This window comes from Triturus cristatus, chromosome 6, assembly GCF_964204655.1.
Source record: "Triturus cristatus chromosome 6, aTriCri1.1, whole genome shotgun sequence".
NCBI lineage: Eukaryota > Metazoa > Chordata > Amphibia > Caudata > Salamandridae > Triturus > Triturus cristatus.
The window spans coordinates 338,538,225-338,610,313 of record NC_140589.1 but is presented as its reverse complement, the minus strand read 5'-3'; the positions used below and the strand labels follow the sequence as shown (position 1 = coordinate 338,610,313).

Below are 72,089 nucleotides of genomic sequence, written 5' to 3'. Positions count from 1 at the left end.
AGATAGGAGTAGGATAGTGGAATGTAGGGCCCAATATAAATCGGCCATAAAGAAGAGGAAACATACTATCCAATCTGAGGCCTGGGAGAATTTAAAGGAGGCAGCGGAGTCGCGAGACATGTCCAAATTCTGGAAGGTGATAAATGACCCAATTTTCCAGCCACTGAATAACGAGAAGATGGCTTGTAATATCCTCCCAGAAGAATGGGTTTCTCATTTCAGTAAGTTGTATAACCATGGTAGTGCAACTGCCCAACAAGTCACAGATATGGGTACTCTTCCAAACTCATGGGTGGAGTTCACAGTGGACAAGGTTAAAAATGGAATACTTGCCCTGACAAGAAACAAGGCCCCGGGGCCAGATGGGATTCCTCCAGATCTATTTTTATCACAGGTTGAGCTGTGGACCCCTATACTAGCGAGAATTTTTAATACAGCAGTGGAAGAGGGACTGCCCAGGTCCTGGCCAACCGCCAATATTGTCCCCATATTTAAAAAGGGAAACAAGAGCAATCCTCAATGTTACCGCCCGATTTCTTTAATCGACGTGTCGGCAAAGGTGTTAGGGAAGGTGATTCTAAATCGTTTAATGGACTTGGCGGAGGAAAAGGAAATCATCACAGACACCCAGTACGGTTTTAGAATGGGCCGCTCAACATCAGACCAATGCCTCAACTTATATAACCTGGTCGCAAAATATACTGTGGCTGGTGATGGCACAGTTTTTTTAGCCTTCATGGACCTGACAGCAGCCTTCGACCGGGTTAACCGAGGAAAATTATGGGAGATCTTAGAGTTGCTAGGGGTAGACTTAAGTTTGATATTCATTTTAAAAACATTGCACATGAATACTACAGCCCAGGTTAGGTATAGCAATGAGGGGAATCTCACCGACCACTTTTCTTGCACAGGGGGTGTGAGACAAGGCTGCATTTTGGCGCCTTTTTTATTCACACTATACATAAATGGTTTGGATAAAGCTCTAAGAACATTGGGAGTTGATTGCCCGAGAGTGGCAAATAGAAGTATACCTGTCTTATTATACGCAGATGACGCAGTACTCCTCTCGCGTACAGGGAGGGGACTGCAGTCTCTTATCAATGGCTTCGGTGAGTTTATGGCAAACCTAGATTTATCACAATCAAACGAAGGAAAAATAAAAACGGGTGGGCTATATTTAACGAGGTCCAGTATACAGGCCCTGAAGTAGTTATGCGAGAAGGGTATACCGTTCCTCTAGGTGTACAGTAGTGTGAAGAGTACACTAGTCCTTGGGATTGAGACAAAGTGGGGAATAATGTCTAGTTAGCCTGGGAGCTAATAGCATGTGATGGATGGGGGAACCCACATTGGTGGAACTAAAACCCTCACACACCCAGCAAGCTAGGTGTCATGCTTCATCATCTGGGTTTTGCTCCTCGTCGGGTCGGCGCTGCAATTCCCGACGGGCACCCAAAGATGGGGCTCTTTAGCGGAGATCTTTTGTTCCTTGCCGAAGGTGAGTGCAAGTGAGGGCCAGGTAGGTGTAGACGTTGGTGAGTGTATTTTAAAACAGGGTTGGTTAGTCTGAATAATAAATTTTATTCGGTCAGTAAACCACCCTATTAAAAACGAAAATGAGAGGCGGTGGTCTGGACACAATGGGTCAAGGACTACTCTGCTCTACTCAGATGGTCAACATGTTTCTTGCCTCAAGGTCAGGGGGATCCAGCGGCAATTCATCAGGACCGGTGAAAGGTGAACTATCTACAAATTGTGAGGGTGTGCAAAAAGATTATTATGGTAGCGTCTGAATAAAACTACCCTAGGGAAGTGTCAGGAAGACTAAACACTTCCGTATTGGAATGGCCTAGAGGAAAAGGAGAGAGGAAGCAAAACAGGCCAACACAGCACATTAAAAATACTTTGTCATATATATACAATTCGTAGTCAGGAGCCAAGGACTCCTCATATGCATGTCCAATATATGCAGCAATTGCGCTAAACAAGAGTGATCATGCATAAGTGGATGCAGTGTGAAGGTACGTGTCAGGTGATAAAAATCCAATCCACTCAGAATCTCACGTTATAAGGTCTGACAATGCTCACCTAACGTTATAGAAAGTGCCGCTCCAGTCGGTACATGGCGAGCCTCTTGGGATGGCGTGTTAGCCTACTGTGGATAGTAGTATAAACAAAAGGCTCAAACAGGTAGGTGTATATGAATAACACACCTGCTCTTGCTAGGTGTAATCTGGTACAGGTAAGCAAGGACCCCCGGTACCACGGTAACCGGAAACCGCCGCCCGAGGAGCGCTCCGACCCCCAGCCCCGAGTGCCAACCAAGAGAGAGCACAAGGCAGCCTGAGGATCGGTCCGCCACACCAGCCGAGGTCAGCCGTCCACCGGAACAGAGGGAGTCCCTGACCGTTCAGTCTAAAAGATGTTGATCGGGAGGTAATTACTTACAGTTATGTCGCCCAAGGGTGGTCTGCAAACCTACCCCGCTCCGCCGAAACCGGGAAGTGTGGTTCGCTTTCCACTGCTCAGTTAAGAACCAATCCGGTTAGGTGTAAGCGAGTTCTGATTGGGCGTCTGCAATCTGACGAATTAGTTTCGGAGAAAACCCCGCCTACGTAGAGTGACTACGGGCGCCATCTTGGAATGGGGTGTCAGGGCAGCCGCGGATCATGTTAGTGCATCTCAGAGGCCAGGAGAGGTTCCCCGGGAATGGTAATGAACTTCATTGAGTCCTAGTCTTGTGTCCCAATGTCTATACGGGAAGAAAAAGAGCTAGTTGTGTGCATCATGCACTGAATCAGGAAATATGATTGGGTAGTGAGGGATGAATCAGGCCATTACGGGATCACTTATTGTGTCAGTTGGCAGTCAGTGAGATCCTGAGAGGGCTGAAGGGTATGTAGAATCGCTGTCATTACTGTAAGTCTAAGTCCATCCCTTGTAACCCCCATTAGGTCAGGTTTGTTGATAATACTCGGGGGGTATCAGGATATCAATGTGTTAAGGTACCCCATGGTATATCGTCATTCAGACCTCTCGTGTCAGATGCCAATCTGTGTACCCATCTTTGTTCTAATCTGAACAAGGCTTGTGATGTAATGCCTGGATGTGACTCAAGGACGACCCATCTTAAGGAGTCTGGCGTATGATGGAGACTTTTAAAATGGCAGTATAGTTTTGTGGTCTCCTTTAAGCATCTGATGTTGCTTTTGTGCTCCGTGATACGTGTTTTGATGGGCCGTGTCGTCATCCCTATGTAATTCAATGTACAAGGGCACTGCAACAGATAGATACAATTGGTGGAGTTGCAATTTGTATGACGTAACAATGTCCAGGTTAGGGTGTCGGACAGGACCAATTCCTTGGTAGTCATCGTCTGTTTGCAGGATGTGCAATTGCCACAGGGGAAATGTCCAGTGACAGGTGGAAGCCCCCATAGAGTGCCCTGAGGGTTCTGAGCTACTTTTTTAGGTCTGGTGTGAATTAAGATATCTTTCAGATTTTGAGTTCTTTTGAAGGCAAATCTGGGTTGAGGTAAAGAGAGGTTTCCTGCAGCTAGTATGCCCCAATGTTTCTTAATTACTTTTTTCATGTTATTAGAGGAGGGGGTGAACGAGGTAACACAGGTCAAGATGTCGGTTTTTTCCCGGGTTTTGGTCTCGAGCAATACCTCTCTGGGGTTATTCCTAGCACGTTTCATGGCTTTTGTGATCGTGATGGTCGGATACCCTCTCTCTTTTAAATTGTTCGCTAGAATATCAGCCTCTTTTTTGTAGTCCGACACTGAGCTACAATTTCTTCTCACACGGAGAAACTGACCGAAAGGTAAGTTGTCCCTCAGTGCCTTGGGGTGGTGACTACTATACAGCAGAAGGCTGTTCCTGTCTGTTGGTTTTTTGTAGAGGCTAGTTGTTAATGCCCCAGACGCTAATCTGATGTCTAGGTCCAAGAAGGCAATGTGAGACGGAGAGATGTGGTTGGTAAATTTTAAATAGGGGTTCTGGATATTGATCCATTGACAGAACTCTTCACATCTACTCAATGAACCCTTCCAAAGGATGAGGACATCATCTATAAAGCGCCTCCATATAATCAGATTTTCGCCAAAGGGATTGGTGGGGTTCTGAATGACCTCTTCCTCGAAAGCTGCCATATAGAGGCAGGCCAGACTAGGGGCAAATGTACTGCCCATAGAAGTCCCTTGGCATTGGTGGAACAGTTCGTTCCTGAATTCAAAGAAATTCTCCGTTAATGCTAGGGATGCTAGGTCCATAATGAAAGACACAGGAGTGGGTGATGTCCAGTCTTCCTTACGGAGGGCCTCTTCGATCACTGTTAGAGTTGCTTGTTGTGGGATATTGGTGTATAACGCCTCCACATCTAAGGTGACCAGAAGGCTGATCTCCCCATTAGGTTCAAACCCTTCTACTGTTCTAAGGATGTCACTGGTGTCTTTGATGTAGGACGGTATTCTTTGGACCAAGGGTTGTAAAAAATGATCTACAAACCTGGACAGTGGCTCTAAAACAGAGCCGATCCCGGACACAATGGGCCTGCCTGGGGTTGGTAAAGTTCCTTTATGGACTTTAGGCAAGTGTAAAAGTGTGGTGTTACAGGATTACGTGTATTAAGGTAATCGGCCTCTTTCTTCGTGATCCACCCATTCGTCTCTGCCTCCAGGATAAGGCTATTAATAGCATTCTTCAACCTTGGTGTGGGGTCTAATGTGATAGGTGTTTAGTATTTCCGATCACCTAGTTGCCTCCGACATTCTCTCTCATAGTCGAGGGTGGACTGGATGACTGTAGCACCACCCTTGTCTGCTTGTTTAATTGTGATCGAGTGGTCGTCAGCCAGGGCCCTGGCTGCATTCATTTCCTCTTTAGAGAGGTTGTGAAAAGTATTGGACCTATCTCGTGTCAAGGCCAGATCTTTGAGTATCGCTTTTTCAAAGGTTAGGACTTCTGGGGGAACCATGCCCGCGCTGGGGGTGAAGGTTGATGGATTATGTAGCCCAGTATCTGTGTTTTCTGCATCTATAGAAGATTCGTTATGAAAAAAGGCTTTTAAGCGAATCTTTCTGAAGAAACTGTGCAGTTCGCATGCTTCCCTGAATTTGTCTACCCTTGGTGTGGGTACAAAACCCAGTCCTTTTCGAATCACTCGCAGCTCAACATTGTTGAGTGGTCTGTCGGACAGGTTGATTACTAGGTCCTTCTGCCCCTGCGTTGGCTCCGGGTCTCCATCGGGGGCTGGACTTGGTCCTGCCACTGGACATGCTGTGTTCCTCGCCTTCGCCCTCTTCCTCTGCCCCAGCCTCTGCCTAAAAAAGGTTGGGGGTTGGTTCCTGGGTAGAATTGGGGAGGGCACGGGGGAAACATAGGATATTGCCAATATTGAGTTTGTGGTGGACCTGGGAACATTGATTCCCCTCGATTATAGAAAGTTCGATTGTTCTTTCTTCTCTGGTTCGGGGTGTCCCAACTGCCAGAGCTCTAGTTGCTATTATTGGAGTCCCTCCTGCTATTGTTACTCGATTCCTCATCACTGGAGTAATTATTCCTATTAGGTGTGAAATCTGGTTTCAGGTAGGGGAAGATCTTTTCTTTGTCAAATCTCGAGATATCCTTTTGCAGTTTGGCTATCTTTTGTTTGAGAAGATACTCTCTATTCTCTGTTATTTCTGAGTTAATCTCAGTCAACTTGGTTTTGAAGGTGCTGTTAGGTACTGTCGATTTCATAGTAGACTCAGCGGCTTGTATCCGTATTAGCAAGGCATCAGCGAGTCTTTTGGCAGTATTGATTATAAGGACTAGGAGATCACGGGTACATTTCCAAGAGACTGAGGACCAATCCTTCTTGAATGGGGGATCCTCCAGAAATAATCTGGGGAAGATATTGACGATCAGTCCATTAGGGGCGATATTAGCCCTCAAATACTCAGTCATAACTGCTCCGTGCATCGTTATTCTGAGCCATTCTTTTTTGAGGGAGACTAAGTTAGACCAGTCATCCGAGTGGGACACGCTTGCTGTTGTGCCGTCTGCTCCTAGGAGTGACGGTGTTCTAAGGATATCAGTGACTGCATCCTCGCCATAACTAATCCCTAATTCTCCATCCATTGTGTGGAGTATGGGGAACAATGGCCACTAACCCGACGTGAAGGATTAGTATGCTGTGGAGTGGGCCTATCAGCGTTAGTTGACACTGTAGGTAACCTCAATACGTTCCTGCGGTTTGTCAACCGCGCAAGAAATCACAATCAAACGAAGGAAAAATAAAAACGGGTGGGCTATATTTAACGAGGTCCAGTATACAGGCCCTGAAGTAGTTATGCGAGAAGGGTATACCGTTCCTCTAGGTGTACAGTAGTGTGAAGAGTACACTAGTCCTTGGGATTGAGACAAAGTGGGGAATAATGTCTAGTTAGCCTGGGAGCTAATAGCATGTGATGGATGGGGGAACCCACATTGGTGGAACTAAAACCCTCACACACCCAGCAAGCTAGGTGTCATGCTTCATCATCTGGGTTTTGCTCCTCGTCGGGTCGGCGCTGCAATTCCCGACGGGCACCCAAAGATGGGGCTCTTTAGCGGAGATCTTTTGTTCCTTGCCGAAGGTGAGTGCAAGGGGTAGACTTAAGTTTGATATTCATTTTAAAAACATTGCACATGAATACTACAGCCCAGGTTAGGTATAGCAATGAGGGGAATCTCACCGACCACTTTTCTTGCACAGGGGGTGTGAGACAAGGCTGCATTTTGGCGCCTTTTTTATTCACACTATACATAAATGGTTTGGATAAAGCTCTAAGAACATTGGGAGTTGTTTGCCCGAGAGTGGCAAATAGAAGTATACCTGTCTTATTATACGCGGATGACGCAGTACTCCTCTCGCGTACAGGGAGGGGACTGCAGTCTCTTATCGATGGCTTCGGTGAGTTTATGGCAAACCTAGATTTATCCCCTAACCTAACAAAATCCTACATCATGGAAGTAGGAAAAAGACCAACTAAGAATTTTGTTTTTAACATTGGGGGTCACAAACTAGAGAAGGTCGAGGTTTTCAATTATTTAGGGATCATCTTCGATAAACACCTCAATTTTACCACACTAATTACAGAAAAATGCAAGCAGCATGTGAGTATAATGGGCTCAATCATGAACCGAGCCACGAGACTAGGTCGTTGGTCAGTGATGGAAATATTGAACTTATACAATTCAATCTGTTGTTCCAAAATCACGTATGGGAGTGAGGTTTGGGGATTTAGAAACATTTCCACTATACAACTGGAGGAAAATAAGTTTCTTAGGAGGATTTTGCAAGTTCCTCAATGCACCCCGGCCCACATTATCCACGAGGAGCTAGGGCTCCCCTATATCTCCGACAGATTAAGTCTTAAGCCATTATTGTGTTGGATTAAAATTTGGACCAACCCTGAAGCTAGTCTAAGTAGAGAAATATTAATAGACTGTATCAACAGGGACAAAGGTCATAAGATACCATGGCTTGAATACGTAAAGGATAAACTGGAGTGGCTGGGTTTTGCAAGATACTTTAAGGAACCTACGTCCCTAACGCCGCAGCTAAAAGTCACGATAAAAGCAGAATACATGAGGCGGATAGCCTGCGCCCGGGAAGATAGCGAAATACTGAAAGGGTCAGTGCGATCACATATATTAACAAAATCTGTTGTAGGATTAGAACCCTACCTGGCACAGATCTATAACAAAAACGATAGATTTTTAATGACCAGATTTAGACTGGATCTTTTACATCACATTTTAGCTGTTCCTGCAGGGTTCACGGAAGATATTGGTTCAAAGGGTCCCTGTGGCTGCGATCTGGGATCTCCACAGGATACCCTCCATTTCGTATTCTTTTGTCCATTATATGAATACCCGCGGGCTCTTTTTTTAAAAACCATCCTAAGAGTGAATAAATTCACCCAAGTTAGAGTAGCACTCTTATACTTAAAACTCTCCGCGGATCCTTTTACCTTGTTCTGTACTGTAAATTTTTTAAGATTAGCAGCTAAATTGAGGAAATCTAGAAGGGAGGCGTAAGTCATTCTGTTTGCTGGATACTGCAGTCGAGGCATATGGATTAAAGCTCCTCTGCAAGATTGTTATACGTTGTACACAGTATAGGAGATAATACGTGGATTTCTTGCAATTGTTGTATTGCAACGTTTAGAGTACTTGGGATGTTATAAGAAGTTCTTTTTTATTTAGGCCACGGCTTATTTTAAAATGGATTGTTTTTATGTAAACTACGATCATGCATTTTAATTAATGTTAATGTGTTGGTATCCCATATTTTTATAGTTGTTAGCACCCTGCACTTTATAAAAACCATGAATTTGTAATCTTGTCCGAAGCTCAGGCCCAACCCTGCTACTGTGATCTTGGAATGGTCTATTAGATATGTTTTATTTTAACGTTTTATGATGAACTGCTCATATTATTGTATATGATATGTGTAAATATATTGTTCTTTTCCTGGATGTTTTAATATCCGAATAAAGATACTTTTGATTGATTGATTGACTCATTAATCAGGTTGTACAGTGGGCTACCTGCTAGTCAAAAGTTTATTGTAATTTATAATATCATAGGTATGGTACTTTTTACTGGTGTGGTGTTCCCACTATCCAGCAACGATATATCAGTGGTCGAAGTGGGGGGAAAAAAGTAGGGGAACTGTGGGCGGAGAATCAGAGGGCAGGAATGACCCAAGGATTGGATCAGTGGGCAGAGCCAGAGGCGTGGCCAGAATGCGCAAACATCCCAATTTTTTCTATTTGTTTGGTTTCACTGCCCAGTTTTATCAACCAATGGATACACATGATTATTTAAGGTTATAATGAGTTATTGACAGTAAAATGTGTTCACAAAGTGGGATATGCTTCTAATCACAGAATGTCCCCAAATATGATAACATGTGGAAGCACAAGCCATTTGTCTCCGAGCCATGGAGTTTCTGTCATCAGCACTTCTCCCTTTTCCAAAACAGCAGTTCAAACATGAATGGCTAAAAATCCTAGTTTGCAAATGTTTTCTAAATAATAATGGCTCTGCCATATTTGCCTCATAATGCAAGATCTGTAGCATGATCTGACCATTTAAACTAATAAATTGTTTGTAGCTCAAACGTATCAAAAGTTAATAAAAAATGTGACTTGTGTTGCTACGGAGTAGATGACAGTTAATAGCTCACTGTTCTATGCTAGGATTTTAACTTCTAAACTGCAAGTAACAAGAGGATCTCTCTGACAAAAGCAGTAGCCCACTGGCCTATTTACATTATGTGCACTTTGTGATCTGCATGGTACATGTTCTTTGCAGCAGGTACATTAACCCTCTGAGCTACCTTTCCATGAGTCAAATCTTCCATTAGACAAAATTCCGATCTCTCTCTAGGAAGAACATTAATCACCAGTCATCATGACATTTTTATTTTTACCGAAAATTACTGGAGGCCAGGAAGGAGGCAGCAAGCGCTTTTAACCTCTTCTATGCCCATGACGAGATAGTTTCGTCATGGAGCGCGGTTGCGCTGTGCCCATGACGAGACTATCTCGTCATGGACCCCGCCCGCTAATACAATGCCCGGCACAGGAGGGGGAAAGGGCGTGGCACTGAAGGGGTTAAAACCATAATATACTTGCAAAAATGATGCCTCCACCTAAAGTGAGCACCTGGTGCGGTCACACCGGTTGCACCGCCCTAGAGCTGGCCCTTCTCAAGGGTCCTGTGATCTCAGTGACAGGGTCATTGTTCTAGGGTGTACTGCTTCATAGGCCTGCCCGCAAGACTGGAGATGAACTTCAGTATGAATAGTGGTGGACAAGCCTTGAAGGTTAACCTACACTTGTCATGCTAGGGTCCACCTGCTGGTGCTACGACACCGGGGCTTCTAATGTCTTGCGAAGCCTTCTAAGGTCTAGCATGAGATAGTGCTCTCTCAGGAGAGTGGTCTGGCGGACTGGTTATTAAGGCTGAACCTGGTTCCCCAGTTCCAAATTCAGCAGCTCTGGCCATAGTGCCACATCCTCTCCCCCACTGAACACCATACTGCCCCACTGAGAAAAACTCAGGCTGCCTTCAACTACAACCCAATTGTTGCCAGCTATAAACCTGGATGCGGCTCAATTTAAATTACGCACTGGGCAAGAGCAATATGTGGCCTACAAAAAAAAGTGACAGCATCCTGGAAAAAGCAAACTATCATAGGGAATGCAAAATTTTGCAAACCATGTGAAATGTAAGCAGGAACAACATGGTTACCTTAACGCTTTTACACTCACTGTACAGAAATCAGTGAGTGCTTTTGCCTGAAAAGTTAAGGACATGACAACAGGGCCCTGAATGGACCCATTTCAATGGCCATTGCTTATATCCTTACAAAACATAAGCAGTATGGTAAAAAAATACAACATCCCTAGATACAGAGCAGCAGTACAAATTTTGTTTTTCAATCCTCACATTGCAGTACCTCCAGGATTGGTGCACTAGTTCCAAGCCCAGGGAAAACAAAGCCAAGACAACAAAAATAGCGCTTCACTGGCAAACTCTGTAAAAGTGGCGCTAATGTGTTTGGGTGTGAATAAAATCAATCTGGCCAGTTTGCTACCACTCTGCCTTACTTTATTTAGTTATTTCTTTTTCATATTTTTAAACTTTTATTCTCGATACTGCACTTTGGAATTAAATGTCAGAAAAATAGACATTGATTACCAGCAAAAGTGATTTTCTTTTTTGGATCCATTTCACAGGGAAGCAAATAAAAGAAAGGAGGGGAGACGGTGCGCACTGCGCACAGGCTCCTCCTCCTAAAAGGTTAGGTTGCTCTGCGCACACCGGCCCTGTTGGTGTCACCCCATGTGAGGGTGTCACCCGGTGCGGTCCGCACCCCCCGCACCCCCATAGTGACGCCGCTGTACCATAGAGGTGGCTTACATGATGCCAAGGGAAGGTTCAGGGCCTGGGAAGTGGGTGCACTTCACAGCCAAGATGGCAGTTCTAGAATGCACATGCACACTGCAGTGGCAGGCCTGAGACATACTTTACAAGCTGCTTCTGTGGGTGGCGCAAATCAGCGCTGCAGGTCCACCAGCAGCACTTGGGTTACCAGCCCTGGGCACAAACAGGCCACATTACTAGGGACTAACAGGTAGACCAAATAAGCCAATCAGGGCTACACCAATCTATATGTCATCTATATAAAGGGAGCATCCGCGCTGCGGCACTGAATGGCAGTGGCGCAGCGCCCAGAGCATCTATTACCAGAAAAAACAGAGGAGGCACAGTGATAAAACGGAAGGGAGACTCACGCCAATGGTGCCATGTCTAACAGTCACCCTAAGCCCTAAGGGTTGTGCAGGAGTGCAATGTACTAGTGAGGTCCAAATTCTACTTTGTATAGCTTTGATAAGGTTTTTATATGTGATGCATATCTGCCTCGTGACAGTGGTCTTTTTTGCACACGCTTCTGTGTCAGTAGTATTTAGTCTTGCCAAATACCACCCGCCATTGCTATAACATTTCCTCCAAAGGCCTCAAACGCACCTCCCCTCCCACACCAGAGCGGGGTTTGTGCCATGGCGCAAACATTATTCTTATTTTAATTCTAAAACTTTCAACCGATAGTCCTCACAAAAGCGATCTTTATTAGAACCAGCAACGCGTAGCGGGTAGAACATTTGTACAAATAATGTCCCAGTAAACCTAGACCATACACCGGCGCCGCTAGAGACCTCCACCGCCGCCCCACCCCCACGGTGTTTATCTCCACCAGTTTTCGGGGTGTGTTGGCGACGCCTACTTCTTCTCTGTTGATGTGTTGCAACTGGAGCCTCGGTACAGGGCATTCCCCAGTCTCTGGCATCGTGCCGGAGGGCAGGAGCGGGGCGGAGCCTGAGTAACTGACACGCGCTCCCCGCCCCGCCACCTTTCCCCTAGTTTCCAGGCTAGCGGTTCACCGAGTTCAGCCCCACTCTACTTGCAGACTCAGCCGCCCGCCTCGACAGTGACGTCGTTTCTGGTGCACGCTCCAGGCTTCCTGCAACCACGCTGTATTCACGCCTGGAGCACGCGCCAGTCAGCTCTCTCATTGGTTAGCGACTGGAAGATAGGCGCTCTCATTGGTGGAATATCTCCGACCGGTCAATGCAGTGATGTGTGTTTTGTTTTCCCTCTCCGACCGCTTTCTCCTCCTCTCTGCGCCTTAGCCTCGCCTCCTCGGGTTTCTTGGTACAGGGAGGAGGTCCAACCCTGCATGCTGAGGGCACGGTTGTTATTGCTGATGTTCAGCCTGGCTGGGGCGGGCAACTCCTTTGTTTCTTTGTGCTGTGCGCGACCCCCTCTGCAGCCATGGACGATTCGCCTTCTGTGAGTACCGAGCCACCATCCCACCTGCCAACCCCAGAGACGCTGTATCTCCATCCTAGACATCCTTCCACCGCCCTAGCTCACCCTGTGCTCCCATTCACACACCATTCATCCCACAGTCCAGTGCCCCTTCCTCCCCTACATTTCTTTTATATCAGCACTCAGTGCAACCACTACCACACACACCCTACAGTGCCATCACTACCACACGCCCGACAGATCCACAATCACTGGCACAGCGCATCTCGCTGAGCATTGCCATCGTACAGCGAAGTGCCACCTTGTATGTCACAGCCAAGTGCCTCAATGCATTCATGGACCTGACAACCCAGTGTCCCGTCCATATTATAAGCGGATGACATCTCAGACTTGCATCACACCAACAAGTGCCTCTTTGTATTTTAGAGCCCATTGCCACCTTTGAAACAAAATCCTAGTCTATCACAGCCCAATGCCAACCGCCCCGAAAAACGACACTTCAACTAGTAACCTAATTTCATATCTGCATGTAGCAGACCGTAGCGCCGCATTTAACCCATTGACACCAGGCATGACAGTGACACCACACCAGTTCATCCTCACTATGCATGTCTCAGCTCTATTATCGCCTACCTTGTGTACGAGAACGTGTGTCTTGCTGTGTTTATTTTCTGAACATGGGAGTATTGTTTAAAGATATCGAGTGGTGCATAGGATGTGGTGGTAGCATCATTGCAGCAGTGGGTGTTGGGTCGTGGCAACAGGTTACATTAGAAATGAGAACACAACAGGCGTTATGTAAGATGTGTACATGGCCTGCATTAAAGTATTCTTATGCATGGTGGTACCCTCTACTGCCATCGTTATCTGAAAATAGTCTTAAACTAACTGAGCCATAATATTGAGTCTCCACCCTGTGGTTGTGTTTTATCCCGCTTACATAGTTACCTGTGCCCAGTACGTTTGCATAAATGATACGATTGGGGGATGCCAAGTTTCCCCAAGGCGGCTCATGAAGCGAAGGGTGGTTGGCGCGTGCTCACTGCATATTCAGCGTGGGAACTCCAGGAAAACACTTTTGAACAGCTTAAAAACTCTCAACTGTAGTGTTCCATCTCGCGCGCAAACCGCCTGTCATACTACAATGATTTTGTTACTGTACCGTTTAATGCAAATGACGCTAGCGCTTTTTTGTGAGTCTTGTTGGCGGTGCAGGTGCTGTTGTGTCACTGGGGCAGCGCCCTCTCCATTCGCCCCGTCGCCGCAGCGCACGCGCTCCTCGCGTGGCTATTTTCATACGTGACGTCGTGCTTGAGCTATATTTGGAGTGGGCGGTAGCTGCACGCCCTCTTCCTATTCGAGACCCCGTAGGATTGCTGCAATAGGCTGGGTCCTGAGGGGAAAGAGTCGCGGGTGGACAGTGACCCTAGATGTAGTTTGCACGAATAGGTTTAGTAATAAGAGGGCAGGGCTTTGTTGAGCAGAACTGGGTCAAAGTAGGTGGAGATGTTACGACGCAAGCGGGGGGCGGGGTGAGGCAAGATGTAGGCAATTAGGGTACCTACGGTTGGTATAATATGTAGATATCATCCTCCATCTAAAAGATCTTTTTTTGGACATTGCAGTTAAAATTCAAGGTTTGATCCTTTCAATTGTATAGCACAATTATGGGTAGCCTCTGTTAACCCTGACTTGCAACCCCTGGTCTCATGGTGATAAATGCAGGAGCAACATAGAGTAACAAGCAGGACTCTTCATTGCCCTCTTACTGTAATTTCTATTCTTTCATTAGCAAATAGGAGGCTGCTGAGGAGTTCAGGGTGGGCAAGGTGGACAGTTCTGTGATGTCACTGGTGGTAAAAGAGTGTGTGATGTCACTTCCTCTTCACCAGACAGTGTGCAGTTTGGCGTCCTTGTGAGTTATCCTCATCATAGTTTTGCATGTTCAAGTGGGTAATAGAAGCGAACCGATTTGTTTTCATCCTTAGAGTGATTTCCATTTATATAATCCAAACAGCAAGCATTAACGTCCAATACAAAATCAGTCGAAACTACACTTCAATTAAGAGCGTCCGACATCACCTTTGGCAGTTGTTTTTGAATGGAGAAGTTGTAGGCCCATGCTTACATAGGGAAAGTGAATCTACAAGTGGAGGTGAATCACTGTTGTTTAAAAACTACTCAGTCCTTGAGCATGCAAATGAGCCTAAACATAGCATGGTTGTGATTTTTTGTATCATTTTCCGAGCATAATCCATTAGATGTTGCTGTGTGCATCCATCCCGTAAGTGGAACATTCCTGCAAAAGCTGTACTGGGCAGAACTAGGTTCCCAGTGCTATTAATCTGTGCACAACCACACATTTCATAACTTTTGATTGACTATGGAGAAAGTCATCCCTGTCTGGCCCACCAGGATGTGAGACACAGAGGCTTCTGTGAAATTAATCATACCTCAGATAACTTGATCAATTCAGCCTAAATCTGATACTCAGGGCTGACAAAGGATTACTCAGGTCCCAAATACCCTTGAGAACTCCGTCTAAATGAAAGATGGAGAGATATCTGAAAATTGCTGAGGCCTCAAATACTCTGACCAGGTCCACCCAGATGGGAGATTTAGAGAGAGACGAGAATACCTACACCTCAGAAGTCCTATCAGAAGCTCCCAGGTGTGAGATGCACTAGTATCTAGGAATTAAATTCCCTCATCAGGACTTTTCAGAAGTGAGATGCTGGGGCAGGTGATAATTACTCATGCCTTGAATATCCATCAGGTTTACCCTGGTAAGAATGACCAATTACATGTATTTTTCCCCAACACGCCCCCATTATGGCCCTCATCAGAAATGGCCCATTATTTCTGTTGGATCCTGGTACTGAGTGCAGTTACTTGTCCCATTAGAAATTATACGTTTAACTGGATCAACCATAGCGAGTGGTAACACGCTGGAGATTTCACCTGCTACCAGTGGGCAGTCTCCGGTTGGATTATTGGAGAAATGTGGGTCTCAGCATGGTGTATCCAATTTCCACGTTATTACTTAAAAACTTGTAATTCTTGTTATTTTCCTGCCCTTTGAATTATCGGGGCCCCCGGTCATGGTGATTCTAGGGTAGGGAAATAATTGGAATTACTCTGCTCCACTCGTAATGAGGGCTTTGAAGTATTGAACTCACGCTGGTAAGTGCTGGTCCCGCAAACTAGGCTGCTAAACCAGACTGTTTGTGTCTCTTATCCGTTGGGCCAGCAGTCCAAGCTGTGCGCTTATGCAGCTTCCCGTCTCACTTGTCCTAATAATGCTGTAAACGCGCCAGTTCATCCGAGGACATGAACCGCTGCCCAGGTTCCTAATGCGGTACAGGCACAATCCGGCTGAAGAATGGCGTCGGCGCTCCAGCACTGTGGACTATGCTGGCCTGACCTGAACGCGCTGCAACACGTTTTAAAATCGTACATAGGAAACCTTTCGATTTATTCTTATAGCGAAAGACATCTCGTGCATATTGTTATCTCTGATCTATACTGTGCCGTGTTATTGCTTCTAGTGGCGGCTTCCTTAAGGTTGTGACGTTTCTTTCGCAGAGTCCATTGCCCGACGATTGGCTAGTGTGTGAGTTTGGTGTTGCTGGTTATGTGACGTGTTCTATATAATGTGACACTTGAGCCTGACTCTTATTTATGAGAGGCTAAAGAGCGTGGAGTAAACTTTGAAATACGTTGTGGGAGCTGCTTCATTTGGAAAAAAACGTGACATAAATCCTGTGTCATGGTGGCATAGGCCATAGGGTAAGTTCTGTCATCTATGCGATTCCTGTCGCCAGACTCCCAGCCCATTCCATTCGTCCATCTTCCAAAGCTCACATAACCAGTGATCATCCACTTGTCTACCAGAAAATGTGGCACATTTTTGCTGGCTGTGTCTGTCCATTATTTCAGGGCGGTCCCTTAAAGAAGTGTGGAAGAGTGCAGAAGGATATCCCCTGATTTTTTGTTAGATGTGGTGTGGTCACCCACCTCTAATAAGCCCCAATCACACTGTTAATTGTCATTGTGGTATTAAAACATATGTGGTATTGATATCTGTTCATAACTAAGTTATTTGCTTCTCCAAAGGTTGAACTCATGGATATTTGTGAATCTATAATGGAAAGAAAGCGTCATGACAGCGAGAGGTCTACGTGTAGCACCTTGGAGCAAAATGACTTTGAAGCAGTTGAAGCGCTGGTTTGCATGAGCTCCTGGGGCCAAAGGTCACATAAAGGTGACATTTTAAAGATGAGACCACTAACACCTGCTTCGGATTCAAGTGACATAACAATACATAGTGAAAATGCATCAGAACATCTGAAGGATTTTCATTCGCTATCTACACTGGTAAGAGATCTGTTTTTAAGATAACCCTTTAAATATATGATGTCTGTATACATTGTATTACATTTTATATATCATTGTATTCCAGGACTACTTTCTCATTCAGTAAAGATGTGTGCAGATAGCATGTACAATTGAGTAAGGTTTGTTGCCAACAAGGGAGATGTTGAACTATGCTCTTACACCATGAGAATGCATTACAATGTGCAAGGCTCGACTTACCTATGATGTGTGGATCACCCATGGAAAACACTTGTTTGTTAATGGCGATTCATCCACATTTTTATGCTATGTATCGCGCCCTGCCCCTTTATTCCTCCCTCACACAGTGATCATAAACATGCAGATCAAGCAGCAAGGAAGGGGGTCTTTAGGGATCCTATATAACATGTCTTCACCTGGTTTATGCTCACACCTTCTCTATTCCATGTCATTTCCCTCTTCATCTTCCTTCAGCAGAATAAAATGGCTAGCATTTTTTCTTCCCTGGCACAGTGATACAACCTTTTTTTTATTTACATCTAATGGGCCACCACAACTGTCTGCCAGGTATACTATTACCAATTATTTGAAATGCACATAAAATGGGCTTTGGTTGCACCTACAGGAGTATTTCCCTCGCTCTTCATCCTGTTAGCTATTTGGTGTATCATTCCACATTACAGTAAGTGCTTCCATTGGAATGCACGAGGGACTATTTTACATCTGAAAAGTACGCTCCATTATCATGCTTGTTGTCAGAAACAATCCTTTTTTGGTATGTTTGCCCCTGCACTGGAAAAGCCAATAGGGCACGCTTCAGTGTGTTAATGAGCATTTATCGATGCAACATGAGGAAGTTGCATGTGTGAATTGTTTACAAGCCGTGGCACATTCAAGCCTTGTACTTCATTTGAGGGATTGAACCATGAACAAAAAGCAAGCTTCTACAGAATCTTTAGATTGTCATCCAAGAAGTATATAACTTCCGAGTGCAAGGATGGCAATCTGCCAACCAAATTCGAACTATACTCCTAACATGTGCCTTCTTGAGGTTCAAGTTGTTTTTCTTCTCCTAAACACAATTTCAAACTAACTTTTTAAATAAAACTTAGGGCTCTAGTACCTTGCACAATTTAAAATTATAAGAAATTCTTATTCTGATGCACGTGCCACTTTATAACAACTTAGCTGAAAGCTATGGGCCACAATCGAAAGGAAATGAAATAATAATTTGTTTGAGATGCCAAAGGTTTTAATATCTCATATCCTTGAAATCTCAACATACACGTCAAAGAAACTGATAAATAAGAAAAGCGACGTATTTTATTGCAAAATGTTTTATTACCCTGTATTTGTTGTAAAATATTGTGATGGTTATTATTAACTTATAACAATGAACATGGAAATGTCAAACTATCTTAGAACCATGTAACCTCTAGTAATTCAAACAAGCCCATAACACATGCGCCCTTGAATCCTCAGTCTTTTCTCCACACTAAAACCCTTCCCTTGCTAAACTAAGCAGTGACTACCACCACAATGTAAGTATAATTAATTGTAAATATGCTTGATGAGCTACTGTCGGCATGCATGTCTCCTACCCAAACTATTATTGACCATCAACTCGTGTTTATGTAACCCCTTTCTGTAAATGTTGATAGATACGATCTAAAAAGTTATATGCAACGTTCTTTGATAAGCAACACTAATAAATGCAGAAACCAGATAAAAAGCAATACCTCAGTTCTGGTACGTTTCCTTCCAAAACAAAATTAGGTACAATTTTTAAATGAAAAAAAGCATGTTACACTCTGTTCCCGTTTTCACATTGTCCCTCTTCTTACTAACCCTGATTTTTTTAGGCAATATTCTTGTGATGTGTCACACAATCCTCGGGTCTTCAATCTAACAATGCTTTAGTGTTGTTGATGTTTCTTCTCCAGGGGCCTGATTCACTAAGAGCCAGATGTAGGTAAATTCAATTTAGTGAGTCCTTAATAGCGATTTTTACCGAATCGCTATTAAGGACTCGCTAAATTGAATGTAGGTAGGAATCGCAAAAATATTTGCGATTCCTTAATTGCAAATCGCAAATTGAGATTCGCAATCAAGGAATACCACCCCATTCATTCCTATGGGCCAAGAGGCCCATAGGAATGAATGGGATGGTATTCCTTGAGGAATAGGATTTGTGCCCGCAATTTGGGAGTAACCAAGAGGCACTCGCAAATTCTGGGCGTAATTTCAAGGGTGCAAGGGTTCCAAAAGGACACCCTGTTGCACCCCTGAAATGTGCATGTGTGCACATGTGGTGCACATACATGCCCTAAGGGCATGAATGTGTGCCACATGGCACTTTAAAAAAAGCAAAAAAGTGCTTTTTTAAAGGAAATCGCTAATTACCACCAATTTGAAGTTGGTGGTAATTAGCGATTCCTTAAGGCCAAAGTGCACTTTCTTTTGTGCTACTTACATTGCAAATAAGGAATCGCAATTTGCAATTCCTTAAATGCAATCGCAAAATAAGGAATCGCAATTTTTGTGATTCCTTATTTTGCGAGTAGGGTTTAATCTTACCTACGTTGCTCAAAGCCAAATTGCAATCGCAAAGGCTGAAATTCTGCGAATTTCGGCGCTTGCGGTCGCTGTTTGACTTCCTACATCTGGCCCAAAGTGTTTTTATAACTAGAGGTGGCTTAGTCCTGCAAATTAAAGCCTTAACAGGCACATGCATCAAGCACAAAACCGGTCGCAAACGGGCAGATTCTCAGAATCTGCCCCTTTGCGACCGGTATTTTTGCATTTGGGATGCATCATCCCAAATGCACAAATCGCTATTTAAGGAATCTCAAAATAGCGATTCCTTAAATAGCGATTGCATTTAAGGAATCCCTAATTGAGATTCCTTAAATGCAATGCATTACAGTTTTAAAAATAGCGATTTCGCTATTAGCGTGAGCAAATTACCATGAAGCTGGACTTCATGGTAATTTGCGAAAACTTAGAAAAATGCACTTATTTGCATTTTTCTAAGTTTCATGTTGCACACACACATGCCCTTAGAGCATGTGTGTATGCAACATATGTGCAGTTAACATACATGGGTGCAATGGGGTGTCATTTTGACACCCTTGCACCATCGAAATTGCGGGAGCAATTTGCGAGTACCTACTGGTACTCGCAAATTGCTCCCGCAATCTCCAATTCATTCCTATGGGCCTGGAGGCCCATAGGAATGAATGGGAAGACGTTCCTTAATTGCGACTCGCAATTTGCTAGTCGCAATTAAGGAATTTGTGGGAATCGCTATTTCTTTAGCGATTCCTACATGCATAGGGTTTTGCTATTCCTTAATTGCGATTCCTTAATAATCGCAATTAAGGAATCGCAAAACCCTATGATGATGCATGTGCCTGTAAGGGTCTTATTTAGAGTTTGGCGGCGGTACTCCACCACAAATGCAGAGGGGGGGGGAGTACTCTTTCCACCAAACTCCTGGTTCACTGGTTCAATTTGGAGTCTTGCAAACCATCATGCTGGTGGAGATGCCGTTGGCTGAACCAGTGGACATTTTTGACCACTGGACTGACTGACGTTGGTCAGTTGGTCAAAATACTTCAATTGTTTCCTGTTTGAAACAATGGGGAAAGACTGGCAGTCCAGTAGAGGAAAACTAATAAATAACCCCACCAGCTGCGAGAAAGCTCTCAGCATGTCAGAGACAGTTTAAAAAAAAAATCCACTTTGGGAGTTTGTTTATGGAAAACAAAAACTTTTCTGCGTGGGTAGACTGAACATGGAATCTGCACAGCAAAGATTGTGTTCAGAGGAGCTGTCGTGGTGGCAGCTCCTCTGAAGGCACAGAGATCTTCACCATGTAGTCAAAGATCTTTACATACGGAGGACTGTAGTCCTCCAGGGCAGTGGGGTACATCCTTCTACCTCCCCGTCCCATTGAAGTATAGTCTGCCAAAGCCTCAAAGCGCCCGTAAGCCAGGTCTATTCACGGACAATTCTTGACAGTAGGGCTACAGGAGTGTTAGAAGTACTAAGGACTTACAGTAGTTGAGTCCTGTCCCCAAAAAATCAAGATGGGGTTAGAAACAAATGTAACATTAAGATGATACCATCTATTTCGTGGCTCCCTGTTCTTTTGACATGGATCAGGTTAATTCTGCGCATTGAGCAAAGATGGGGTTTCTGCATAATTTAATTTCCTTCATGTTGTTCTTTCACTATAGTGTTTAGTGCTTTGAAGTTAGTTTAGTAACCATGGAGCTATTTACAATCCGGTGTGCAGAAAAAAAAACATTTCTCTACTGTGACTAAACACATTTTATTGCAGAGTTTTATAACATTCTGAAAGTGGGCTGTTGTGCAGCTGCATCGCTATGAAATATTATGTAAGCCATCCTTAAGATACACAAAGCAGATTCTCAATCTCAGCTTTGATGAGAAAAGGTTTTATGAGGCAATGTGCGAATAATCTGTGGCAGCTTTGTAGACAACAATGTCGCTTCTGATAGAGTAAATTACGCTGTTTTATAGCATTTGCGACTGGTAGATCAGGCATTGTTGTGAAAAGCCTTACTCTGGGTCCTTGGAAAGTCAGCAATTACTGGGCGGTATCCGTCATTGGGGCTGTCCTTTACCACAGGTGTACCAGTACACTGAGTATTAATTCACTTCAGTGTGATTGACCAAGTACTTGGTAGATCAGACTCAAAGTGTAGCCTGGTTGGCAGTAAGGCTTACTCTGGAAGGTGACAGTAGGTTTGGAATTGAAACTCAGTTACAGTAGGCACAGTATTCATACATAGTGTTCAATGCCGGCTCAGAACCATGTTTATTTATTATTTATAAATAACAAGTTAATATTTACTAAAGGTAAAAGTATGTTCGAGGCATATGAGCTGCAGATTGTACACTTAGCATAGATCGCCATCTGGTGTTGGGCCCGGATGTTTGCAGTTTGTTTTTCTTCTTGGACAGTCTTTGGAAGTCACGAGTTTGGTGACTCCTCCTTCGGTCCGTACTGCGCATGGGCTTCGGCTCCATCCTCAGATTGTTTTTTTCCGCCATTGGGCTCGGATGTGATACTTCGTGCTCCGGCTTCGAACTTCTACGGTTCCAGCCTCGACGGAAAATCCTCGTTTCTTCGAGTTTCTTCATCATCATCTTCATCTCTCGAAGCGGCACTTTTCTCCATCCCGTACATCGGCACCGGCCTTCGGGCCCTCCTCGACTCCGGTCCCGGCCGATGGAAAGGACTCCGTTCAAAAAGTGCCCAAAATGTGGGTCTAAATTTCCCCACACCGACCTCCATCAGGTGTGTAATCTTTGCCTCTCTCCAGAACACGAGGCCAGAGACTGCCCCGCCTGTAAGTCTTTTCGATCGAAGAAAACCACCCGGGATCGAAAAGCTCGACGCACCATGGCGCACTCATCGTCTGCAGCTCCACCGGACATCTTCGGAGACGGCGCCGAAGCTTCGGGGCAAACACACACCGAGCAGGAAGAAGACGTCGTCAGCGCTTCCGAGGCCGACGACTCCGACGTGGAGGACATCACACCGGCGCAGCGGGCCGTGAGTACTGTGCCCCCTCCCACCCCCACGCCCAAAACCAAAGAGACTCAGGTTACTCCCTCGCCTGCCGGCCTGGGCAAAACCAAGACCAAAGCTTCGATCACCCCACCTTCGGGCCCGGTGTCGAAGCCTCCAAAGTCTCACGGCAGCTCGGGATCGAGCCAGCCGACGCCCGGTGCCGAGAAACAGCATCCGGCACCGAAGAAAGCAATATCCAGCTCGACTCCGAAGCCACCGGTGCCGAAGCCTGGACTCTCGGTGCCGACCAAACACAAATCTGTCGGCACCGACGCTCCGGCGCCGAAAACTCTTTCGACGCCGAAAAAACCGGAGGCCCCAAAAAAGCATGGCGCACACAAACCATCGAAATCCTCGGTTCCGAAATCACTGGTGCCGACGGACGATTCGGCGCCATTGGCTCGGTTTACACCAGACCCTTTACAAAAGACTCTGTCCAAAGATCCAAAGACTGGGCTATTGACTTTAATTATCAAGAAAAGACGCCTTGATACTCCGGCTCCTCCTCCACCACCCAAACGGAAGGACTCTGCTACTTCTCCCCTCAGAGTGCCCTCCCCACTACCACCTCCCCTACCTCCTCCACCTCCTCCACCCCCTCCCCCTCCCAGGTCTCCGCCACCTTTACCTCACTACTCTCCGGCCCCGTCCCCAGATCCGGATGACGGGGACCCGGACAATTATCCGGCGGACGCCCCAATGGATCCCACTCCGCCAGGGACCCCAGACCCGTGGGAGGATTACAATAACCCTGATGTACCCGATATTCCTCAGGACGACCTATACCCATCCAGGCCGTCTCCTCCAGAGGACTCCTGAGGGTTCCATCATTTAGTGCAGAGAGCAGCACACTACCATGGGGTGGACATGCACACTGAACCAGTGGAAGACGACTTCTTACTGGATACATTCGACATACAGGACAAATCCACCTCTATCTTACCCATGCTTAAGGGTGTCACCAAGCATGCCGCAGAGGTGTTCAAAGACCCTGTCAGGGCCAGGGTACTAAACCCTAGAATAGAGAAAAAGTATAAGGCGGCACCCACAGACCCCGCATACATTAAGGGCCCTGCTCCCTTAGATTCCCTAGTTGTCTCTACAGCTAGAAAGCGGGCTAACTCCCAGTCCTCAGGAGAAGCCCCACCGCCAGACAAGGAATCCAAACTCCTAGACGCGTCTGGCAAGCGCACCGCCTCTCAAGCTGCAAACATGTGGCGCATTGCAAACACACAAGCGCTACTTGCGCGCTATGACAGAGCACACTACGACGAACTTGAGGCTCTTATGCAGCACCTCCCCAAGAAACACAAGCGTAGGGCTCATGAGCTAATACAGGAGGGTAAACTCATTACAAACACCTCCATTAAATGTGCCCTCGATGCAGCCAACACTGCTTCTAGAGCCATAAATACCAGTGTCCTGCTTCGTCGCCATGCCTGGCTCAGGATCTCAGGGTTTAAGCCTGAAGTCCAGGCGTCCATACTCAATCACCCCTTTGACCAACAAACTCTCTTTGGGCCCAAGGTAGACGAAGCGTTGGAAAAGATGAAAAAGGACACAGACACAGCAAAGTCTATGGGGGCACTCCAAACACAAGCCTCTAAACGTTCCTTTCGACGCTCCTCCTTTCGTGGCACAGGCAGAGGCTTCTCCACCGATAGCACCTCTACCTCCTACAAATCCCCTCCTCAAAATACCTTTTCAAAGGGCAACCAAAGAGGTGGTTACAGAGGTAACAACAATAAGGGCAGGGGCAAAACTAACAACACCCGTTCTGCCACCCCGCCCACACAATGACTTCCCTCCGCTCCCCCCAGACCATTCCACTCCGGTCGGGGGCAGACTACAAAACTTTACCCACGCATGGGAGTCCATAACATCGGACAAATGGGTGACCCAAATCATTCGGTCAGGGTACTGTCTCGAGCTAACATCTACCCCGCCCAATATCCCACCAAGGCACCGTCCAATGTCTCAAGAACATTCCACACTGCTCAAACAGGAGGTACTCTCCCTCCTCCAAAAACACGCTATAGAGCAGGTCCCCATCAATCAGCAAAATCTAGGGGTTTACTCCCTATATTTCCTAATACCAAAGAAAGACGGTACCCTCAGGCCCATTCTGGACCTCCGGCCTCTAAATGCCTACATACATTCAGACCATTTCCATATGGTCACCCTACAACAAGTCCTCCCGCTCCTCTGTCAGGGAGACTTTCTCACAACCTTGGATCTGAAAGACGCATACTTTCACATTCCAATACACCCCTCTCACAGGAAATACCTCAGGTTCGTGGTGGACGGGCAACATTACCAATTCACGGTTCTCCCCTTCGGGGTCACCACCGCACCACGGGTGTTTACCAAATGCCTAGCGGTAGTAGCAGCACACCTCAGACGTCAACACATTCACGTCTTCCCTTACTTAGACGACTGGCTGATAAAAGCCGCGTCTTACCACCAATGCGTGCAGCATACAAACAGCACCATCCAACTGCTCCACCAGCTAGGCTTCACGGTGAACTACCAAAAGTCCCACCTCATACCATCTCACACAAAGCAATATCTCGGGGCCACTATAGACACCTCCAAAGGTATTGCCTATCCAAACACAGCCAGAATCACAAGCATTCAAGCCTTACGCAAAACATTCCTTCCCCAACACTCTCTTCCAGCAAGAGTGTTCATGAAGCTCATAGGAATGATGGCGTCTTGCATCTTCATAGTGCCCCATGCAAGACTACACATGCGTCCACTTCAAGAGTGCCTAGCACAACAGTGGAACCAGGCCCAGGGTCAGCTGACGGATCTGGTGTTGGTGGACGGCCGCACACATCACTCTCTGCAGTGGTGGAACACCACAAACCTTTCCAAAGGGCGGCCGTTCCTGGACCCGGTTCCTCAGGTGATTCTAACAGCGGACGCATCGCTCTCCGGCTGGGGAGCGCACCTCCTACACCTCACAATGCAAGGTCTATGGACGCCACAGCAAAAATTGCTCCACATCAACCATCTGGAGCTCTTGGCGATCTTTCTAGCCCTAAAATCTTTCCAAAAACAGATTTCGGGCAAAGCAGTCCTCATTCGCACAGACAACATGACTGCAATGTATTATATCCAAAAACAGGGGGGGGGGACACTCTCCCCAGCTCTCCCGCTTAGCCCAGAGCATATGGAGATGGGCAATTCCCCAAAACATCTTTCTCCTGGCACAACACGTTCCAGGCGTACAAAACACCATGGCAGATCTGCTCAGCAGACAAACGCAACAACTACACGAATGGGAACTGCATCCGCAAGTTCTTCAGCCATTCTTCCAACAGTGGGGGCATCCTCAGATAGACCTCTTCGCCACCCACGAAAACAAAAAATGCCCAAGCTTCGCCGCCAGATACCCACACCCATTGTCCAAGGGCAATGCGATATGGATGAACTGGTCAGGCAGATTTGCATACGCCTTTCCACCTCTCCCACTAATTCCATTAGTGGTCAGGAAGCTACAACAGCACTCCCTCACACTCATTCTGGTAGCTCCGACGTGGGCCAGGCAGCCGTGGTACACCACGCTACTACAACTATCAGTGGTACCACATCAAAAACTGCACCTATCCCCATGCCTCCTAACCCAGAACCATGGAGAAATCAGGCACCCGGACCCAGCTCAGCTCAACCTGGCAATCTGGCTCCTGAAATCCTAGAATTCGGATACCTTAACCTTCCCCCTGATTGCATGAACATCATCATGGAAGCCAGACGTCCTACCACTAGAGCATGTTATGCCGCAAAGTGGAAAAGATTTGTTATTTACTGCCGTAACAATACAATCAACCCTTTAGATGCATCCATACAGCACATCATATGCTATCTGCTCCATCTTCACAGGTGTAACCTGGCATATTCATCCATACGCCTACACCTAGCAGCGATCGCTGCTTATCTACAAAACAGACAGCATTTATCTCTCTTCAGAGTGCCCGCTATTAAAGCCTTCATGGAAGGCCTTAAACGAGTAATTCCTCCCAGGGCACCACCTTCCCCTGTATGGAATCTAAATTTAGTTCTTACACGACTAATGGGTCCGCCCTTCGAACCAATGCATAAATGCGAGCTACAGTTCCTCACCTGGAAAACAGCTTTTCTCGTAGCTATCACTTCCCTTAGAAGGGTTGGTGAAATACAAGCGTTCACTATACAGGAACCCTTCATACAAATACATCACAGCAAGGTCATACTTCGCACAAATCCGAAGTTCCTGCCCAAGGTCATTTCCCCCTTCCATCTCAATCAATCGGTGGAATTACCTGTCTTCTTCTCGCAACCTCAATCTGTTGCAGAAAGAGCCTTACACACACTCGATGTAAAAAGGGCCTTGCTATACTACATACAAAGAACGCAACCCTTCAGGAAGACTAAACAATTGTTCGTCTCCTTCTCTCCACCACATAAAGGCAACCCCATTTCTAAATCAGGGATAGCTAGGTGGATTGTAAAATGCATACAGATTTGCTACCAAAAGGCTAAAAGAACATTATCTGTTCCGCCTAAAGCCCATTCTACAAGAAAGTTAGGGGCTTCTATGGCCTTTCTAGGGAATATACCCTTAGATGACATCTGCAAAGCAGCCACATGGTCTACACCGCACACCTTCACAAAACATTACTGTGTAGATGTGCATTCCAAGCAGCAAGCTAGAGTGGGCCAGGCTGTACTAAAGACACTATTTCAAACCACTGCAACGGATACCGGTGGTCGCCGCTAGGGTTGGGTACTGCTATATAATCTATGCTAAGTGTACAATCTGCAGCTCATATGCCTCGAACGGAATATGCTACTTACCAGTATGCATCTGTTCTTGGCATGTAGAGCTGCAGAGTTGTACACGCCCACCCGCCTCCCCGGCTACCTGTATCCGTTCCAGTACATCTTATTTAGATACTACACACATGGGTTTCTCACTGTGATTACCAAGCTCCATCATTTCCCTGTTGGCGAAAAACAATCTGAGGATGGAGCCGAAGCCCATGTGCAGTACGGACCGAAGGAGGAGTCACCAAACTCGTGACTTCCAAACACTGTCCAAGAAGAAAAACAAACTGCAAACATCCGGGCCCAACACCAGATGGCGATCTATGCTAAGTGTACAACTCTGCAGCTCTACATGCCAAGAACAGATGCATACTGGTAAGTATGCCGCTCCCTCCCCAAACATGCTACCGAAGTAAATCTTTTGGTCCAAAATCAGGATCTTGACCTACTGTTCCTAACGGAAACATGGCTATCCGACAATACCGACCCGGATGTCGTCGCGGCCCTCCCCACAGGGTATCAGTGCCAAGCCCTAAATAGACCTAAAGGGAGAGGAGGCGGGATAGCTATAATTCACAGGGAACAATTCATTTGTAGGACAACTAACGCCTGTATCGAGGACTGTGAGAGTGGCCAATTTTCCATCCAAATCTCCCCAGCTCTCACCCTGGCAGGGCTACTGATTTATCGCCCCCCAGGTGCGCCTGGCAACTTCATCAATTCAACATTTGAATTTGTATCACAACTAGCTTCCTCCACCTCCAACTTCCTTATGCTAGGTGATTTGAATTTTCACTTCCTGGACCCCACGGACCGAGGAGCCTCGGACATTAAACACGACCTAACATCTCTAAAGATCCATCTAGTGAACAACGAGCCTACCCATGAGAAGGGCCACCTATTGGACCCTATTCTCACCAATATAGCAACAGTTACCACCAAATCACCCGTGACCCTCCCATGGACGGACCATTACCTGGTCCCTTTTTCCTGGGAAATCAACACACCTACCCTCCCAACCCCTAAAACTAAGGTCACCGACCGTCAATGGCGCACATTGTCATCTGAGAAATGGGCTGCCTCCCTTGCAGCCTCCATTCCCGAACTTTCCTCTGACTCCAATACGGCTGACAAGCAATTTAGTGATTGGATTACTTCGTCTCTAGATACGATACTCCCGGAAACCACCACCTTCAAACAGCCCAAAAGATTATCCCCCGCTTTATGGTATACTCCAGAGCTTAAAGCTCTGCGCCAAGAGTGTAAGAAAACCGAACGCTCTTGGAGACGCGACAAATCAGGTACCAACAAAAACAGCTACTCTATTTCTCTTCTAACCTATAAAAACGCTATTCGCAAAACCAAAAGCGTGTTTTATCAGGAGAGAATAGAGAAAGCGGGATGCTCCAGTAAGGAATCATACGTCATCCTGAAAGAGCTTTTAAAACCTTCAGAACAAGGACTGGGTCTTTCCTCCGACCCCAAAGCCGACCAGGAGAAATGCCAACAATTGGCTAATTTCTTCCACGACAAAATACGTCTAATTCTGGACTCTATCCCGCCCTCGAGCCCGGGGGAAGAAACCGCTTTCTCACACATGACATCCGCCTCGTGTCTGTCCACCTGGGGCCAGGTCACGATAGACGAAGTGAGAAACACGTTCAATTCCATGAAGAGCGGCTCCCCTAGCGACCCTGCGCCTCTGTGGATCCTTAGGGAGGTAGCCCCCACTATCATCCCCTCCCTTACTCATCTGATCAATACTTCATTCCAACAAGGAGTTGTACCTTTGAGCTGGAAGAAGGCTGTTGTAAAAGCCCTACTGAAGAAGCCTTCTCTCGACCCTGAGAATCTGGCGAACTACAGGCCCATTTCCTTACTCCCAGGAGTCAGCAAGATCGCGGAAAAATTAGTTAATAGGAAACTCTCGCAGTTCCTAGAGGCCAATAACAAACTTAAAAATTCTCAGACGGGCTTCCGACCAGGGCAGGGCACCGACATCGCCCTCCTGGCAGCGGTAGAGGAGGCCAGAGCGCTATTGGACGGGGGAGGATCAGTGGCAGTGATCCTCCTCGACCTTAGCGCGGCGTTCGACACCGTTGACCACCAACTCCTTATTGAAAGACTCTCGGGAGTTGGAGTGGAAGGCACAGCCTTATCTTGGCTTGCATCTTTCCTGACCCTACGGTCCTATCAGATTTGGGAGAAGAACGCCCGCTCATCCGAAATGCCCCTCCAATGTGGTGTGCCTCAGGGCTCTTCCCTGAGCCCTACATTATTTAATATCTATATGTCCACATTGGAGGAGGTTATCACCCCATTCGGAGTGAGCGTCGTCAGCTATGCTGACGACACACAACTAGTGGTGTCCCTGTCCCATCCCAAACAACAGAAAGCTGATCTCTTCAACTGCCTTACGCAGGTCCATCGCTGGATGAATAGTTCAGCCCTAAAGCTAAATGGGACAAAAACCGAGGTCCTTATACTTGGCCCGAAAGGAACCGCACTCCCCCTGGACAGCTGGCCAGCCTGTCTAGGTCCTCCCCCTGATCCAAAAACAGAGGTGAAAAGTCTGGGTGTATGGATCGATTCTGATCTCTCATTCACCTCGCAAGCAAAGAAGGTAGCAGGGACCTGCTTTGGCCTTCTAAAATCTTTGAGGAAAGTCCTGCCCCTTCTTCCCCCTAAATCCCAGAAATTACTAATCCAAGGTCTCGTAATATCGAGACTAGACTACAGTAATGTGATTTATCTCGGTGCTCCCGAAGCGACCCTGAATAAACTTCAAAGAATTCAGAACACCGCTGCCCGGATCATCACAAACACCCCGGCCAGATCATCTGCTAAACCCGCTCTCAAACTTCTTCATTGGCTCCCCATAGGGGAGCGAGTCAAATTCAAAGCCTTGTGCCTCGTCCACAAAACGTTGCATAACCAAGGCCCCCCAGTTCTTAGCAACTTCATCACCCCTTACACAACCACCAGATCCCTCCGTTCTAACACAGAAAACCTCATTAATACCCCAAGATTCAGGAAAGCCCGACCAGGAGGACGACGCTTTTCGGTACAAACTGCTCGTCTTTGGAATTTACTCCCCCGCGACCTACGTCTTGAACCTCGATATCTGCGCTTCAGGAAGTTGCTAAAGACGCATCTCTTTCCCTAGTTCTCATACTCCCCCGTGTTCTATTCCTTACCCCTCCCCTCCTCTGCTCTCAGCTCCCGTTCCTCAGGTCTGCTGAACTAGGGTTTCACTAGCGCTGGGATACTTCCGGGTGACTACGCGCTTTATAAAAATAAATAATAATAATAATAATAATAATAATAATAATAATAAGTAGCATATTCCTTCATTTAAAGTAAGATACTCCAAATAAAACCTGAAGGTCCTAGTGTCATCTCTTCCTGAGACCTCAAATATTGTTTTAATACTTAAACACTGAGGTGCTATAGCCAGTTTATCATTGGAGTTTCTTGGCAATAAATTGTAGAAAGACAGCAGCAAGGTTTTGGCATATTTCACATTTCTTGAGGTCTCTTTGTTACTACTATTAGTTTCAGTTTGCAAGTTCTAGCCGATGACGTTTTTTGTCTGGGTTTGTGGGCTTTATTACTTTCTGTGGATGTCCACACATACAGAAAGTATAATGTGCCTTTTTTCCACCTGAAGTGTGTCAGACAGTAGCAAGGAGGGAGCAAGATGGCAGCTGACAAGTGTTAATTTTCAGCTGTTAAAGTTGGCAATGCAAGAATTCACATCAAAATCTCAGATTAGACAACCAAGTGCAGAAACCAGCTAAACAGATTATATTATACAAAATAACATAAAAGGGACTTGCAAATCTATTCGAAGATACCAGCATACTGAAAATCATAAAACTGCATGTCAGTCTCTCACACTTCATCATGCAACACACTGCTAAGGGCTGCGTCCCATAACACAATCCCCGCACCTCAGTGGTCATCACACACAACTTGGAAATACTCCCCACATAGGATGAAAACAAAAAAGAACAGCTCCGGTTCCACTAAACGAACAGAATTGGTCCACACTGTGGAACTCGGTCTCACACAATAAGATCTCCCCGGTCCTCTCCCAAACCAAATACTGGCTACTGCACAAAGCATATTGGACTCCGGCCCGGTTATTCTCCTTAGGTCTCCGTAGTGATGCAACATGTTGGAACTGTAATAAAGAAACGGGGATTTAGCCCATCTTATCTTTCAGTGTGCATCAGTAAAACCTTTTCGGGGGAAAGTGTTTGCCTTCTTAACTGACATGTTTAACTGTACCTTGACCCATGAATTTTCCACCCTACCAATGGCCTTCTTGAACGCTGACCTAAGATCTGACGCTGACAAATCTCTACTTGACCTTTTATTAACATCCGCTGTGAAAATAGTTCTTGCCAACTGGAAGGACACAAGCAAGGCATCCTATAAGGGATGGATAAACTGGATCACTCATCTCAGAGGGGCAGATAACATCTCCTTGCAGAACTCTCCGTGGAAACCCGCATCCAGGTTGATGTGGAACTCTATAGACACTTATCTCGACTCCTACAAACCTCCATGAACACTACTGTATGTCGCTGAACCACATCTCATGCCTTAACGCTTCACCCCTTGTACTCTGTATCCTTTTACCTAATTGTTATTACCGGTACTACGCTGTTATGTGTTAGGTCTATTAATTTCAAACTGCTCTTGTGCCCACAACTGCAAAGAGGCCAGGATGTATAGTATACCGCCAGTCTAATCGTTGTTTTCCTTTTCCTTCTCCTCTTTCTTCTTTCCTTTTTCTTCTTTCAGTTCCTTTTCTTCTCTCTCTACTGATCACTTGGGTTAGCATCTTGATACCCTCATAGGAATAATAACCTTTTGTATGCTTTTGGACACGTTATATTTTTGCTTTATATATATATGTGCTAACCCCGAAACAGTATTACTCTATGTATCTTTGTTATGGAAAATCAATAAAGTACTTTGAAATGGCAAAAAAAAAAGAACAGCCTTCCAACCACACACCATACACGGTGTAGCATGCTACTTCATGTAGGCAAATGCTTCACGCCTCACATAGGGATAGTCAACACTAAATAAATGCTGAAATACAATACAATTGGAAAAAAATTTAATGACTTGATGATTCAAGGATTTTGTATTGTGTGACTATCAATGGGGAAAAAACTTATTGGGTGGAACTTACCTTTTAGTTGTGAATAAACATCTTCTGTAGATAAACATCTGGCTTCACTGTGCTCTCTGTGCAACAACGTTATACACTGCTGCCCTATAGAATGGAATGTAGAGGCACGCATTTAAACTTTGGTTCATTTTTTTGATCTGCTGCAATGATCCTTTACCTCATCGCATTCTGTAAAGGTTACAATACAGTGTATCTAGCCAGGATGAAAACTCTTTGCTTCTTTAGTTTTACATAGCGTTTAATTCTGTGAAATGTGTTTCTTTACAGTGTATGACTCCACCACACAGCCCTGAATTTGTGGAACCCTCTGCAACAATGCTGCCATCCTCACAAGTCACGTACTGCAAGCCAGCAGCCGTTAAAGCACACTCGACGGTGTGTGCCGCCATATCTGCCGATAGAGCCAAAGCACCTGCCAAATGTATGGAGACACAGACTTCCTGCAAGCTTGGTACCACTGAGCAACTTGCTTCTCACTCTTGCAGAGCCATGGCAACAAGCGTGATCCGTCACACCGCAGACAGTTCTGCCTGCACTCACCATCACATTCCCACGCCGCAGGTGGAAACCAGAGTTTCTTTGGGCAACCATAATTCCACCCAACATTGTGAAGGACAATATCTGAATCATTCCAAATATTTAAAAGATGTGCCTAGCACGGAAAGTTCGTTTAGTGACAGTTTTCCAGAATGCCAGCCTTGTTTGCACAATTCCCCTATTCATCCTTCTGTTAAAACCCAGGAACCCAGCTGTCCTGTTCAAGAACAGGGTTTAAAGAACTTTGAACATGATCAACAAAGTAGGGTCTCCCATCTGGTTTCCGTGCCTGTTTCGAGCCCCCCACTTCTCTGCCAAATGATTCCTGTTGGTGGACAGGCAGGGATGATTTCTGCCTTCTTTAAGCCACCTGCACAGACGACCTGCACAAATAGCAAACCAGTCATACCCAGACCAGCTGCATCCTCTCAGCCAATCCTCATGGGAACGTCGGTGCCTCAGGGAACTGTGATGTTTGTACTTCCTCAAGCCTCTGTCACGCAACCGCCTCACTGCCAGCCACCTTTAATGGCAGTTGGGCACACAAAGTTATTGCCTCTAGCACCAGCGCCTGTTTTCATTGCCTCTGGTCAAAGTTGTGCCCCCCAAATAGATTTCTCCAGGCGGCGAAATTATGTCTGCAACTTTCCAGGCTGCAGAAAGACTTATTTTAAAAGTTCACATTTGAAAGCTCATCTCCGCACTCACACTGGTTAGTATATCAAACGTTTGTACCGAAACCTACTGTTATCTAGTATTAGATTTCTATGGGGTTACACAGTTAGTACAGGATGGCGGTAGAGGGCATTGTTGTCGCACAAGATTTCTTCATGCTATTGTTTAAGTGGCAGAGAAACCGAGTGTTGTTTATTTTACAGTGTATTTCATTAGATTACATCAGGGCTGAGTCATAATCTGTGAAAGAACCTTGCTGTGCCCTTACAGGTATCTGGTGTGTCATCTGGCAAAAATACAGTATCCCTCGTGTTGTTGGTCACTGTGTTGTTCGATTAATACTTTCGCCACTTTTTTCCTGTTTCTGTTGTTAGGTTAGCTTTTTATTTATATTGCCGTTTAGCTACTATTTCTCACTCACTGCTGCTATGTTTAGTTTCTATTTATTTACACCAAGTTGGCTTTTAAAACTAGGCTAGCATCACATTTTCTGACTCACCACTTTTAAGTCAAAATGTGCCTTACTTTGGAGTTGATGCCATGTATGTGTTAACATTTAAAGCATTACATAAGAGCCTGGCAATAACATTTACCAAGTTCTCTGTGGTCCTTTTCCTAATGTTGTTTTTACGAGGTAGTTCCATTACATGTACCAAAGCACTGAGACAAACAAGACAGAAAGGATTGAGAATGTACTTCTTCCAGTCTTCTAAACACATTACTTAATTATCCATTTATTTTGTGTACCAATTTTTGAGCTCAGTCTTCTCAATGCCGTCTATAGCTGTAAGAAAATTAGATGTAATGTATGGTGTAAGTATGTTACTTTAGAAACGGGTATTGCAACACTATTCAGGTGTAGCTGTGCACACCAGGCTGCTTATTAAAGCCCTGCATTGGTGACTGAGCGATTTTTGCACTAGTCTCTCTGTGCAAACGCTAGTACAAAATTGGCTGGTCACCAGTGCAAAATTCCTCAGTCTACGGCGAAATGCACAGCGGCAACCTGAGGAGGAACTCCCCACCTTGCAGAAATCCTTAGGGCTCTACTGCATGGCCTGCATCTCTGCAGTGGTTTATTTCGGCGAAAAAATATTGAAGGCTGTTTTTAGTAACAATTGTTCTGGAGAAATAAACACTCACAAAAAGTCTTTAAAAACAGAAGAGGCTGTTCAGGCCTGTTCAGGTATTCTGTGGGCTGGGGCGGGTGGGTCAAAGAGGTTGCGGCAGGCTACCCCATTCGGCAATCCTATCTTCCACCCTGGCCCACTGACCAAGTGTTTGTGTGTAGTAGTCGGACGGTTTGGTGACCTAATGGTTTGGGGGAACATGTGGTTTGTCAGTAGGGTTGGAAGTTGCTTGTTAACAATTGCTTCGCTCGCTAAAAAGCCATTGGTTGACCTCGTAGACCAACAAACGAATGACCTTTAGCGGGCCCCCAATTGCCAAGATCATGGAGAAAGTTATAACGTAACAACTCTCGTGGCACCTAGCACAAAATATTCCTTCGAAAGGACGGAGCCATCTCTAGGCGACCAGAGGAAATATCTGCTGTGGGCAATAGACAAGTGCTCAGTTGCTGGGGTGACCTTTCCTCTGACAGTGGCATCCTGTTACATAGGATGCAGGAGTGGGTAGGTCAGGAGAGTGATACTACTGGGTGGTTTAGGTAATTGTCCAAGTCATACATAGGATGAAATATCCAATGTGGTGGATTCATTGCACCCAAATCCAAAGTGAGCTCTGCAACCCCACAGGTTACCCTTTATCCCCTATTTTCTCTTCCATCTGTGGGAACCCCCTCCACTATCTACTAGCAGAGTACACCGAGGTTTCATTTTTATGTGAATGATACTAACCCGCTCTTTACCATCATGGGCGGCTTCGACAGGGAGACTGTGGATTTCAACAATTTAATTGAGGTTATTAAGAACTGAGTAGATGAAAACCGTTGTGTCCTTGATGCTAATGGGACCTAGTTTGAACAAGTCTGGTCCCAATGTTCTGTTGTCCAATTGGGCCCTGCCTGCATGCAGTTGTGGTTTGACATGATTCATATTAATGGTTCTAGGAAAGTTAATATCATTGGCTTTGTCTTTGATTAGCATTAAACATAGTACTACCAGGGAAGCCTGTTGAGACAGAATTATGGGTTTTGTATTTCGATTTTGACGAAACTCCATCGCCCACATGAAGAAACAGGAATGTGCTATTGCACAAGTTATTGTGGGGCCCTGCAGCCTCAGCCTGTTCATTAACAGACTAAAGGGATTCATTAGCAATCTACAAGGATTGGAGGGGTGTTTCTAGCGATCGAAATATCTCGGTTATCCAGCAGAGATTACACTGTCTCTGAATTTAGACATGAATACAATTTAGGGTTCTGCCATATGTTTTCAGATCCCTACAACATCACCTCCTGAACCATTGGGAAGACCATATTAATTCATCACAGCAGGTCCCTGAGGTCAGACTTTTGGTGTTTTTAATAGAAACCGCTGGATGCTAAGACAATTTAGGCAGTGCCATCGCTACTTTTGAATGAGCCACCATTACTTTAATATTTGATACATTTTTATTACGTTTGTCCAGCATCAAGACCTACAACACCAACTTTGATTTCAAAGGCAGTAAGAGGTTATACACATTTAGCAGAACTCAACCTCAGTATTTGAACTGTATTCCAGTCCATTTTGTTTGCTCACTGTGCTCCGGTAGTTCCATTACATGTACCAAAGCACTGAGACAAACAAGACAGAAAGGATTGAGAATGTACTTCTTCCAGTCTTCTAGACACATTACTTAATTATCCATTTATTTTGTGTACCAATTTTTGAGCTCAGTCTTCTCAATGCCGTCTATAGCTGTAAGAAAATTAACCTTATGCAAACCGGCCTTGGTCCGTCTTCAAAGAGTCCAGCACTAACTGCCAGGCAATGTGCCTTTTGAATGACGACAGAAGTAGTTCCAGACCAATTTCAGCCTTGCAGGGCCTCTGCGGGTAGCAGCAGCTTCAGTCATAGGCATATTGAGAGCCTGGATGTGCGTCTAGTCATACCGATCTCCACTTAAAGCATCTCAATGAGAAAAAAATATAAAGTGATGGCTGGGATGTTGGTCCCCCCCGGGTCATCTTCCAGCTCATTGTTTTTGCTCACTTGGCCATTACAGACTGGGATCAGCTCGGTACTCACCAGGCTTGGCCATACTTCACAAATTGCCAGGCCTCAACTCCTCTGAATGGGAACACAAGCAACCTCAGACTGGTTTCAGCTGTATGTGGTCTCCTCAGTGCGAAGCAGCTTAAGTCATATGCACTGTGGTTTTTCCTTGCTAATTTGAGAGTCTCGGGATTGAAAGTGTTTCAAAAAGAGTCTAAAATTGTTCTATTTGGTTTTGAAACAATCTGCCGTTATGGGCTTTTGAAGTTGGTTTAGACAATCTAACTAAAAAGAATGATGAAGTTAGTGAACTTTACTTAATTTAGAATAATGTATGTGTACCAGGCACCACAGTAGTAGACCATTCAAACTACCCACAATGTTAATTGCGGTTTAACACCAAGGACTTACAGGACGTGTAAAGGGCATTGTGGGGTAATCGTGTGGAAATGCACAGCCACTGGACAAACATGGAAATCTCTGCTGGTGCTGGCCAGTTAACATCCTCAGGCGCAACTTTCTTAGATGCAGGAGTGTCTTGTGTTCCTCGACCACCAATGCAGCCTTTTCACCCTACAGGTTCACATTGGTGTAATTCTCCTCTCACTGCATCAAGAGGCCTAAGGTCAATGTACTTCTAGAACGCCTGGTCAACCAAGCTTATTGCAGTCTCTGACTGCAGAACTGCTTTGTTATTGCCAAATCAAGCCTCCTCACACGTATGACATCATAATTGGAAGCATATTCTGAACTCACGTTGCACCTCATTCCACGACTCGTCATGGCTTTCTACATCATGACCTTGGCTAAACATCAGTCTTCTTAAGCAGTCGCTCAGAACATTTCACTGCCCTGTGTAGGCAGGACTCCTCAAGGTTAGGTGCTGCATAGGTTGGATGGGTGATGGCATGGCCCATAAACAGAACGCTATATCATCCACTGCATTCAAGGGATGGGTAATACACCTAGTGCTTGTCGGCAACATAGTGGGTCTTTTTGCTAAAATGCTAAAATAATCTTAGTATTGTAAGAGCTGCCCCAGACATATAAACCAACAGCGGGTAAAATTGGGTCAGGTATAAACAGTGCAATGAGCAGGGCAGTGTATAGCATTGAAAACAGTGAGCAAGCCAAGTTGTTAAACCAATGAAGAAAAGCCAGTCTAGAACAACCATTAACAGTAAGAATACTGGAGAGGTGGATCATGAGAATCTATGGTGGTTACGCAAACTAATGCAGTAATCAGTGACCACTTTTACTGTAGCTGCAAAAAATGTGGGAAACGGCTGCTTGAGTAGCAGTTAACACCTCCAGTATTGCATACAAGTTGTTCACATCTATATGGGACCTACTGCTAAGCAAATAATCCAGAAAGCATTATAATACTGAACAAAATGGTGTGTGACAAAGCGTCCAGGTAGAGAGCTGCATTTTCTGCACCTCCTCAAAATATTGTATTTAGTAAAAATATAGAATCCTTGTGGCAGATTTTGGAATAGGCAGTTATTGAGGATTTGCTGAAACTTGAGTCTACTGCGGCAACTTTCACTGTCTTTTAAAAAAATCTTTACGGTAGGGGGTACTTTATGTTTTTTAAATAATACATGGTCACAGTATCACCCTCTCCTTAACCCAACATTCAATCATCGGTCTCGTGCTCCTAATACTCAAATAGCTCTTTTAGTTGCAAATAATTTGACACTGCTTTATACGCAGGTTTCAGGATTCTATTTATTGTTCCGAGTACTTTATTGAAAAATTTAACAGGCTATATCAGGTATAACAAGTAAATCATGTAGGAGAATTTGGGCCACACGAGTCCTCGTAAGTTACAGCTCTAAAATGCAGCATCAGAGGGAACTGCTCACTGGTTCTAGAACCATTCCTAGTTTATACATTTCTTCTGCACTCCTGTTCCACCCTGGTCTTTCGCGACAGTGGCATAGAAAGAAAGGAGAAAAGGGAGGTACACATCAACAGCAATTTTGGCACTCTCCTCCTCACCAGTGAGTGCACAGACCTATGGTGATCCAGTACTAATATTTCCAATGTAATATTTATGGAGCGCAGATATTGGTGTCACTAGGCGGAGAGGTAGGTGGTCAGGGGTCATGTCCAACCTTTTCTAGTCATAGACTGGCACTCACAACCTTCCTCCCCTCTATTACTACAGAAAGGAGGTTATACAGCACCGACACGTCACTCCGTACTCCTGCAAATAGGGCAAGGGTCAGGGTCATAATAGCTCACCCTTTGCACCAAAGTATACCCCTGTGGTGCATTGCAAAGGATACCCAGTTTATATAATCCACAGAGAGGCTACCATTCCTATATGGTCACAATGACAAAATTATTAAACACTTTAACGTACAGTTTTAGTAAGCCAAGCTTTCATTTGAGGGTTCGCCCTATTACAAAAATTACTTATTAAACAATCAAGTGGCGTGTTTGAAATGAGATTATGGTCACAGGAGACAGTCTCAGGTTTTTAAAACATTTCTACTGAACACAGGCCATAAAAGGTGCACTATGCTATCCATAATATACCCAGTCGTGTCTGTACTAATATTGTTTCTCCCTCGCTGGGCGTCAATCCCGAGCATGCGCTGCTACAGAAATATCCTCTACTCTAATTGGACATCAAATGAAGCATGATGGGGCTAATTGCATGTCCTGTTCCTGGACTCTGGTTGGTCGCCTATACTACATACCTTAGAAACTCATACTATAGTACCAGTAGGGGCCAGTTTCCTTAAAGCATCACCACATAATATTAAATGGTCTTTGCTTCTCTTCAAAATAAGCTTCTTCCTCCATGCACTAGTTCAATCGGAGATTATTCAGGAAACCAAACCATAAAATGGAGCTCTATTGCAACAATTTTCAGATTCCCTCTTTGATCTTCCAAAAATGCATTAGTGGCAGGAGACAGAGGAGTCCTGAAGTAATACTTAGGGTGTTAGTAATGTCCAGAGTTAACAGTTGCTGTTGGGGAGACCAGTACCCTCAGGAAGAACCTCTGACCCTTTTTCCAATGGCTGGTGAATGTGGCCGAGGTGAAATGACCCAGAAGTGCCTGTGTACACTGCTGTGCCATTCTATTTTTCCTCAATAACTGGCTGGTATATAGTCAGCCTTACTGATTGTTAGCCAGGCACCACTGGAGGGCCATTGGTGATGCTGTACTGTGTATGCCAAATCACCCACGGTGTCCAGCACACAGCATTTACACTGTAGGTCCATAGTTCCTCAAAGAGCTTTCACTGCCAATTCCCTGTCGAACATACTATGTTTTTGTAATCGGATTCCCTGTTGAACAACTTGATTAAGATGGCTTGATTCCAGGTCTGTCCCCACAACAATATTTCCTCTTCCAGTCGCTTCTATATTATAACAGTATTAAGTCCCAGTATTTCTTCCCTTGGCCTGAACTGAATATATGACTGATGGTGTGGACTCCCTGCGGTACTGTATGGTGAACTCACTAAAGCTCCATTGCTGGAGGAGTGCCATGATGTCTGCTGTAGTACTGAGCATCCATAGCAGTGACACAAATTGCCCCTCTGTAGATCTCTGTCCATGGTACCAAAGTCTGGTAACATTCCGCCCTCCGTGCTTGCATGGAAGCATCGCAGCCCGACCACGGCTACAGTAGCTTCAGCATTTTGATAGGTGCACCTCAAGCAGGATTAGTATGACAATCGGTGGTAGGCAAAGGTACAGTGTGACTGCTCCAGTAGGTTGCTGCTGCATTATCTCAGCAAACATACTCTTGTTAAGAGATGTGTAACATTCATCCTATCCCTGTGTCCGCCTGTATAAATATATCCACAGCTGATAATAAGTAGAGACATAATCGTATCAAGCGAAGCACAATTATTCTAGACACCTGGTCCAGTCTTAGTTGTGTTGGTGTTGCACAAGAACAAATGCCATTGATGAAGTTGCTGGAAACGTTTGAAGAAAAAATAAATGAGTACTGTACATCTAAGTTCTTGACCATTAACCCAGCGTGAGTCAATGGAAAGCCATTGCAATACCTTTGCCTACGTAAATATAAACACTGTTCTAGTTACTGAATTAACTCACCGAATTTCGTTGATTCCTTTCAGGTGAAAAGCCTTTCAGCTGTAACTGGGAAGGCTGTGATAAGAAGTTTGCACGCTCAGATGAACTGTCCCGCCATCGCAGAACGCACACCGGGGAAAAGAAGTTTGCCTGTCCCGTGTGCGACCGCCGTTTCATGCGCAGTGACCACCTGACGAAACATGCTCGGAGGCACATGTCCACCAAGAAGATCCCCAGCTGGCAGACAGAGGTTGGCAAATTGAACAGAATTGCTACTTCCGACAAACTCAAGTGCAATGGGAGTCCTGTGAGCATGCTCATTCCCATGCCGTCCTCAGTGTGAAGGAGAGCAAGGGAGGAACAATACCGTGTATGAACTTCAACACATATTGCAAATCTGCAGCGACTCAGCAGGAGCCGAACAAGGGATTGTTTTAAAAGCTTTACTCTGTTTTAAAAATTATATTTATGACTTTATCTGTCCTGCCGGTTGGGGCCCTATTCAGTGAGTTTCTTCTTGGGCGAATTGCCATGTTTTTATTCACATTCGTACTTCAGCATTGAAACCACCACTGTTGCACATAACTCACAAGAAAACGTTGTAGACCAACATATCAAGTTAACCCATTGGAGCCTGAACTGAGTTAAGAGAAAAGGGGCATTTTTTTATTCAAGGAGTTTTGGAAAAGCGGTGATCAACTTTGTTTTCAAAGTAGCTCTGCTAACTTGAAAATAGCTTTTCATTATTTAGCCCTCTGTAGGTATTATCTTGTCATTGATCAGGAACTCTATATTAAAATTTATTTTCAAGTTTTTAAGTCTTTCGTCATGTTTTTTTTTATATGTTAAATGCTTTAGAGTAGGAAGCTCTGGTAAAATACAACTAAGGCCCGTTAAAGAAGAAAACTCACTGACAATTTATAGGGACTTGGAGCTATAAGCCCTGGATGTATGTTGCACTATTCCTATTTCACTGTATAGAAACTGATTTTGTTGTATAATACACTTCTTAATTTGTACATCTTTTGGAAATAATGATTGGCACCTTGGCCTTCAAAGGTCTAGGCATAGTTGAAATACTGGCACTGGACTGTAACGTGGTATATAACATTGTGTGCCCTCTTGCTTTGTGACTCGGTATACATTATAATGTGGATCTGCATGCATTGTTAGATGTTGAGGCTAAGGTTGAGTGCTTTGGTTGTCTTTTAAGTGGTTAAACAGGCTTGTGATGCACCATTTAAAGAGCAGTAGAAGTGTGACCCAGAAGGGTTCCAACATGCCACATTTCTTCCCCCTACTGTCATTTTGTACAGCGAGCACATTGGCCCTTTCAGTTAACCGCAAGCATGATTAAAAGTTATGGTGCAAGTAGATTTAAAGGGATACATGTGATAATAATGTCTGTAGAATGTGGTCGCATTGTGGCAGTGGCCCATTATATGTCCAGAGGGAGACAAGTCTATAATAAAACAGACAGGAATTTGCCATCCTTCTTTTCATTTGACAAATACTAGACTTTTTCGAGAGGTGAATTACCATTTGTAACATCAGGTGGCCATTATACGTTTCTAGTAGCACCTGGCCCGAGATACAAAAACAAAATCTATGTTTACAAGACGAATGCTAATTTTCAGAATTGTGGTTTCAATATAAAAAGTTTTGGAAGCATATTTTCAGTGAAATTCGTTTGGCGGGGGGCTCATCCATCCACATTCAGTTTGTTACCAGCAAGAGCTCCTAGTCTAATGTTTACAATGGCAGTCTTTCACTGGTTAAATTTGACTGATAGCCATCTATCTGGAGTGTGGTATACACATTTTTCTGACAGGGTACAGTGGTTGTAGTACATTAACTCTTATATTATCAAATAGTGCATAGCGTGGCTTTTTGTTCGAGATACCATTTAATTTACAGCATGTGATAAAAGAGTATGCTTCTCATTTAGTGTGTGGAACACTTACTATAAATTATTACATGGATATCCCCGAAATTTGTTCATATGAAAGTATGTGTAAACGGAGCAACTGTTATCTCTAGTTGTTTCTGCTCATAATCCAGTTAGTGACATAAATGTCCTATCACTGGCTACATAAAGGGCCTGCAACTAAGATCAGTACAAAATTGTGTCGTAGCCTTCAAACTTGGAAAAAGGAGTCACAATACATATCCCCCCATACAGATCTGAAAGAGCAAACACCTGAAAAACAACTGACTTTACGTAGCATGCTCTGCAAACTAAATTGCCTTCAGAAAGCTCTTGAGTAATAGACATGACAATTACCCAGATCCATGCTGCTTACAGTAATGAAAAGAGAAAGCTGAGTCCAGTCAGTTAGGATTAGGCCTGGGCAGAGTTCATTGAGTTTTACTCCACGAAACACCGCAAAGTGACAGAAGAACTCTGCCTCGCTCTGTGGAGTTCCTCTAGTGGCAGAGAATTTTAAGATGTGCTTTTCGCACCGATTTTAAGCACCAGGACTTTGTCCCATGCTGTAAAATCAGCACGAACCGCACTCCGCATCACACCGGAGGGCGCTGCTATTTTCTGCCGCTCGATTAGACACTCTACTCAAGCAGCAGCTTCCTCAACGCGCTCGGCAGATTTCTCAACTCGAATGGATGCCACCACACGCATTGAGAAATCTTACAGAGAGGAGGTCCAGCGCGATTTTTGTCTCGCGAGCAATCGCCAACTTATCGCTGGAAAGCCGCGCAAGACAAAAAACTCCACTCTGCGTTGCTTCGCGGAGTATTTCGGGACCCCGATTCCGCATGGAGCGTGAAGTAGGCAAAACTCCGCAGACCCTGCTGACGGAGTGGAATTCTTCACACATCCCTAGCTAGGATTCAGTCAGTGACTTGCAGATCTCTGTGTTGGTGCACAATCCACTGCACTATCTTAAATTCGGCTGAAGGTTTTCAAGAACATACCGAGTGCTTTGTTGTGAAGCTCTCTTTATAAACATTTTCAACATCAAAATGTTCCCTTGTTAAATAGTAATGGTTTAACAATGAAACATAGTTCAAAAGTAACTACTTTTCAGCTGCTGAATGGCTGAGTTATACTGGTGAAAGAATAAGTCAAAGATTTGTTTGTTACACTTGCTTTGAAAAAGTACAGGAGTGCCATATTAATAACAGATTGCAGATTACACAAATGCAATAAACCAACTAGATTGCTCACTGAATTAAATCCTCAATTCAGACATCTGTTGCGAGCTACTGACTACAATTTAAATCATGTCACAGCCAACTCAGCTTCTATCCTTTCCGAGTCTGGTTAATAGAGTACCATCAAATTAGGTTATAGTAACACCTAATATTTGCAGTGCTTAAAAAAGGCAATATGAAGGTCTACGTAAAAAATAAAGTTATTGTTTATGTAAATGCATACATACTTTCATTTAACATATACAAATACCACTTTATACAGATTCTTTTACCCAATCATGAGCCATCTTTTTTTCTCGACCGTGGCATAAAATTTAGATATGTATCCAGAATACCATAGTCACAAATTGTTTGAAATAACTATCGTTTACAGAACTTTTTCCCCTTAAGAGTTAATAATGGAAAATCTGCAACTAATGAGACAGTTATTTAGAACACAAAAAATCTGCAACTAATGAGACAATTATTTAGAACACAAAATGTGTCGGATGATATTTCTGACTCCAGTATTCAGTCATACCTCCATTATTTATGTGCAGTATCATTTCTCAATAGATCTGATATTTCACCTATTTCCAGCCTGTCAGATGGAGTAGAACAACTAGGTGTGTTCTCTTCAGAAAGAGCATCAGTGGGCAACGTTGTGCCACCAACTCTAAAATGTTGCTAAATGTACAAGGTATAGACTGAATGCCCATTAGAAATCAATGTGACCTCCACTGGCTACATGCACAATAAACGTGTGCAGCTACCTGCACCTTTTATGATCAGGGCACACTATATTCCTTTTACTCAAAGTGAACGATGTTTGTACTTAGAATTATTATGGCTGAATGATGTGTTCCACGCAATAACTAGAGGTGAAACTCTTTATTGTAGCCCGGGGTTTTCTTTTGTGTTGGGGAGCAGTGCCATACTTACCAGTGCAGACAGATAATGAAAACAGGACCTTTTAATTTTTCATCTTTTTCATGGTTTTTCAATGTATATGGATTAAGCATGATCAGACAAACTTTCCTAGTGCACTTTAAAGCCTGAGCAATTTTGCTTAATGTCTATACTTTGAGCCTTCATTATAAGTATTGATGGAATTTACAAATGTTTCATAATTGTGTTGTATTTTTTAACTGAATTTTAAAACTTGTATTTAATAAATAAAAAATAAAAAAATAAACTGCAAAACTAACTTTGTTTGACAATATTTTTTATATTCAGTGTAAAAATGCTCTAAACATACCTAAATGAAATCTACCACAGTTACTAAAAAAGTTTGGGCATTTTCCCATCACACTTAACTCAAGTCACTTTGGGGGTCATTCCGTACTGCAATACTGAATAGAACATAAAAGTAAACTTTATATTGCATTATGTAATATAGAGTGTATCCTCCATAAGTAGTGATGCCGATGCCTTTATAGTGTGAGCTTTTATGTTGTTTATATTATTTTTCAATTCATTCCTCCCCTCACTCCCTAAAAGTTCCTGCTGGGTCTGTCAAAGTGCTGATGATGCAGAAATCATTTCGAAAGGCGCCAGTAGTGGTTGTCTACTATCAAGCACTAGGCAGAGATAGAAGATCCGTTCATGCCAGGCTATGACAGTCCCCATTCCTAGTGGCCGGTTATAATTCCAGTTAGACTCCTGCCACGCATTACCATGTGGACCAGTAATTGCGGGGAAGGAAAAATAACGTATTTGTTTGGGAAGACTAACATTCGGGAATTGGAGTTTCTACACCGATTCCCGCATGTCTTTCCCTTGAGTTTCACAAGGAGATTTGTGCAGATTTCACCAGCTAAAATCTCATTGGGACAAAAAATATTTTTTAGGTCTCGCGAGCCAAAGGCTCGAAGAGACATTTTATAACTGGGCTTTTCAAAGTGCTGCCGTGGCCTAAAGCTACAGTGCACGTGAACGTGCACGCGCGCAGCGCCATGTGTCTTTCCTCCGTAGCGATCGTAATCACGATCACTTTCACTTTCGCGGGCTCCTCTGTTGCTGGTTTGTTGTTGTTAAACTAAGCTGTTTACACCAAAGGCATCACCCCCGTTCTGTGCTACTTTAGCAGTCAAGCGCTTTTAAAACCTCTAGGATTTTTCTTTTGCCCTTTTATGCAACTGCTTTTTATTATTGCTAGGATTTCACGCAAAGCCACGTTGTGCTAGGTTAGTAGATCTGCCTCTGCATGTAAACGCTGTTCCCGCCCTGATATGCCCCCACTGCATTACATTAAGAGGGGGCTTGCTGCTATGCAATACAGAGCCAGACATTTTGCTTCAAATTATCAGCGCAAAACCTCTCTTTTGTTTGACAATTGGTGTTTGTTCTGCTTTGTGTCGCGCTAGAGTACTCCTAAAAGAATAGTCAATCTGAGCCTACCATTATGGGGTTTAAAAGTTTGGAGCCAACGTCGGTTTGCCAAAGTGAGGAGTTTTGCCCACAATACACGTGTTGCTCTGCAGTGATGAGACAGCACGTCACGTCAGCTGCACGGCTCGAGCCAACAACAGGCAGTCTCTCCTCACGACTGCAACAGCCAAGTTGCGATAGGAGGGGCGCTGCTTACGAGCCCTGAGACAGCCGTGCGCGTGCACATCGCCTGTCCGGGCGCATGCCATCTCCTGTCCTGTCAGAACCCCTCGATCTCAGATGAGATTGCTGCACAGAAATCCATAGAAAACCAAGTTTCTCAAGCCCAGCAAATACCAATCCCCGAGCCTCCATACTCTCTCTCAAAATTTAACTTGACTTTGCGGCTTACTTGTAGTTTGCAAATGCATATAGGAATTACTAGGACGGCCCTAACAAATCTTTGTCTAGAATGCACTTTTTGAAATCCTTACCATGAGGCAGCTGGCACTGTGATCGGCTAAATGACTGTGTACAGAAATTCTGGGAACAGACCTATTGTTTAGCTTCCATTTCTGTGTCACTTCAAAATTGGTAGTATTTCTGCTTTCACTTTTTCTCTAACAAGACGGATGGCAACAAGAAATAATGCCTCTTAGGGTCCAACTACAAATCTCCATAAGCCTGAAGAGACAAAGTGTGAGTGTATGCCACATGCTTGGCCATGATGTGGTGGAGTACACAATGACCACCTTCCCTGAGAGTAATGAGTGGTGAAGGCAATGGCCATTCCTGAAGTTTCACCTAACTATGAATACTGTACTTTTAGAGAATATGCAGTGTGGCACCCTAGATGCATTTTTTAGGCTTGTTTTGATGCAGATTGGAGTCTTAGGACTCAACTACCAGAAACCGTCAGAGTGACTTTATAATCCCGCCGGGATTCCAGCACCCCCCTCTCCTAATACAACGAAGAACGAATGTGTATTTTACGTTCCTTCGCTATGCCGTACTTTATAATCATTTTTCAAAGGGAGCGATTCGTGTCCGTTGGTAGCGCCTATTACCGCAGCGCTACAAAACCGAATACAGGAGCTGCTGGTTTACGCAGAAAACAAGATATTGATATTTCACCCATGTGTTTTCTTCGTGTGAGTTGTATAAAGTAGGTCTCTGTGGCATTAAATGGGTCTTGCACAGCTTGTCTGGTCTGCCACCGTGTGCGATCTCTTAGTCTTCGTAGTTGGGCTTGTTCGATTCACTGGCCCTATACCTTCATCCCACCCCTCCCAGTCTATACTTTAAACATGAGCATATTTCCACTTCAGTGCACAACATATAATTCCACATCATGCCACATACTATGCCACATAATTTCACTCCCTACAACATAATTCCTCTCTGTGTCACATAATGCCTCTTCCCTTTCGCGCCACATAATTCAGCTCAACATATTTCCACTCAACTCAACACAATTCCTTGCCATGCGACACAATTGCACATCACATAAATCCATGCCACATAATTCTACTATATGCCACACACTTTCACTCCACACCACATAATTCCACACCACGTCACATAATTCCACTCCACATCACTTAATCCCTCTCCACACAATTGCACACCACGTCACATAATTGTAGTTCACGCCACACAGTAACATGTCTATCTCAGTGAATGCAAAATAATTCCACTCCGCATAATTCCATGCCACATAAAGTGCTCTCCACTTCTCATAAATCCACACCACATAATTCCATTCCATGGCACACAATTCCATGCCACATAATTCCATACCACGCCCCATAATTCCACACCACATCACATAATTCCACTCCATCCCCATACTTCCTCTCCGCAGAATTGCACTCCATGTCACACAATTGCATACCACGCCACACAATTCCATGTCTCACAATTTCCCTCAACACCCGACAAATCTAGGCCACACCACACAAATCCACACCAATTAATTCAACTCTATACCACATAATTCCACTCCATGGCACGTAATTCCATGCCACATAATTCCACTCCACTATTAATGAATCCACTCAATAACATAATTCCACTAAGCAGCACATAATTCTACTCCACCACATAATTTCATTCCATGCCACATATTTCCACTCCATTCCATGACACATACTTCCATTCCTCTCAACACAATTCCATGCCACACAATTCCATGCCACACAATTCCACTCCACACAATTCCACACCACACCATATAATCCTACTCCACGCCATGCCAACTAATTCCACACCACATCCCTTAATTCCACACCATGCTACATAATTTAACTCCAGGTAACATAATTCATTTCCATACAATTGCAGTCTATGCCACACCACGCCAATCAATTCCACATCTCACAATTCAGCTCCATGCCACACAGTTCCAAGCCACTCAACATACTTTCATGCCAAATAATTTCACCCCACACATCATAATTTCACTCTGCATATTTCCACTCTACTTGACACCACGTAATTCTACTCCCCTCTACATTTGCAGAACAAGCATTTGCAATGCAATAGGTCTCGCATTTACGCAAGTTTGAGCTATTCACATTACAAATAACAATGCCTTTAATTTTTGTTTTCTTTTTTAAAATTAAAATAAAAGGCAGTGTCATTTACAATGCCAATAGCTTAAACTCGCGTAAATGCGAGACCTATTGCATTGCAAATGCTTGTTTTAATTCTGATGGATCAACAGCCAAATACTCGGTGTGAAAAATCAAAACTTGTAATTCCAATGGACATGGGATTTCCTGCTCTTGTGCTCAGTGGATTTCATAGGCCACTCGCAAGTGGTCCAAAGTGGCAATCGCCTGAACGAACAAGACATCATTTTACAATTGTTGAAAGGTTGAAGGCTTTGGGGGTCTTGATTGCTATAACTTTAGGACAAAGGATGCCAATGAGCCTTTATTTTGGTGCAGGCCTCCAGGGCAATGGGGGAGACAGATCACAGGCTGTGTATAAACTGTGACTGAGCTCCCACGCTACCCAAACAAGAACCACAAAGGACCCCTGGTTTCAAAGACCGTAACCTATGTTCTCTGCGTACTAAGGCATGAGCAGACAGTCCTCTCCATAGGAAGTGCATTAGGTGTTGTGGGTCACAAAAACAGTATAGTCAAAGACACAAATATCTAAAACAGGTTTGCTAAAAAATGTAATAAGTTACACGACATAATAAAGTTGGGGAACTGGTTTGGTGGGGGAGGGGTCCAAGGTTAAGCAGGGGTTACCGGGCTCGAATTGTAACAACTGGAGTAGTTTACCTCTGTTGTCCGATGTCACCTTAGTAATGGATCTAAAAACGGAATACCAAGTACAGTCCTCTAGCACATGACCCCTCAGGCTAGCTAATCAGAATGGTCCTAGACTTACTCAGGTAGGTGTGGGTTGGAGACTCCGAACTAATTTCAGCCCAGAACAGAAGGCAGTAGAGTCAGTGTCCAACCAGTGATTTCAGAATAGGCATTAGCAATGTTGATAGTTCTGGCTTGTAACAAAAAATGACCTTTCAGTCAATAGCGAGTTTAAGCGCTCATTACGTCATCATACATGCACTCCGTCACTATTCCTTGCCCTCATACATGCAATCATCGGCACACTTATTCTTGCATTTGCCAACTTACCTACCCACAGTAAAACAGACACACAAACTCAGCTATCATATGGAAAGTAAATCAAAATACTAGTAGAAAAAGAAAACATGTCACCATCTAACCTTGGCAGGAATATACTTGCAATACAAAGATAAAGCTAAACATAGTAGTGGACATTTCACATAGTGCATTGTTGTGTTAAAGTTCCAATATAGCTGCCACGTTTAGAAGCAACTTGTTCAGCATCTTGGTAAAAACAATTACACATTATGCACCCTACCATTCCAAGGTAGTCACTGATAAAACATTGCACTGGACCGCCATATTCGCATGCTAAAGTGTACAGTGTGTCTCAGCTGTAGTGATTGAAGGTGACCAAAATAATGTTTCTAAACACGATGCCCATCTTGAAATGGTAAAACAGAGATACACTATGAACAACACTAGTCCAAGATGACAACCGAGTTTAGAATAATAGGTGGCACAGAATGAAGCACACTATAGGAAAGGAGTGGCAAGCGAGGGTCTTGGTTAGACCATTAGGGGAGTTGCACGGCTCTCTTGGAAAGAAATGAATAGGGACCTGTAAAGGAAAAAATGGAAAACTAAAGAATGGGTCACCAGTCTAGACACTGATGCACATTCATTTTCAGGCAAATGTGCACATATGGTCAGACGAAATGTTGTTACTTACAGGACAATAGAGCCAATGGCAGAAATTGGCTAACGCATTGCCCTGTCATGGGAAGAACCTGAATTTGAGTGACACTTGAACAGAAAGAAGAGGCCTGATCCCAAGACTCACTATGTATTTGTGTGTCAAGTTTTTTGTTTTGGTAAAGGGTCTTCGTCAAAAATGTTTTCCAACGCCAAGTCCTTGACTATTTGGTAATTTGTGATATTCCGCGGCGTAACAAAATACCTGTCTTTCTACAGATTTCAATACACTATATTCCACCCTTGAGACCTCTTGGCTATTTAATTTTAACTTACTGCTTTTGTCATTAACTTTCATCGTAAACAGATCAGATCTATGGCATCTGATATAACTTTTCACTGTAAACCAGTGAGGACTATCGCCTTTACTGTTGGCTTGTCATCTTAAAATAAATCATGTCTACTATATTGACCACAAGATTTGCCACATAACAACGCCGGCATACAGTCAAAAAATTACAAATAAATACATTTCCATTTGTAAACTTTATTTCGATCAAAAGATCATAAAAGTTGCATAAAATACATATAAAAAGCACATTTGAGCATAATAAAAAACATTAAGAAATTGATTTTAAAATAGACCATGGAAAATATACATAGCAGCATACGATTATTTAGTACTTAAGACGCTTAATCCACATTGCATGTAAAAAACGTGAAACAGCAAACACTACAACAGTACTTGTATCGCTGGCTAAGATGCGATAGGCTTCAGTACATCTTGTAAATCCTAGGCTCCTACATAGAGGAATGAGCCAATATTTCCTGGGGGCTCTATATGCAACGCAAAGAAACAATACATGGATTATTGTCTCAGGCGACCTTCCACAGGCTGGGCAGGTTGTTTCTCTTTGTTTGGACCAGTTCTTAGTAAAGTCCCTAAGAGGTAAGGTGCCCAGCCTAAATTGGATATATAGTTTCCTTGCCAGAGATGGGTGCACTTCATTCAGGAATGATTCAAAGATATACTGGTCTTTATTTAATAAAAACTGTCTCGAAAGACTGCCAAGAGTTGTGTTTCGTTGTAATACACTTAGCTTATACTGCCTATATACCTGGACCAGTTTGACACGAGGGAGCGTCAAACAGAATACCCCAGGACTAGTCCAGAGTTCAGGCAAACCAATCCTGTAGCACATCTCCTTAATATAGACAAGCCAGGGAAACTTCTTAGAAGTGCTAACTGCAATTATTGAACTAAGATCACGACAATAGGACCCTAGCTCATCTGTGAGCCAAAGTCTTCGCCAGTATGTTAAAGGACGTAAGCCAGCTTCTTCATCTATTGGTCGTATTGTCAGATCAAGACGTAGTGGTATTAAAGGGGTGCTTTGCGGTAGGCCCAATAAAAGTCTAATAAACTTGTTCTCTATTAGAGAAAGACCTTTCAACTGAGAATGGCCCCACAACTCTGCCCCATATAAAGCTGCATTTCTTGCTTGCACTTTGTAGATTTCTGCAGCGGGGCCAGGGGCCCTATGTGTGGTGTATTTAGCCAATGGCCGTCTAAAATCAGACCAGCCAGGGAAACCTACCTTTAAAAGGGACAATTATTCCTCCCTAATAGACTATATTCTGGTGGAGGTATCTTCTTGGAATAGCATTGTAGACTTTTCTGTCATTTCTAGATTTGACAGCGACCACGATGCGTTGTTGCTTGAGTTATTAATTCCTGTCTCTCAAGCATCTTCTACTACTGGCCCTACGGCCGACCGGAACCTTTTTCTGGACAATAATAAAAGAAGAATTAGATGGGATTCAGTTAAACGCACTCCGGACAAAATCTTAGAACTTTATGGGCTGATCCTCCCAGCGCTTCTTGAAACCGAAAGGTTATTTACCCCACTTCCTAGCGATTGGGACTTACAAGCGGTAGAATCAACTTACCTGCACCTTACTTTGGCTCTCAAAACTTTTTTTAATCCTCCATCAACTAAGTCCAGGCAAAATCACTTCTCTAACTCCTGGTATACTAAAGAATGTAGGCAGGCAAAATCTGCTCTTATTAATGCAATTAAAACAAAAAATAAGGCTATATTGAAGCCTTCCAGGAAGCTTTATAATGAGACTATTAAAAATGTAAAAAAGTCATGGGAATTTGAAAAATGGGAGGCCCTCAAAATTGCTCTTTTTAACAAGGACATGAGGGGATTTTGGAAAATTATCTCCAACATAGGTAATAAGGACGAACGATCCCCGATTTTACCGAATATTGCAGCATCTGCCTGGGAAGCTCATTTTAAGTCATTGTACTCAACTGGAGATGATCTGATTCCTACGGAGGGTCCTCTTCAGCTAGCACAATTTGACTCTTTAAATGAAATAACGGCCTCAGAAGTCGAGGGTGCTATCAAAACTCTCTCTACATCCAAAGCACCTGGCCTAGATAAAATCCCTGGGGACCTATATAAAGAAGAACCCTTGATCTGGGTTCCTTATTTATGGACCTTATTTAATGCCATCATGAAAGGTATGAGTATCCCAGATACATGGCTAGGAGCCGAAATATTTCCCATTTTTAAAAAGGATCACCGTTGCTTCCTGTAAATTATAGGCCAATTAGCCTAATAGATGTAGCACAAAAGCTGTTTGCTAGAATTTTACTTAATCGTCTGCATTTTTGGATGGAAGAGATGAATATCTTGAGTGATTTACAGGCAGGATTTAGGAAAAGGGTGTCAACTGTTGATCAGCTTTTAAGGCTGCAATTATTATTCTGGAAGACAGTATCAGTGGAGGGTGGCAGCCTCTATCTGATATTTGTCGACCTGAAAGCAGCTTTTGATATGGTCCCAAGGGCTAAGCTCTGGGCGGTATTGCACAAGCTGGGAGTCCCCTTGGACCTACTAGCTATGATCATAAGATTGCACACTGGCAACTATGCGCAGGTCCGATATGGTAAGGCAGGCCAACTAACCGCGCGCTTTCCAGTCAACAGAGGAGTCAGGCAGGGATGCGTGCTAGCCCCTACCCTGTTCTGTCTTTATGTTAACGCTTTGGTTAATCATATTAATAAGACGGACCGTGGTGACTCCCCTAGACTCAATGGTAGAAAGGTTCCAGTCATGCTATTTGCAGATGACACCCTTCTGCTATCCAAATCCCCGATGGGCGTTCAACGTGTCTTAGATAGTTTTTTAGCATTTTGCATTGACCATGGGCTCGAAATCAATATTTCGAAAACTAAATACATGGTTTTTAACCCAGCTAACACAACTCGGCCTAATCCCACACTTAATGGAACAACTCTAGAAAGGGTCTCACTATTCGAATACCTAGGGATCACACTTTCTGAGTCTTTTTCCTGGGCTCCCCAACTAGACAAAGCAGCTATGCGGCTTGCCCAACTATCTGGTGCGATATTAAGAATGGCTAAATACAAATAAATACAAATTTACTGTTGACAAAACAAAATACATCCTTTCCTAAAAATGATTCTACAAACCTCTATGGTTTCTCACAGGTAGCAACTAATATCAAAACCCTTGCCCCCTACAGTGATCAGTAAGATTTTCTGTAACAAAATACCAGTATACCATCTTTAGCACAGTGTAATGACAATCCACCCTTAAAGACCTATTGGCTTTAACATATGCTTGTCACACTAAAGACAATGATACTGCCTTAGTCATGACTTTTCAAAATAAGCAGATTAGGCCTAGAGCCTTGATATAGGCTTGTCACCATAACCATTTTACTCCTGCTGTATTGTGTATAAGGTTTCCCACAAGCAAAGTGCAAATCTTCCACACCACGGGTTAACCCAACACCAAACCCTTTGCCTACTATGGTAGCCTGGGAGACACCTGTAACAAAATACCTGTCTACAAGCTTTAGCACAGTGTAACGACAACCCACCCTTAAAGGTTGATTGGCTTTAACATATGCATTTCACAAGAAATAAGTCAAGCCTTCGGCCTTTGTTGTAACTTTTATTAATGCACAGTTCAAGCTTATAGCCTTGATCAATGTCTTGTCACCATGACCAACTCAGTCTCTAATGAGTACAAGCTTTCTCACATGGCAAAAAGAGCAGTACAAGAACTCCTTTTCAGTGGAAGCACATAGCCTCTGCTCAATAAAAATCTGTACTCAAGGTCACCAATATGTGGGTGGGCCAAAACCCTTTCTTATTAGTGCTTCTTAAAACTCTTTTTCTGTTGATCATACAAGGTCTGGTGATGAGCTGAAATCGTATAAAAGGAGTCTCGCACAGAAAAGTCAATCTATTAAAGTTCCTACATTAGCAATGTCTGATCTCTCCACTCGGGCAGCTGCACATGGACAGCATAGCTTTAACAACAACTCTCCTGAGTTGTTCGGGGAGATCCTACTTCTCACATCTGATGAAGTGTACATGACCTCACTCAAATGGCAGTGAGCCTGCATTACACACAGGAGACCAGATGTGTGTTCCTCAAGCCCCCCTCGGGTTCTCAGTGAGGTTTGTTCCATGTGCCTGAATCCTGTGACACTTGCTGAACCCTACCCCCACAACACCCCAAACAAAGTCACAAACCCACCCTGGCACCGCAGTCACTGGCCACAAATGGACAGAAGAGGTAGTCTCAAAGCAGAATTCCATGGGAGTAGAATAGCACCAATACGACCACGCACCGAGTTCCCAGATGGGATCTCACTAAAAGTTGTTGTAAAGCTGATCCTACTCCTGGGTCTAACAGCATTGTTGTAAGTTATTTCCTTGAATCCCTCTGCACAGCATCTTTAGATCTGAAGTTCCTGTACTGTGAATCGTTATGCTGAATGGGTTTGGTAGGGAGGGGAGCAAGCCAAAAGGAGACCAATTTTTGTGTGTGTAAAAGGCAGCTTTATTGAAACAGGTGCATATCACAATTTATCACCGCTGGCAACTGCCTTACAAAACTAAGACCTCACTATACATGAGTTACCTGACCCCCTGTCCACCCCCACCCCTACGATCCCCACATCAAAATTCCCTACCCTGCCGGATACAACATAACATTACATAACAACCCTATTACACAATCTTACACAATATTGCATTTACAAATCCTGTCCTCCAATGACCCAAACCCCTACCTACCTTTGTGCAACTGTAACTAACAAACATCTAGTCTAAACTTAGCCTACCTGGTTACCCTTTACCTGCCCCTGCTCACAAACTACCAACACTTAACTAAAAACGTAAGCCAATCTGGGCCAACTTTCAACAACCCCGCCAGCCCCTGTTCCAAGCGACGAGTATACAACTTAGCCAAAACCTCTATGTACCTGTTCCAATAACCGCCTATGGGAAAAAACCCAAACCCCAAAGAAAACACCCACAAAACCCCTAAAAACGAGGGTGGGTGGGAGGGGAAACGCTAAAAACCCTACAGCGCTCCCAGCCACCAGGTCACCAACTTAAAATGGTGGCTGGGTAAGCGCGAAACCGGCACTTAAACCCTTGAGCTATCTGTCATAATTGGGCTACAATTGGGCTATTCCCAATGTAGCCCCAAATCCCTAAAATGGCCGCTATTCGGCTCGCCCCACCCCCTCCCAATCTTCCCGGGGGCAGACCTCACTGGGTTCGGCTGCCCGCCAAACCCCTCTTGGGAGGGAGGGGGGCAAGCCAAAACAAGACCAATTTTTGTGTGTGTAAAAGGCCGCTTTATTGAAACAGGTGCATATCACAATTTATCACAACTGGAAACTGCCGTACAAAACTAAGACCTCACTATACATGAGTTACCTGACCCCCTGTCCACCCCCACCCCTACAATCCCCACATCAAAATTCCCCACCCTGCCAGATACAACATAACATTACATAACAACCCTATTACACAATCTTTCACAATATTGCATTTACAAATCCTGTCCTCCAATGACCCAAACCCCTACCTACCTTTGTGCAACTGTAACTAACACACATCTAGTCTAAACTTAGCCTACCTGGTTACCCTTTACCTGCCCCTGCTCACAAACTACCAACACTTAACTAAAAACTTCAGCCAATCCTGGCCAACTTTCAACAACCCCGCCACCCAGGAAAAGGCGGGAGAGTAGGCGGGAACACTGCCTCCCCATTTTCCTGCCCCCCCCTGCCACCTAGGACTGACCCATTAGTGTCGCTGCACATTCAACATCCTGGCCAGGACCTCCCTGATGCCCAGCAGGTACCAATCCATGCCCGTCCTAGATAGATGAACTCCACCTCCCCTGAAAATTCACGGTGTATCCTACTTGATGTCCCTATAAGACATCCTAGAAAACCCAGATGCCTGCAAAATTGCACCATTCTGGTGTTCACCTTTCTCCGGGCCTTGTCTACCACCCCTGGATTGATCGCTCCTCTCCAAAACCCTACGGGGAACAACTTTGTCCGAATGACCTCATCACCCGACCACTGCTGCTTAATCAAAGACAAATCCCGCTACAAGCTCCGCATTAAAGTCCAAACCCGTTTCTTTTAGTATATCATTCTACCCCAGATGTATTACCAGCACGTCGGGGCACCTACCAGCCACCAAGACGCCATTCAGAAACCTTCAACAACTCCTATCCAACGCATGCCCCCTTTTCCCCTCCAACAAACTTTGAACAAATCTTTATTAAACCTAAATTTTTCACAGAGTAACTGGCGCGGGCCTGGACCTGTACCCACTTTACAAAGGAATGTCCCAGAATACAGATAGTCATTTCCCTGGCGAGGGGCCCATCACCGCACCTGAAACGAAAAATGGAATGAGCAGGAGAAACAACAGAACCGCGCTACATCCCCCTCGAGGCGCTGTGCACATATCGCTGCTAGCCATCTGCAGACCATCCCAACAACCTCATGATGTTACCTCGCCCCCAGTTGTATTGGAGCTCCATGGAGTGACAGCCCCCACCAGTGGAAAGAATTCCAAAAATGCTATACTCCTACCCCCCTCCCCCGGCCCACTCTGCCGGCCACTGTGCTGCACCATTGTTCCTGCCTGTAGAGGCCAAAACCCTTGCTCCCCGCGGCAGTAGAAAAATAATCTGGACCTCCCACGCCCTGTCACTCCCCCCCAGAATCCCCTTGAAATTCAGCAATACAATTTTTGCCACATTTGTCAGTCCTCTCTCACCTGCCGACACCCGCACATGATGATGTGAAGGTCTCTGTCCTGCTAGTGTCCTGCTCAGTCGCCTGCAAAGCGTCCGCCCTACTCGCACCACCCGCAAGTTGAGATGCCCCAAAAACACCTGAATCTCTTTCATAGTGACCTTGCCTTTCAACAACATTGTTGCCAACAGCCCTAACATTTGCCGCTTTCCATCCTCCAGAAAGCATGACCCCATTACCTTAGAATCCAGCTCAATGCCCAAAAAGGGGGCAGAGCCGTGCAGGGCCCATAGTCATTTTCGGTTCCCATGGCACCCCCATGTCCCTCATGATCTCTTGAACTGTCCATCGCCATCTGGCAGTCCGTTGAGTCTTATATACCCACAAAGAAAGTCATCCAGGTAGTGTGTTACACCATGGTGAGCCGTGCAGGGCACCATAGTCTTTTCCGGTGACCATGGCACCCCCATTTCCCTCATGATCTCATTGACTGTCCAGCACCATCTGGCAGTCCGCGGAGTCTGAGGTGCCCACAAAGAAAGTCATCCAGGTAGTGTGTCACCCCTTGGTGACCCGTCTGTTCCGAGAACAACCATTGAATGAACGTTCTGCAACACTCAAACAATTTGGTGCCCATTGCACCCCCGTGTCCCTCATGATCTCATGTAACTGTCCAGCGCAATCTGGCAGTTTGTGGCGTCTCAGGTGTCCACAACGAAAGTCCTCCATGTATTGTGTTACACCGTGGTGAGCCGTGCAGGGTCCCATAGTCTTTTCCGGTGCCCATGTCACTCCCATTTCCTTCATGATCTCATTGAAATGTCAAGCGCCATCTGGCAGTCCGTGGAGTCTGAGGTGCCCACAAAGAAAGTCATCCAGGCAGCGTGTTACCCCTTGGTGACCCGTCCGTTCCGAGAACAACCATTGAAGTAACATTCTGATTCTTTCAAAAAGTGCGCAAGCCCTAGAAACAACCCATCGGCCATGCCTTGTCCACGTACCATTTACCATTGAAATGGATGCCCAGAAGATCCCCATCATCCGGGTGACTGGAGCAACCAAAAAGCTGACTTTATATCGCCCTTTGACATCATCGCCGTTGCGCCCGCAGTCACTACCAGTGACATGGCCACATCAACTGATGAATAAGACACAGTAGCCTCACTTTTGTCAATAAAATGTTCAATGAGCCACCTTCTGGCCATGACACGTTATATCAAATGGAACTGCCATTGCTCTTTTTCCGGCACCACTCCTATGAGTGACACAGTCCCTTTTTCCCAGTGGCCAAGCCACAGAGGGTCCCGCCATGTGGCCCTCACACACCTCATTATCACACCATCAAATTTCCAGTGACCAGTCCTCAAAGGGTTCCGCCATGCGGCCTTCGTGCACCTCTTGCCCAATTTTTCTTGCACTGTTTCTGGATGTGCTGTTGCTGCTTGTACCTTGTCTGCCCACCTTCTCGTCTTAGGACCCCTCCAACCCTGTCTGAAGCCCTCTTGAAAGATAGTCCACAAGCGTTCTGCAGCCTCCCGGTACCATATTCCCATAGGGCTGCCATCCATTTATCTGGTCTAACCGGGGTATGAGTCCTTTGGCCCAGGCCCCTTAGCTCCTCGCCCGCCCGTGAAGGGTTGTTGCTGCTGTCCCCCCATCCTAACCCCTCCTGACTGCCACCATTTACATTCCTGTTGTCGCTCCTGCCAGCCCCCGAAGCAAGTAACCAAGGTGTCTCTGCCCCTGCAATTCGAGCAGTCCTGCCAAAAGCTGCAGTACTCCTGTGTGGACCGTCTCTTGTTAAAAACTCAACAGGCCCCTTTTGCTCCTGCCTGTCCACTACCTGTGCCCCCCCCTCCACGAATGGGGCGCCCCTGAAAGGGCCTATACCCTAGCAGTAGACCGCTGGGCGTGAATATAGTCTTGTCTGCTCCGGACAGCCCCATCGTATGTTGCCATAAGTCTGTATCCAATTCACCCCATTTTGCCTCCGCGTCCCACGCCATGCGTGCTCTAACTTCCTCGTCATATTGGGCCCCTGTGTCCCCACACCCTGTGATCTGGGCCTTATCTGGACCTTCTGTATCACCTCCATGTCCCAGAACATGGCCACACACCTCTCTGGGTATTTTTCCCCGGATACACTCGCATCTATCAAGAACGCCGCTGTCCAATTCCCAATTGTGAGAGGCACCTTCGGCCTCTTGGCCAGTTCGCCTCTTCCTCTTTCGACCCCTCCTTTGCCCTAACTTTCCTGTGCAAAAGCGTAAGCCACTCCACATATTCACCCTTCCAAATCCGCTCCTCAGATGTCAACATTAAGTGCGCGCCCAACGGCTTTGTTACGCCCATGTAGGGTAACCGCTGTATTTTGTCCTCCTTACTCTCCAATTTGTTGTCAGCTTCCACTGCCGTGCTTACCGCTATATCTGTCTGGTTATTATACAGACCCCTGCCTCACCTGCGTCTTCAGTGCCCCCTCCCCCAGTCATAGCCCCGTCTCCCAAGCGAGCTGACACCTTACCTGCGTCATCTCTGCCCACTCCCACATTCCGCACATATGTTCCTCCTCACCACCTGCCCCACTGCTTTCCCTCCTTATCCCCCCCACACCCACTGACACCATTAAGGTGCGTGCCCCCCCCTTGTTTACCTGGCTCTAAGGAGTCTGCCCGTTGTCCTGCAGTCCGCCTTGCCGAGGGGGCTGACTGGTCGCCCCAACGAGATGTCAGACCTGTGTGGTCTGCCGGGTGTCGTGACACCTGTAACATACTAGACAAAGCATTACTCGCCCCCCCATGCCCTCGTCCTCAACGCCCCTCAACTCTCCCTCCTCCATGCTGTCTTCCCCATAAACGAGCTCCTCCTGCTCTCTCAAACTGCATGCCCTCTCAACCGGAGGTACACACTGCACCCTCCTGTCTCCATTCAAATGGGTTTCGCCGAAGTTCCTCCGACCAGGCTGTCCCCTGAACTGTTGTGGCCCAGTGGGTGTTGGGGCTGGCGAGCCCGTCCGGGGCCTACTTATGCCGCCGCGCCGTGATCCCTCGCCTTCAGCCCCGCACCTCTGGGACCACAAACACCCTCCCGCCCACCTGCTACGCGGCAATCACCGCAGGGGCCGCACTCGAAACGCTTGTGCGGCCCCCAACACTCAACTTCTCTCTTTGGGTCTGCAGGAGGGGCGAGCAGGCCACCGCCGCCCCCCTCAGATGCGCGCCTCATCGGGCGCGTGCTCTCCGAGGCCTCCGGCCTGGGGAGATCCGGCTGGCCTCGCTTAAGAAGCAGAGCGCTTCAAGTATGCTGTAGTCTTCAGCCGCCGTAATGCCACAAACCCAGACAACTCTCTATCCCCTACACACAGAAAGGCCTAACTGCCTGCTCTACTGCCGACTCTACCACTACAGAAACGCTAAAAACCCTACAGCGCTTCCAGCCACCAAGTCACCAACTTAAAATGGTGGCTGGGTGAGCGCGAAACCGGCACTTAAACCCTTGGGCTATCTGTCATAATTCCTATTCCCAATGTAGCCCAAAATCCCTAAAATGGCCACTATTCGGCTCGCCCCGCCCCCTCCCAATCTGCCCCGGGGGCAGACCTCACTGGGTTTGGCTGCCCCCCAAACCCCCCTTCATCTCTGGCACCTGCAGCGCTTCTCATTACAGTACCTCAAAAACAGAGTTGACCAGCACTGCTAGCAAATATTCTGGATTCTCAAGTCTCTTCCTGCACTCAGCTGCTTCAACTGTGAAGCTCATAAGATAACTGATATCGCCCATCGCCTCTGTTCAAGAATTGGAGTTCCTTCCTGTGACTCACTTCCGCTGCCCCGGGAGTGTTGCAGAATCTGCATTTTGGCGTTTGGCATTCGGAGCTTGGAGCACGGCTTGGCGCGGGGCGTTTTGGTGCGGCCACCGACCGGGCTGAGCGTGGGGCTGAGCAGCAGGGAGGCCCCTTTCTGTCCCATTCTGCCTGCTTGCTTACCTGCTTCCCCGTGGTGCCTGAGAAGCCTGGAGGTGCCGGGAGTTGCCAGGAGGCGCCTATGGGTGTGGGTGTGGGAAGGTGACACAAGCTGCGACCTACTGTTGACATCATGAGGGGCCACGGATCAGCGGGTCAGCTCCCGATATCACCGACTCACCGAGACCCACACATCTGAGCTCATCCTGCATGTGCAACTCGTGAAGACCCGGAGAAACCCTGCCGACGCCTCCCTCGCCCTGCCACTTTCACTGCTACCACCACTTTCTACCACCATCTACCACTACTGACCTGCCAGTTGAACGTAAACAGCTCTGCCCAGCTCTGCCCTCCCCTGGTCTGTCGCCCTCCATTTCGTCTCCACCAGACTGTACCGGATTTTCCCCTGAAACTCCACCTACAACTTCCAGGGGGCAAAGTTAGCTGCAGCGGGCAGTAAGGCGGTAAGGAGAGGAGGGCTGGAGTTGGGGGGACCGAACAAAACACTAAAACACAAAAACTACGCGGTGACTGTGATTGCGGCCACAATTCCGACAAAGTCCCCAAGGCCCACAAGCCATAGGGCTATATGACCGCAGGGGTGAGGAGCACAAAGGTATAAGGCAGAAGGCACTAAAGGAGGCACCTCTTGAGCGAGCACTTACAGCACTCGCTGTATGCACTATATCCACCTGACCTGATCCGAGCAGCTTGTATAAAAGCGTGCCAGTTCACGCAAACTCCAAGCTCACACAGGCAACATCTAAGCACCAAAGAACCAACCCAATCTAATCCAGACCCAGCCTAGACCCAACCCAGACCCGTCGAGGAAGCAAGGACAGGGTACTCAAGAACAGGCAAGGTTGTCCAAGGAAACTGTGTGGAACTGCATGGAAGACAACTTAAACGGGCAAATATAGGGGAAAGAAAAAGGAAAAAAGAATCAGATGAAGAAGAAGGAGGAGGAGGAAATCCTCCTGATCTCACCACTCTTCACCAGCCCGCAGGCACAACCAACTACCAAAGCAAGTGGTGCAACCACCCAGACTATTCCGACCAAATCAAGCCATCAACCAAAAATACACACCAAATTCTTCTTCATAAAAGATGCTGGGCTGGTTTTGTGCCTGAGCAGCGACAAAGAAAGTAATCTCCCGACTCCCTACTCCTTTCCAACCAATTAAAACACACCAGATAGCGCAACAGCAGTCGAAGGTAGACTGCGGAGTAGACTGCGGAGAGTTGGCAGTGTCCAGGGAAAAGTTGTGTGCAGCAAGACTATGGGATGCAAGCAAAGAAGAAAAGAAGATAGATTAAAGGGAAAGAGGAACTCGGGGGAAAAAAAGCAATGACATACGGAACCAACCAGAGCTGATTGCTCCAAAAAACATCGATAAACTCAATGGGAGGGAGAAACACGGCCAAGGACAGGCCATAAGGTATGCAACGCTAATGGAAGATGAAGGAAATGAAAGCACTAACAATCATATCCCTCCCAGTCACATCAAGGAAGAAAATCCGGATAAATAGGTATCCCACCAACTGGGAAAAGAGGAGGTGGAAACCCCACCAATATTAACACCATCATAAGGGGAGAAACAGGACCTCCCAAACTCCCCAACAACATACTGAGAAGAAGACCCCAATGAAGAAAAGCAACTCAGACTCTCATCCCTATTTGCGCCTGAGTCCACAGAGGCCACGATGAGTAGCAAAGACCCCTCACAGACGCCAACCAAAATGGCAGCTGCAAAAATTCAACTCACTTCTCAAACGACAATCCCAGAATGGCCGGACCAACCAACCCAGGAACAACTGCATGGCCAACTCCTGGAAGGCACTGCACAATCGAACCAAACAATAAAACACACAAGGGGCGTACATTTCAATACCTCAGGAAACTGAACCAGAATCATCTTATCTCACACCAGAGGAATTGGAGGAACTGGTTGCCTCATACTCTCTCGCCCCCAAGTTGAACCCCAAGGAAGAATTAGTTATCCAAAGCTTAACACCAAAGAGGACAAACTGCAGGAAAAAGAAGATATTTGGACCACACTGCTGCACACAATGCAAATGTTGGTAATTGCCATGCAGTACCAGTCCAACAAAATGGACATCCAACTGTCAGTCCTCAATTCGTTCTCGATATTCGTCACAAACATCGACGACAAATTGGCAGATCTCAACAATTTGATCAGAAGGGCACAATCGGAGACACAAATTGTACAGACCAGCTGCACCTGCGTAACAATCATAGATAAGCTGGCAACTCTACCAACAGTTATGGACAATCTCCTTTCTGACATAAGAGACGCTGTGACACATAAACCAGCAAAAAAACAAGCCCCCACGAGAAAGGTCGAGCAATAAATAACAAATTTAACAACTCAGTGTACTCCGGATCTGACATCAGAAGCAAGGCCACCCGAGGAGGGCTTGGACTCGACAAGAACAGACGCAAAAAATCTAACAAGTCAAGGATCCCCGACATCCTCAAAGAGCAACACAGTACTCAAAAGTAATCCCACTGGACAAATTGTTTTAACAACTAGCTAGCAAACCAACAAACATCGGAGGAAACAGAGGAGGAAGGGGCGAAACCAAAAACTAGCATAGACTATATCATCTTGCAGGGGCAAGAGCTAAGGTTCTGGAAAAGATCCAAAGGAAGATCTTCAAGACACTTCAATGCAAGTGGGTGATGCGACAGAACCTGACCAAAAGTCATCAGAATGTCCGACTCGGAAAGAAGGGACAGAAGCAAGAGGAAGCATCTCCCTTAATATACCCACAAGCGGTGGCACTGACCTCAAGAGCGAATCCTGGAAAGTCAGAGGAGGCACACAAGGGGACTCAATTATAACAGGCCTTCGCACCGAGATAGTTCCGACATGTGGAAGGTGTCCGCACGGTACGGCAACAACAATATCAAGCGAATGCCCTGAGTCAGCAGATATACTAATAGTCAAACAGGACTCACCTATCGATCAAACATCGCATCTGGACCCCCCAACAATTGTGTTCCATAACCGAGTACAAATCAAGGGACGGGTTGACATAGTAAATAGGAGAAACATTCTACGCCTACTAAAGTCCACCAGCAGATTGAAGAACCTAAAAACCCATGACCTAGATTTAATTGAATTTGGGGAGTCTCCAGACCAACTGGTAGTGGAAGCAACTAAAACAGTTTGGGCCATACCAGGCCTAGCCGATAAAGTTTTAAAAGAACATATTAAACTCAATGCCCGGGGCATTAAGGTACGGCCCTCCACCAAACCAAGATACCCGGAGCCCTTTACTGCCAATATAGAAAATAAAAAAGAACCAGGGCAGGTTCAACCGAGTTTACGTTCATACTCAGTGCTGCAAGGAGCCCGTAGCAAAAGTCCTGAGAGCAAAGATTCCAGAGACCAGCAGACTTACAGAACAAATATAACCAAAGCACAGCCCCACAGGAGTGGAGTTGGTTATCTAGGACTATAAACACCAAAAGCCAAAATCTGTGACATACTAAATTTCCCGCACTCAAAACAAAAAAAACCCGGAAACTTTGTTCCTGTAACATCAATGGCATGGGAGATCAGACTCTGGACCCAGAACTGCAATCTTACCTCCAAAACTTTGATATAGTCTCACTCCAAGAAACTTGGGGGCATATTATCAAGAACGGTGTTAAAATTATCGCCGCTTTAGCGGCAGGAAACTGACGTGAAGCGTTGATAATGGGCTTGATAATATGCCATTGAGAATTCCAATAGAAGCCCAGGTTCACACCAGAACATGGGCTTCTATTGGAATTCTCAAGGGCATATTATCAAGCCCATTATTGCCGCTTTAGCGGCAGTTTCCTGCCGCTAAAGCGGCGATAATTTTAACGCCGTTCTTGATAATATGCCCCTGGGTGCGAATCCCCAACAGCACTGCAGGGATTCAACTTGCACTCCCTTGCAGCCATAAAGAGCGCCAAATCTGGCCATTGTAAGGGAGGCCTTGCCACATACGGCTCTATAAAGAGCATTTATGCAATGGAGCCAATAATGCATAGCTTAGCACCCCCAAATGCCATGCAAGCGCTTAGAATCACCTTACAGGGAGAGGTTAAAAATGAGCAGATAATTCTTATAAACCTCTATTTACAACCGCGCGGCAGAACTAAAGGCAGCCAGTAGCTGAAGGAGGAACTAGAGAAAATTTGAACGGAAAAGCAAACACACAGCTTGATCATCACTGGGGACTTCAATTCAAATATGTTCAGGAACACACCTGAAGACACCCACATGGAGGAGGACCCATTCGCATGGGATGCAGCAACACAAGACAACAACTCCGGTGGAAGACACACAAAAATAGCTCAGAAGACCCTAGAGCAGCTGGGCTTTCGAGCATTAAATGGAAGATTTCCAGGAGACCATCCACAGATAGCAACATTCCATAATGCAGTAAATGCAGTAGTAAGCACAACAATAGATTATACATTTACCTCTTTTTGCATGTTCCCAAAAGTAATGGATTATCACATCGGAACCTCAGACTACAGTGATCATTTACCATAGGAAATTACAATAGAAGTATCATCCATACCTCAATCCCTGTCAGCAAATGCACATGGCCTGGAATATACATCTAATGAGAAGAGAATAAAATGCAAAACAAATGACCCGGAAGGCCTCCTCTCCTTCGCAAAGCAACCTGTTGAAGAAGCCAAAGCTGCAGAGCCTGATAGAATAGGAAGCTGGGAGGCGTTTACAAAAAATCTAGGAAATAAATATGGGGTAAAAAAGGGAAACCATCTAAATAAGAGATCAGCCTACCCTCAAAACAAACGCCCCTATTCCAATATTGGAAATAATACACAACTGAAAAAGCTCAAGGCTCTGACAAATCGTGTGCTTCGGAGACTGAAGAAAGGTGATCTAGATCCCACGGACTTGCAAGAACTGAGGCAATTGGAAGCTAAGCGCAGGAAATATATCTGGCGCCTCAAAAAAGATACTGATGAGGCTTTCTGGGCTAAACTCTTGCATGACATTAAAAGCAATAACAGCTCGCAATTTTGGCAAAAGTTCAACATTCTCACCAACCCGTTGAATCTAGGCATCAATTTGCACGTAACAGAAGAGGCATGGACAGTCTTCCTCCAAACCGATTTTAACAAAGACCGGATAACTCAACCCTGCACCAACAACCTCTCGCCCGAATGGGAAGTATCAACATCTCAAATGGTTTCCAATACAATACTGGAACAGCTCTTTACAATCACGACCACACAAATTTGCTAAAGAATTTCCAAAGGTAGGTGCGAGGGAGCTCCAGGACCAAATGGGATCCCGCCTATATTGTTCAAACAAGACCCGGAATACTGGGCCTTAGTATTCAAACCAATTTTCGAAACAATCCTACGAACATCGACGATACCATCATCATGGAGGGGCTCGATCATCTCACCCATTTACAAAAAAGGCAATAGGAATAACCCAAAAAGCTACCGGTTGGTAGCTTTATTAGATAACGAAGCCAAATATTATGCAGGATTACTCCTACAAGAACTAATGTCCTGAGCAGCAGAAAATTCAGCAATCCTGCTAAACCAAACAGGCTTCTGCAAGAATATGGGGACTATTACCAACATCTCAATCCTTTCATTACTGATAGACGCCGCACTTGCTATAAAATAGCCCCTGTATCTGTGTTTTATTGACTACAGTTCAGCGTTCGACCATATAAACAGAAACTTACTGTGGCACAAATTAAAAAGGCTGAATATTTTATCGCTACTTCTAAAACAGTTAATCCTTTTACACAGCAACACCTGGGTGCAAGTAAAACTGGGCGCAGGAGACCACATAACAAAGAAGATCCCTACAACCTCTGGACTGAAACAAGGCTGCGTGCTTGCCCCAATACTTTTTAATCTTTTTATGGTGGAGCTATCGGCCACTCTCAATGGAAGCAACTCACATGCTCCCAAGTTAGGAGGCCTCCAGTTATCTAACTTATTCTACGTGGACAACTTGGTGTTTATTAGCCGGATACCTGTAGGTCTACAGCGCCTGCTCAATATTACATTTCGGTACTCGGAGGAGAACAAACTCAGCATTAACAGACAAAAATCAAAAATCATGAGCGTGAACATCCGCAAAAAAAAGTAAAAACACCACTGGCATCTGGCATCATGTAAGCTGGAAGCTGTACGAAACTACAAGTATTTGGGAAATATCATCGATAATAAAGGGAACTATATAGCACAACGTGAGGCTATACAAAAAAAGGGGAAGAATGACTGCAGTGGCATTAAAAAAACTAAAAAATAACATCTCTGGCTCAGATCTGCTCCCCTTAACCAGTGTAATCCAGGCAAAACGTATACCATCTATCACTTATGGAAGCAAAGCCATGAGAGGGAGGGATGCTGAAACTTTGGATAGCACAATAGCACGAGCAATCCAAATGATTTATGCGTTACCAGGATATACATCCCCCGCACAACTGAGGCTGGAGTTCGGGATACAAAGACAAGAGCTCGCCCGTAAAGGAGCATTCTTTAAAAGTTGGTACAAAATCAAAAGGGGGCCGCCAGATTCGCATAACGCCTATGTGTGGAAAGAACTACAAGCCAAAGAGGCATGCTCAGCCAGACACTACTTAGACAGCTCACTTGACCAACTGGGGCTGCGGAATCTTTGGGAGCTATCAGGGACCTTCGCAAGCTTCAAAAAAATAGTAAAAAATACTGTCAAAAAAGAATCACTCATACAGGACAAAGCAGTTCTGACAGAGCGCGCTCATGGCTGGTTCACCATACAGTCCTACAGCAAGGCATCACCTCAAGCTTATTTCCACACTAGCTTATCTAGAATCATCAAAGAGAAGTTCTTGAAACATCGCCTAGGCATGTTACGATCTGCACATCATATGCTGCCGTGGCTACGCCCTCTGAAGCCAGCAATCTGCCCACTCTGCGGAGAGGGAGAGGAGGACATAGTGCAACTGCTAACTATATGCAGGATTCTAACATGGGAGCGTGGGACGCTTCTTAGACCACTCTTTAACAAGAAACATATTCGGACCCGCAGACAAGCAGTGTTAGCAAGCTTTTCCGGCGAGGATGTGCAATTGAGCTGCTGCTTGGTAAAATTCCTAACCGCCGCTGAACTGAGTATTAAAAGACAAGCCAACCAGTTAGCAGACAGTAATGCAGCTGAGTGGAACATGGTAATCTGACCCAATCTTCATAAGACGCTGATTGCACTGCCGCATTAATGAGAACTGTAGCACAGCTAAATATTGGTACACCACGCACGTTAAATGGATTAATGACTCCTGAGTGGCTGAGGGGGTGGCTGCCTCACACTCTAAAGGCCCACCAAACTTGCCTCGGAGCCACACGCACTGTACTCGAAAAAAACACCCGCTCTGGATTGATCGCTCCATAGAAACTATTTTTATCTAGATCAATTAGTCTCTTCCAAGCATTTAACGATTTTAATGAATGCATTGTTTTACCTTTTAGGCAATTATGCACTCAATAAAGGAAGGCAGTCTGAGGTGGTCTAAGTCTAATATCCGACGCAACAGTGGGTTAACCCCCTGCTGCTTTGCACATTGCACTTTCCTCTGTTGTAAGTTAGGCGGAACACTTATGACATTTATCAAAATCCTGCAGAGGTTAAAATTGCTGCTCTTGCACTTCGCACTTTTCCTTGCATACACAGGCTCTTTGATATCTATTATTTCATTTACTCTGCTGCTAAGTATTTGACTAACTTGGGCAGCTTCCTTCACTCTGCTGCTAAGTTTATACCTGCAGGGAACGACTGTCTGCTCAAAATGAATGCCATTTGGAACACGCATGAAATTCACTATAATCCCTATAGAGGTTAAATTGTTGTCTTGCACACTGCACTTTCCCTTGCATGCCCCAGCACTTTCTCTTTTGCTGCTTCATCTAGCCTGTTGTAAAGTGTCGGATTAACGAGGAGAGCTTGTTCTGCCCAGACGTTTAGTTTATAATTATAAAAAACATAGACTCTTCGTACTTTTTCTCTCGAAGGTTTTCAGCAACTCCCTAGGGAGTACCGGGGTTACATTTTATCTCAATTTTAATGTGTTTTTTAACTGTGACTTGCATCCTATTCAAACTGTTGCTTTGAAAATACGACATGAGATGCACGTTTGTAAAGGTTTTAGTTAACTGTACAATAAATTCAATTTCAATTGTTTACGCTGATGTGTAACTGTCTTTGTAAAAAAGTTTATCCGTCATTATTCTAGTAAAGACTAGGCTTTTACTCTGTATTCATGCTCCGTTTTGTTTTCGTTACATCTAGTTTTGAGGGTGTTGATCGGGGTCCACACTGGCTGAGATGGCTCTCAAGTGTGATCTACAGAATCAGCAGGAAAGGGGGTAGAGTTGGGTGTGCCCATGGAGGAGATGGCAACAAAGGCATGATGTGACCCCAGCCAGGCGCCACATAATTCTGTCTGCAGAGACATTCCTGGTAAAGAACAACCTGGAAGATACCAAGAGGCAGGATCTGCACTTTATAAAGCCTGCAGCCACCCTACACTCTGCAGCTACAGGGGCCGTTGCTCACTTCAATGGGGTGCAATAACGTTTTCAGACTTACCCTCAAGCAATAATGAACCAGGTGAGGCTTATCATCATTTTCTATTTTGTGAATCATACAGGAGCTCAAAGATGGATTCCTATCTACATAATGTCAAGCACAACAGATATCTTGCTCCCCCAACCATATATATGTAGGGAAAACAAGCACAGCCGGCCTTGTCCCACCTGGGAGGAGCAAAAGATCCAGTTGAGAGGGACAAGACAGAACGTTTATTAGAAGAGGCCAGTAGGCACCAGTCAATAAGGGACCTGTCCCTACTCCATAAGCATCCTACCACCACTGCAAATCTTTGCAGCCTGGTGAAAGAACTCTAGTCACTTAGAAAAAAGAAGGCATTTTTAGGGGTCCCTCCTGACCGCAGAGCAACATTCTGTGACCTCATGTCATTACAGGAGATATCCTTTGCAAACATGCATGATTGCTGTGTTTGCAGAGATGACAAATGTAAAACACGCCGAGTTCTGTTTAGAGGGTCTCAGAGCCACTTAGGTGCATTGCTGAACCAACAGTCAGAGATGATGGATCAAAAGTTGCAAAGAAAATGAAAATAGTTTTATGATAAACAATAGGAAAGTCAAATGTAATATATATCTATAGGACACACTAGCCCTCGTTCTAGAGGTACTTTTGGGCTTACCTGTGAGAGTACACAATTGACGTAAATTTGGTGGAATTAACTTGTCAAAGTTTTCCCTTCAGAATTTGAAAGGCCTGTGAATTAAACATAATTGCAACATGATACCTGTGATGACATGTCAGAAAAAGGCTCAAGAGGTTGAGTATGCGGATAGGATGGTCAGATATGCGGATATGATGGTCCAAAGGGAGCCCCAAGCTTGACACCAGAAATGCCTCCGATAGACAAGGTCAACTCCGTAGGTAAGGTCTCAGAACAGAGTAATTGCATCAAAACTTTTACAAGTCAGTGGAAGGAGAAACATACTGTCAGGTTCGTGTTGGGAGACAAGTTCATCTTTCTGCCAAGATTACAGAGACAGTATGGACCCTTAAATCTCTCGTGTCCACACGACCCCCACAGGAATTGTAGACATGGGATTGATTGAATAAGCCCAAGAGGAAGGGGGTTAAGAGAATTAAGAAACTAAAACAAGAAATTAAATTATATAAGAAATACGTTGCATATCTCCCTCAGGAAGAAGAGGTAGTATCACTTCACTCTTACAGCCAATCGTTTTTGTTGATTAATCCGTTACTTGTGCTAACTCTTTCCCTATCTGGGGGTGGGTTATTCTAAGACCAAGTAAGTACAAGCCTCCATCCTGTATTCTTTACATTTAGGCTAGATCATTACCTGTTTAAACAACAATATCCAGATTGCTTATCACTTGGTTTACCATTGACAGCATCTCTTATTTTCCCTCATAGAATGTCTACTCATCTACGGATATGTTGTGAGCCATTTTTATAGGTTTATATTTTTGTGCATCATTAACAATATATATATATATATTTTCTCACTCAATTACACATGTACACACTGATATAGTACTATTGAGTTTGAGACACATTCTCTCTAATGTTTAGAAAATCAGTTTTCTAATATGTGTTAACTAGGCCTCAATGTAGGTAACACAGCATTCTTCCCAAGATGCAAGTCACCCTTTCACTCCTGTGCCCCCCCCTCCTTCTCTCCTTGCACATTCTGCAGCACACCGGCAGGCTGGAACCTTCACCAGCTCAGTAACAATCAGCAACTTTAATTCCAAGGTCCCTCCACTGGTTCACTGTGCCTTGTTGATTCGTATAACACGT

General features: G+C 45.0%; 1 protein-coding gene across 1 annotated transcript; it reads left to right on the top strand.

The window, feature by feature from the left end:
- The first annotated feature begins 12,238 nt into the window (after window positions 1-12,238).
- Window positions 12,239-45,149, top strand: KLF11 (KLF transcription factor 11). Its single transcript, XM_085610716.1, has 4 exons — window positions 12,239-12,392; window positions 16,488-16,748; window positions 32,618-33,599; window positions 40,836-45,149. Exons 1-4 carry the CDS (start codon window positions 12,375-12,377, stop codon window positions 41,132-41,134), a joined length of 1,560 nt encoding a protein of 519 aa, XP_085466842.1. The 5' UTR covers window positions 12,239-12,374; the 3' UTR covers window positions 41,135-45,149.
- The last annotated feature ends 26,940 nt before the right edge of the window (window positions 45,150-72,089 follow it).

Excerpts from the sequence above, each read along its gene's own strand:
- KLF11 (XM_085610716.1), top strand. Across the intron at positions 16,749-32,617 it reads TTCATTCGCTATCTACACTG|TGTATGACTCCACCACACAG; the intron begins GTAAGAGATCTG and ends GTTTCTTTACAG. Across the intron at positions 33,600-40,835 it reads TCATCTCCGCACTCACACTG|GTGAAAAGCCTTTCAGCTGT; the intron begins GTTAGTATATCA and ends GATTCCTTTCAG.